We start from the raw sequence: 72,089 nt of genomic DNA, 5'->3' as shown, positions 1-72,089 counted from the left end.
TTTATCCAATTGTCGGCTTATTTACCGTATCATGTTGTTCACAGCAGTTTTCTGAGATTGTTTTCTCAGTTTTGTTCTGTTTATTTGCATATAATCTACAGTGCACTCAAAATATTAAATACCCAGCATAAATAGAATTAATATTTTAGAGCTTCTTGATCCAAAGAGAAATCTGATGGCCTTTTGGTGTCAAGAAGGAGTTTTGTTTGTTTTTTTTTGCCTTCTTTTGGACCAAGTGTAGGAAGGTACGGTAGAAGGGGTGAACTTGATGGACTTAGTACACAAGGTTAAAAAAATACCTATGTAACTCGGAGGAGGAATTTATTGTAACAGTTGGATCTGAGACAATATTAATACGTTGTAAGCTTGATGGAATAGCTATAGTGTTGCTGCAGCCAGTAATGATGTATTTACTAAAACCTGGCAGTAGGATATGTAACTAAGCACAGTGTCTGCACTCCTAGAGTAGAGTAGAGGCAGTTGGCTGAATCACTTGGCACACGTGTAGTTGGGTAACGCGACTCCCATAGACTTCTGTGCTAATTCTACGGAGCGTATGGAGAGACTGTACTAAAGTATGCTTCCCGGTGTCAGTAGATACACGCACAGATGTGCAAAATGTATTACAGTATACATCGCAATTGGGTTGGTAGTTTTAATGTCCCTGACAGCCCCATATTGCATTACTCTGCGAGTACTTTAATATGTATTCCAAAAACGGGAAAAGCACTTACCTGACACAGAAGAGCCAGTACTGCAGCAGCAGTCCAATTACTTTACCTTACCTTCACAGCATCTGATTCCCTGTATGTACAATTAATTTGTTTCCGTTTTTTTTTTCTCTATGATTAAAATAAAGTGTATTTGAATAGTTATACCATATTAAAGTTTTTGCTGTTGTCTTTGATACAGATCCCCAAAACTTGACGCTGCGTGTTTACAGAGCTGAATCCTATGCTGCACTCTGTGAGTTTGGAAAAGCACATGAAGAGCTGGACTTTGTTCTATCGAAACAGCGCAACAACCCGGAGGTGATTCTATAGCGATCTCTAAAAGCACCATGTCTTGTATTGGGTTTCCATTCAATTTGCTTTCTCTCAGAAACACTTAATTTTGTGTGTGTGATTAAACATTTAGAGGAAAGAGTAGAATGTTTGACACACCAAAGCAAAAGAAACCTTAGAACATCTAAGTGTAACAGCTTGTTTAAATAAACACCACAATCTGCTGTTTTTTTATGTAACAATTTTAAATTGATGCATTGGTGTCAGCTATCTGACAATGTATTGTTATGCCAGTGTTGTAAAAGTGAAACGGTTTCCTCTACAGATATTAATGTTGAATGTCTTTGCTCAGGTTTACTTCAAGAAAGCCAAAATGCTGCAAGATACAGGCCATATGTATGAATCTTTGATATTTTACCTCCAATGCTTGGCCTTGGACGAGGAGTTCGCACTGGCCAGATGTGAGATGGAAAAGGTAAGTCTGTTTCCTTCTCTGGGCAGTGCCCAAATTATATTTTCGTACAAGTAAATTGTGGGCTTCGTTAAATTAACATGCATTTGTCTGGTACCCACTGTTCAATTGTTTCACATTTTTCTTTTCTTTTTTATTATATTACAGATACTGCATGACTTCTTATCTCCTGTACCTGAGAATGTAGAAGGGATCTTGAAGGATCTGGAAAGGACGTCGTTGCCAAACACACCTCTCAAACCTTTTGTCCTGGGCTCAGATAAAGAAGAGCCTTCATACAGTTTACCTCGTTGTCTGGAGCAGGTAATTACATTTTAGGTCAGGGTAAAACAATATAGATTTTGTCACTGACTGGACAACAGTGTTAAGCCTATGAAAACTGGGAGATTTTTAATCTTAAATAGCTTTACAACATAACATTGATAAAGCTCTTTTAAGTATGTGACAATGTGAATGAACACTTGGAATACATTTAACTCATAACCCCCACAGTGGAATGGGCTTGGTTTTTTATTCATGTATTTATTGCTTACTAAATCATCTGTTTTCTAATGCATAGGGTACCCAGATGCCAAAATCCATGAGTACTACTGGAACCAGCGATATGCAGCGGACACAGTCGGTTCACGCACTTGGTGCTGCTAAAATATCTGCTAGGGAAGAGGGTTTGAAAAGGGTGTCGTCAGAGCCCCTCTTATCCAGTCAAGAAAATGGAATTTTGTTGAAAAGAAAATTCTCTCTATTTGAACAAGATGCAAACGTATGTGAAGATGGACAGAATAAGCACATCAAGCATGGAGGTAAGGGCTCTACATTGGATGCATATATTTAGAGCAGAACCCAAGATGGGCATGGCTTTCCAACCTCCCCACCCAATCGCTGCTTTTCTGCTTAACTTCTAAGTTCTATGTGGATTTGTCCAAAAATGTATACATTGTTCGTTTGGGTTTAATTTCCCTTGTATTGGTTAGAACATAAGCAAATGTGTCGAGTTTCAAGAGACAGTTTAAAAGCCCATACTCCCGATGAAGCCTAGCCTCGTCGCGGTGAAACGCACATCAAGTTGTGTTTTTTTCTTATTTCTTACATACCCTGTTATGTAAGGTTACAGCCCTATCCAAAGGCTAGTAACCCTGAATCAAAGGGCAATAGGATTGGTTTCTAGGCAGGAATTTAACTTTTTACTATGGGGATGATCAATGATGATGCAGTTTGGAGCTGTAACTGCAGGAATTGATTCAAAATACCGGGATTTATTATTTAATCAATAGCAAATTTGCACTAGAACTTGCCATTTGCACTTTGGATTGCCCATCTTTCTTTTCATTTTAATTTTAGCAGTTATCTGCTGATAATTGTTTATTTAAAATAGGAGAACTAAGCATGGTAGCTGTGATATGGTGATCCTCTAGCATATAGATTTATGTTTTTCTTTCTCCTCTAGAAGTTTTAGAATCAGAAGTGCACACTTTACCTCCGGAATGGACTATGCCCGATGGAATAGATACTGCAGACTTTGAGTGCTCCCTTTGTATGAGGTTGGTAGAATGTTTAATACCTGAACATACTTGAGTTAGACAAAAGTTAGGTGCCTCGTAAATGAGTATAAATGGCATGTTTTTCTAGAAAGGAATGTAAAACTTTTCCTTAATAGTTTTGGGAGAAAGCTAACGGTACAGTTTACCCCACCAGAGTTAAATGCGTGTTAAAGTAATGTTTAAGTGCTTTAATATGCATTTTTTTCCAGCTAAAAGGGGGAAGAAAATACCATTTTGCACCACTTTTAGCAGCTTGCAGCCAACCAATAGTGGAGATTGTGTTCCTTTAAATTGGTGGGGGTGCTTTCTGAGTATTTGCACATGCTTGTTAGACTCCCTGGAACTATTGTTCGACCTGGGGCTAGCTGGTGATGAGTATCCAACGCATGTACGTTTCTACTAAACACATCTCCGACAGGACAAATAGCTTTAAAAGTATATGCTCGGCTATACTAAAGTGCAAAACATGACTGGATTGTGCCAGAAGGGCTGTTCTCGGTCAGTTTAGTCACTTTCCTAGCTTAGGGCATTAAAAAGTGGGAATTGGAAGAAAAAGCTCTCTGGAAGTAATGTCTATTTTTAATTTGTATGTATTTTTTTTTTCTTTTGTTCCATGATTTAGATTATTCTATGAACCAGTGACCACGCCATGTGGACATACCTTTTGTAAGAAGTGTCTAGAGCGTTGTTTAGATCATACACCACAGTGCCCTTTATGCAAGGAAAGCTTAACTGAGGTAAGGGTTAATTATGTCTTCAGAATAAGTCATTCCAAATTGTTTTGCAAAGTCTAAGATGCTACATAACTATTTTTGTGCTGAGAATGTCAAAAGAATAAAGCTGTCCAGACTTCCTTTGCAACATCATGGGAATGCATTTTCTTTTATTTTTATATATGCCTAGGAAGAGACTTAACCAATTTGCTGTTGACAGTTTAGCCACTGTCGACGTCCTCTTGCTGTGTAGCTTATTTTGGTGTAGGTGGAATTAGCTGAAGTGTGTTGCAAAGTTTCATATGGTAAAGATAATGGATGTATTAGAGCCATTGTGTAAAAGCAGCACAAACGTGTTATTTTTAGAGTAAACCTGAGTATTTTTTATCTTTTTTTTTAGTACCTAGCAAGCAGAAACTACAATACGATGTACTTGCTGGAAGAACTTATTAAAAGGTATCTCCCCGAAGAGCTGTCCGAAAGAAAAAAGATTCACGAAGAAGAAACAGATGAGCTTTCAAAGTAAGCTGTCCACTGATACATATGTTTGTAAATTAATCGAAATGCTTGATTTGTATACCTTTTTAATATTTCACCCCTGTTGACCTTTGTAGATAAGCGCTTAAAACTGATCACACTTTAGTTAGACAATAGTTTTTAAAATCTGTGCATGACCTTCACTAAACCCCCTATTTTATTTAGTAATACTGGAACATTGTCTGGGTATCATTTAAGCAGTAACACGCATGCATTGTATTAATGCCTTGAGTGTTTAATGTTTAAACATGAGAGAATTTCTTAAGCCTGAAATGTATGAACATGGTCTTCTGGACTGCTCCCCGAGCCTTGTATACATTCCCCAAATTTAAAGCCACTAGATGATTAAACACTTCTAATCCGCCTCGTAAGTTAGGCTCGAAAAGTTGGTAGTCAAACAATTCTAATGAATCTGGTAACCTTGCTGTGCATCTTCCCCCTCCAAAATGATACGGCCTCATTTTAAAGTCCTCTCTCCTATCTGTTTTACTAGCCTTACAAAGAATGTGCCTATGTTTGTTTGCACGATGGCATATCCTACAGTGCCTTGTCCTCTTCATGTGTTTGAGCCTCGATACAGACTGATGATAAGACGATGTATGGAAACTGGCACAAAGCAATTTGGAATGTGCATAAGTGACCCAGAAAAAAGGTAAGCATTATAGGTAAATGATAACCAATATAACTAATGCATGTAATAGCAGAGTGGCATCTTATGTTACCATGTTTTTTTTTGTTTGTTTTTTTTGCATGATAATGTGTGGAGGAATTCATCAGAGTGGGCTCTATAAACTTGCTCCGTTTTCCATTCATGCACTCACACGAATAACTTTCTTTCATGGCACTTCATATTCTCTTTAATATCAATGTAACCACCCTAGTGGCTAAGTAATAGTATCTTTCTTACAATGTAAGGGTCTGGCATTCGCTTTTTTAGGTACTGACGATATTGAATACCGAAAGGGCAAAAGTGAATGCATAGAAAATTCCCTGTTAGCAGTCTGGCTACAAACTTTAGAATTTTCTGAACATTTTGCACAATTTTTAGGGCAACTTTTTGTTTAAAACTAGTAACGTCATACTTTTGTATATTTTTGTTTCCTGTTTAGTTTTGCTGAATATGGCTGTATGTTGCAAATAAGAAATGTTCATTTCTTGCCTGATGGACGCTCTGTGGTTGATACAATCGGAGGAAAGCGATTTCGTGTTTTGAAGAGGGGAATGAGAGATGGTTACTACACTGCTGACATTGAATACTTAACTGACAGTCAGGTACAGAATATTTTACCCACTAGAACCCCCTACCCGAGTTGTGGATGTGCTATGTTTTAACCAAAAGAGGAATTGGAAGCTACATTCCTGCTCATGTATAGGGCCTCCTGCAACAGTGGGTTAGACAGATACCCAATTTATTTGGCAAACTACTTTACATCACAACCCCCTTTATTGAAAACACAGCTTTAACCATGTGTGATTGTGTATTTAATATTTTCTCATGTTTTAATCTCTAAATTCCCATTACAGGTTGAAGAAGAAGAGCTGGAGCAGCTCAAACAGCTTCATGATGCTGTGTATGCTCAGGCGTGCCGCTGGTTTCAGAATTTAAGATACAGATTTCGCAGTCAGATTCTGCACCATTTTGGTTCAATGCCAGAAAGGGAAGCCAATATACAGGTACCTTTTTCAATTCTGTTATATCGCTTGTTCCAAAAATCCATACCAGTTCAGTTTTCAGATCATTGGAAATACCAGAATCCCCCCCCCCTCCCCCAGGCTAAGCTTTGTATTTCAGATATAAAGTGAGATGGTTTTCCAGTTGGTTTTTTATTATTATCATCATCTTTTATTTATATAGCGCTGACAATTTACGCAGCGCTTAATACAATACATATATTCAAGGGGTATGACAAGACAAAAATGGACAGACTGACAAACCGATACATTAGGTGGAGAGAGCCCGGCTCGCAAGTTTACAATCTTGAGGGATTTGTCTAATATCTTGTGCTGAAAATAATCATACTTTTACTCCAAGGTCACAAAACTGCTGCTTTCAGCATGTAGTGAGATTGTGGTTCTGTTTGTCCTTGGGTAGGAAGTTGTTTATACAGCTTCTTACATTGTTAATTCAAGCACATAATTCGCTCTTGATGTTAGGTGTGTATATATATATATATATATATATATATATATATATATATATATATATATATATAAACTGTAAAGATTAATATTGGTCCACCAGCTATTTAACAACTTTGATTTTAAGTTGCTGTTCCACCTAGGGTGCCTCCTATAAAATATAGCAAGACAAGTGCTGCATCATGTAAAGAACCTATCATTTTATTTATTCTACTCAATTCAAAACTGCATTGAAAGTTTAGATACTAGACTTGAGTCCTGCTATACTTCCAAAGCCCTCCTGAATGTATTACAATAAAGCAGTCTGACTTACAGCTACTTCCAGTCCCCTTTAAACATGCAGACACCTTTTCTGTGATGTGAGAAATTAGAACTGGCCAGCAGAGCAGTTCAAAGAGAACAAAACCGCAATTGTTAACCATTTTGGGGAGGGTTGTCTAGGTGGAACAGCACCTTTTTAACTACAATAGGACATCAAGGACTCCACCCTTAATCTCTGTTTATATCCTAGTGTTGTGATGTTTAACCCCTTAATGACAATTGCCGGTCCTGGCACGGCACGGAAAAGCATGTGCTTTACGACAATTGACGTGCCAGGACCGGCACGTCTTTAAACGGGTGCAGAAAGCGATCTACTATCGCTTTCTGCACCCAAAAAGCGTTGCTGAATGCCTCGACCTCGAGGCATTCAGCAACGCCGCAATCGGCACGAAGGGGCCATCTCTGGCCCCTCCACGGGGCGTCAACATCCGCCATACTTTGTATGGCGGCGGACGCCCGTTTTAAAAGCGTTTAGGAGGCGATCGACGATCGCCTCCTAAACTTAAATGGTGTCGCTGGAATGCCTCGATCAGGAGGCATCCAGCGACACCAAACACTAACCTTTTGATGGGCTGTGACCGCTCCGGAGAGCGGTCACAGCCGCAGCTGCCGGCAATCTTCGCCATCAAGGAAGATGGCCGCCGTCCTGTAACAGGAACCACAAATTTTAAAAGTTCGCTAGATAGTCCAGACCATCTAGAGAACTTTGGCTCCACTTGCAGGTTGAATACAGGTACTGCATTCACCATGCAAGTCAATGGAGCCCAGCTTTCTAATCACAGTGTGATTAGTAAAAATAAATTAAAAAATAAAATAAAATTAATAATAATTAGAAAAAAATAGTAAAAAAACAGTAAAATGTAAAAATCATTTCCCACTGATGTCACTATCAGGGGAACCTCCAAGTTGAAAAAAAATGTTACATTTTTTTTTTTTCAAAATTAAAAAAATATATATATATATATAAAAAATATATTTTTGTGAGCAAGTCCTAAAATTAGCATATTAGCTTAAAACAATTCTCGCATGGAAAGAGTTAAAATACTGGCATATTAAATGCCCGTGGGGTGTCTACTTTTAAAAAATGTATGATTTGATGGGGTAAATTGAATGGGCCAGGTTCAACAACGTCCCAATTAACACGGGGGGGAGGATGGCCACACATCTAATTTCCAATTAGAAAAATGCACACGTACCAAATGTGGCCTTTTAGTTCCCCCCAAAAATGACACACCCATGCATGTGGGGTATCACTGCACTCAGGAGATGTTGCTGAACACATTATGGGGTGTCGTGTGACAGCGGCATATACCAGGAGCTGTAAATTCATACATAAAGTAGGTGTGTGTGGGAAAAATACACACACAAAAATATTACTGCAAACTTTGAAAAAATGCTGGTGGTAAAATATGTGCATGCAAAGAGTTAAAATACCAGCATTTAAAATACCCTGTGGTGTCTAGTTTTGAAAAATATATGGTTTTGTTGGGCACACTGAAATGGCCTGGCTCAAAGATGTACCAAATAGGGCATGGGCAGTGGATCCCAAATGCCAAAGTTCAACATTGAAAAAAGCGCATGCCCCAAATGTGGCCCTTTTGCCCCAAAACAGCCAGGCAAAATCATTCATGTGAGGTATCGCTGTACTCAGGAGATGTTGCTGAACACATATTGGGGTGTTTTGTGATAGTGACATATACGAGAACATTTTAATTCATACCTGAATTAAAATGTGTGTGGAAAACCAAATGCAAAAAAATGACTACCACAAAGTTTGACAAAGACTGGTGGTAGATATGGTGCATGGAAAGAGTTAAAATACTAGCATTTGAAATACCCTGGGGTGTCTAGTTTTCAAAAATATATGGGTTTATTGGGCACACTGAAATGGCCTGGCTCAAAGATGTACCAAATAGGGCATGGGCAGTGGATCCCAAATGCCAAAGTTCAACATTGAAAAATGCGCATGCCCCAAATGTGGCCCTTTTGCCCCCAAACAGCCAGGCAAAATCATTCATGTGGGGTATCGCTGCGCTCAGGAGATGTTGCTGAACACATATTGGGGTGTTTTGTGATAGTGACATAAACTAGAACATTTTAATTCATACCTGAAGTAAAATGTGTATGACAAAACAAATGCAAAAAAATGACTACCATAAAGTTTGACAAAGACTGGTGGTAGATATGGTGCATGGAAAGAGTTAAAATACTAGCATTTGGAATACCCTGGGCTGTCTAGTTTTCAAAAATATATGACTTGATGGGGTAAATTGCATTGGCCGGGTTCAAAGATACCCGAAATGGCACATGGGGGGAAGAATTACCAGATTTGGAAAAAATGGCTTTGAAATAGCAAAACGCTACCTGTACTTATTGCCCCATAATGGGTAGAAAAAAGCAAAAAAACATAACATTGGGTATTTCTAAACTCAGGACAAATAGTAGAATCTATTTAGCAGGTTTTTTCATTACCTTTTATAGATGAGTAAAAGATTTTTCAACTAAAAGTTAGAAACAGTCATTTTTTTCTAAATTTTTCACCATATTTTATAATTTTTTTAATAGTAAATAATATGATACAATCAAAACAATGTCATCTAAAGAAAGCCCTTCTTGTCCTGAAAAAAACAATATCTAATGTGTGTGGGTTCAGTAAACGGGAAAGAAGAAAATTACAGCTAAACACAAGCAGCGCAGAAATGTTAAAAAGGCCATTGTCACAAAGGGTACAAAAAGTAAAATCAGCCTTTGTCTCGAAGGGGTTAATAATCTTATTTTTTCTTTCATGAATATCGTAGGGAATCCCAAATGGACCTGCTTGGTGCTGGTGGCTGCTTGCCGTGTTACCTGTGGATCCCAGGTATCAGTTATCTGTCCTTTCAATGGCGTCCCTTAAAGATCGTCTTCTGAAAATCCAGCATATATTGATTTATTTTTCAAGAGATCAGCCCAAATGACTAACCGCCTGGAACTTCCTTAAAAGTTATCCACTCGTTACTGTGATCGCTACCGGACTTGTTGCTATCTTTGCACATATAACGTTTGCTTGAGACATTATTGTGAACAAACTTCCTCACTTGTGTGGATATCAATAAGGAAATCCATTTTAAATGCTTCAAATCGAATCATTTGATATGATTGTGTTACATTTGACTTTATTGCACTTTAAAGGTCTTTATTTTTGGTCTGTAAAATTACATTGCACATTTTGAAGACATCAGGGTGTATGCTGTATAGCTGCTTTGTGCTTTATTACATTTTTGTGTATTCGGCATATAATGCAGATCTGTCCATGGACATTGCGAACTTTATCTGGTTACATATGCCACCTAACTATGCAGTTTTGTTTTTTTCTGTAGTTTTTTTGTATTATATCGTTCCTATGATTTCATATCATAGCAACTTAAGAATTTGAGCTAGACGAAAAACAAAATGGATTTAACCTTCAACCTGTTGGACTGTGAATGATTACACCACTTTTCAAATGTATAACAAGCCAAATGAAATTAAGAATCCAGCAAAATTAAAAAATTTTTTTTTAAACTTCAAAAACAGTAATTTATGTAGACTTATTGGACTGTTGTCCAGTGTGATGATTAACTCTTCTTTCTCTGATATCTGGAGCTAAAAGTGTTATTCATCATATAGGATTGCTCTTTAAAGTTCACTGGGAGTTTTTCACTCACGTCCCAAAGCCAATTATATATAATTTTTGTAAATCTCTATTTAATTTTATCATCTGTTATGTTTCCCTATGTTAACAAAATGTTTTTTTTCTTTTAAAGGGAATTTATCACGTCTTCTATTTTATGTATTGTAGTGTCCTATAATTCAATGTTATCATGAATAGAAGCGTCCCCTTTATCATTTTTAAATTTTGTATTGATCTTTCTGTATGTAGATACTCATTTTGTCTGTGGTGCCAGTTCTCCTTTTTTACTTGAAAAAAATACATTTTTGGGACTTTACCAAGGTCAAAAAGATATAAGACCACTCCCAGTTATGTGGTTAAAGGCAGCTATCCCTAGGCCTAGTCGATCTAGGATACCCCACTGTTCCAAACAATCTCTGCTGTTGCATCAAAGAGCCCTGGCATCTGCTGCATAAAATGCTTAACTTTGATAAGTCTTTTCATCACCGTCGGAGAACACAAGTCTGCTTTTGCTCCTTCCATTTGGTGTCCCTTCAAAATCCAGGTAAAGCCAGTGCGTATTCCAGTTGTAGTGGATGTTGCTGTTCCGCTTGTCGCATTTAGGAGCCTCTAGAGAGAAAACAAGAAAAACAGGTCATGAGGTCTATATAATGCATATCTCCGGTCACCTTACATGTTGAATTATTCACTACATAGGGCCAGGTCAGCCCTTCTTCCTAGAGGAACTCCACTGAGTTGGATTTTCTTAATAATAAGGCTAGATAGATTTCAACCCGGATGTCTCTTTAGCAAATAAACCACATGCCTACATGAAAAAACTAGTTTTTTTTGGACCTGCGGGTATATAATGAAACATATTGTACCTCCCTTTTGTTAAACAGTAAAACCTGTCTACCACCATAGGGAAATGCTTAGCGGGCAATTTCCACCTACCTTTACTCCCGCTCATGCTGCAGATCTGGTCCCTTGGTGTGAAAGAGTGTTACCTGGAGGTGACCACCCATATGTCATTTATCGGTTGCTGCCCATAATGTGCCAGAACCAATGGAAATCTCCAAATTATACATATATATACAGTGCAAATGTCAGCTTTAACGTTCCTGCTGTTTCCTGGCGACTCGGGTGATCAAGCAGTGGAAGTGATAAAGTATCACAGACACAAAATTATTTTTCTCTACCTGTAGTTTGGTTTTTCCTTTTCTTTTCCTTATGCAGTGATTACCTTGAAGATACATTCAGTGATAATGATCACAGATTCAGAAGTCTTAGAACAGATTTTAAGGGCCACAAATGACAAAATCTAAGTTTTTCTAGTTGTATTAGACTATCAAAAAACAAAAGGAAAACCTATAAGACTCACAGGAAGACAAACTACACAAAAGTCACAACCATACCTGGGAACTCTTTAAGTAACAGGATTTTTTTCCCCCCTCCAATCTCAGGGCCATGGGATCTGGAGCTGACTCATTCATACTTTACATTGATCTTTTAAGAACCAAGACCTCTAGTGCTTTTGCTACCAGTATGTCATTGTCTTGATATCCCTGTTTAAATGTGGGTTACACAATAAAGTGCATCTTTAAATAATGCTGTCAAGGTTACCATGGACAGATATAAGAGTTAGTTGCATGATGGACCATTAAAGAGTCTCAGGGTCAGCTCATTTAGGAAATTCCCAGGCAATGTCACAACTGACTTTATATCAGGCGCCTAATTCCATTCACCGACAAAGCAACCCAACCGGTAAATGCACATGTTCATCAGCAAATAGCAAGGAGCCTTCAAGCAGCTTTTCCCTTTCTACCACCAGAAGAGGTATGGAAGATCTATATAAAAGAAAGGGAAAAACATATTGTGTAGTATATTAACCCCTTAAGGACTGGGCTCATTTTTTCTTTTTGTACCCTCTGGGACCAAGGCTGTTTTAACACTTTTGCGGTGCTTGTGTTCAGTTGTAATTTTCTCCTCACCCATTTAGTGTACCCACACATGTTATATATTGGGTTTTTTTCAGGACAAGATGGGCTTTCTTCAGATACCATCATATCTTATTTACTATAAAAAAAAATAATAAAACGTGGAAATTTGAAAAAAACACCTTTTATGACTTCTTTGAAAAATCTTTTACTCACCTACAAAAGGAAGTAAAAAAGCTAGCTAAAATGATTCTACTATTTGTCCTGAGTTTTGAAATACCCAATGTTTTTTTGCTGTTTTTTGTAAGTTATTGGGCAATAAGTACAAATCTGGTCATTCTGCCTCCATCTCCTCTTTGGAACATCTTTGAAGCCGGTTAGCCGGTTAAATTAATCCCCATCAAACCATATATTTTTGAAAAATAGACACCCCAGGGTATTTCAAATGCTGTGATTTTAACCCTTTCCATGCACTAATACAACCACACTTTGTCAAACTTTGTAATAGTATTTTATTTTTTTTCTTCACACGAATTGTAATTTAGTTATAAATATAAAAGTCCTGGTATATGTTACTATCAAACAACACCCCAATATGTGTTCAGCAACATCTCCTGAGTATAGTGATACCCCACACGTACAGGTTTGTCAGATTGTTTGGCTGGTAAAAGGCTACTTTTGGGACATGCATAATTCAGGTGGTCATATGGTCATTCTGCCTCTATCTCCTCTTTGGAACATCTTTGAAGCCGGTTAACTCAATTTACCCCATCAAACCATATATTTTTGAAAACTAGACACCACAAAGTATTTCAAATGCTGGTATTTTAACCCTTTTATGCATGAGATTCTACCTTTGCCAAAATTTTATTTTGTATTTTTTTTCCACACAAATTGTACTTCAGGAATGAATTCATAGCTTCGGGTATGCGTCACTATCAAACAACACCCCAATGTGTGTTCAGCAACATCTCCCGAGTGCAGTGATACCCCACATGCATGGGTCGTGTTGTTTGAGATTTAAAATGCCACATTTGGGAAATGCGCTTTTTTTCTCCATTTTGGTCAGTCTGTACCTATGCCCTATCTTTGAGCTCAGCCACTCCAATTTACCCCATCAAGCCATTTTTTATTAAATTAGACACCCCTTGAGTATTTGAAGTGCTTTGATTTTAACTCTTTCTATGTTGAGATTTTTTTAGAAATTTTAGCACTTGCTCAAAATAATATTTTACTAATCACATTGTGATTAGAAAGCTGGGCTCCATTGACTTGCATGGTTGAATGCAGTACCTGTATTCAACCTGCAAGTGGAGCCAGAGTTCTCTAGAGGGTCTGGAGACCGTCTAGCGAACTTTTTCAACTTGATTGTTTTTTTTACAGGGCGGCTGCCATCTTGTAGTGGTCACAGCCCGTCCTGGGGTAAGTGTTTGGTGTCGTTGAGGGCCTCCTGCAACACCATTTAAGTTTAGGAGGTGATCGCTGATCGCCTCCTAAACTCTTTTAAAACGGGCAGATGTTGACGCCGTTTAAGCGAAGAAAGTGATCATTTCTAAGCTTATTTAATTTAATGACGGTTCAGGACCGTCAAAGGTCGTTAAGTGACCGGCAAAGGTCGTTAAGTGACCGGCAAAGGTTGGTAAGGGGTTAAAGCAGGTCTCAAAAGAACGCTATTAAGCAAATCGGACCTTTTACAATTTAAAGGGCATAAATATGGCCCTATATAGAGTATGATGATCTCCTTAGGAGTTTCTTTATCCCACACCCATAGATAAAGAAGGTAGGCAGAGGAGGGGAGTAGATAAAAACAATAATTTTAATGTATAAAAGAATGGATGTTACAGAGTCCAGGCTTCAAACTTCGTAGCAGCGCTACCACCAAGAGACGCCGTCTTAGTCCTCTGATCCACTTCTGTAATTCTTACTCCTCCTCCTGATGTTAGAGTTTAGGATTAGTGATGTCCTGTGTTCATGAACGAATCGTTCTTTTGAACAGATTCTTTTCAATGAACCGGATGAATCAGTTCAGTAGACTGAACAATTCATTTGTAACCGTTCAGTCTGTGAATCATTAACTGTGCTGGTAATATGATCCTAGAATGAGTCATCTGCACAGACTCAGGGATCAGGTTACAGCTCATCAGTTCACTGAGTCAAAGAACCGTTTAGAGGAACTATGAGTCATCTGTTCACTGAATCGTTCAGAGCAACTCTGATCATCAGTTCACTGAATCGTTCAGAGCAACTCCGGTTCATCAGTTCACAGAATCGTTCAGAGCAACTATGATTCATCAGTTCACTGAATTATACTTTTATAACTAAATACAGGCTTAATCTTCACTGCCCCCAGGATTTAGATTCCCCTTAGTTTGCACCCCTTTACCTCTAACTGCACCTTAAGTTAACCTTTTTAAATTAATTAAATTCACTCCTCGGTCCTCACCATTAAATTAACCGTGAAGACCCCATTCACCGTAACTGTCCCTAAATTAACTCCCACCTCCCCTAACTTTCAGCGCCCCAAATATTAATCTTATACTTACTGTGAGTTTAGTTGCTGAGTATAAGGAAAGGGGCAGGGCCAACCATCAGTGTGACTGCAGGGAGTCAGGGGCGTACCTAGAGTATTTGGCACCTGGGGCGGATCCTATATGTGGCACACCCCCCCAGACACACTTTAAAACTGCATAGCTTCAACCATTATATATACTGAGGCAGACATTGACAGTGGTACAGCATAACACTTATCACTATATACAGAGGCAGAAATTGACGGTGGTACAGCATAACACCTATCACTATATACTGAGGCAGACATTGACGGTGGTACAGCGTAATCCCTATCACTATACATTGAGCCAGACATTGACAATAGTGCAGCATAACTCCTATCACTATATACTAAGCCAAACATTGATGTGGTGTAGGCCTACCACTTCATTGTCTGGCTTAGGGATGCACCGAAACGAATTCTGGACTGAAACCGAAAATGCAGCATTTACCTGGCCGAAACCGAATATAACCCCCCCACACCATAAAATAAATCTAACACTTTTATTTAAAGTAAGTAACACACCAAAACAGGACAAAACAATTAAATAACAATATATAGATATATATATATATATATAATTGTTAACAGCAATCACATTCCTATCATGCCCAGGCATAACCAGATTCCAGGATGTACTCGCAGACTTGGCATGATAGAAGTATGATTGCCCTATCTACCCCTTCTCACTACCTTCTCCTTATCTACCCCCTCCTATCTACCCTCTCCCTCTTTGAAGTTCACTTACCTTTCAGGAGTCCTGCGGTGGGGGTGCAAGGCCTCTGTCTCCCAGCTCTGCCACTGTATGGAACAGTATAGAGTGATGGGAGTTATGATGTACTTTAGAGCATAATTATATAATGAAAAATACATTGGAAATGGTACAGCATAACACCCATCACTCTCACACATTTACCAATCCACACATAAAATAATCCACACATACACTAATCCACTCTCGCTGTCATGCTTTCCTACCTTTCCTCTTTTCTCCTTACAGCTCCTTTTCCTCCTCTTCTTCAGTTCTTCTTCTGGTTCAGAGGGCATGGACAGCAGTGGGCGCGGCTTCAGTGTTGTGCGCCGGGATCTGACAACAAACCCCGGCGCACAGCAGCTGTTGCCGCGCGGATCGCAAGGGAGCGGTATCGGAGGTCTTTAACAGACCTCCGGCTCCCTTGAGTGATTTTAAGTCGGGTTCAAGGGAGATCCTTGAACCGGCTTAAAATCACTCAAGGGAGCCAGGGTTCTGTTAAAAACCTCAGATACCGCTCCCTTGCGAGCCTGCTCCTCCAGCGGCGGACATTACTGTCCATCTCTGGAGGGGTGCCGGCAAGTTGGCACCCCCCTGTTGAGCGGCACCCGGTGCGGACCGCCCCCCCCCCCCCCCCCCCCACTAGGTACGCTACTGCAGGGAGTGACTGGGAAGCAGAAAGGAGCGGGGCCAATCATCAGTGTACTGCAGGGAGGGACTGGGAATCAGTAACTGCTGTGAGTCACTTTTATAGATGAGTAAAAGATTTTTCAAGTAAAAGTCAGAAAAAGTCCTTTTTTTTCTGTTTTTCACCAAATTTTTTTTAAATGATATGATACAATGACATCTAAAGAAAGTCCTTCTTGCCCTGAAAAAATCAATATATAATTTGGATAGGTTCAGTAAATGGTAAAGAAGAAAATTACAGCTAAACACAAGCACCGCAGAAATGCTAAAAAAAAAAACCCCATTGTCACAAAGGACACAAAAAATAAAATCAGCCATTGTCACGAAGGGGTAAATCTCCTGTGTCACCATGTTATGGTCACTCTTCTCCAAACGCTTCCTTACTTGAATATTCATCAAGAACCGCTATGCTGTTGGTTATCTCCAGACAGACGTCTTTCTAGTCGGTATCTCCACTAATTAAGACACGATGCAGTCATTTAACATGTTCACAAATTGCTCCCACTTTGCTGAACTACTTCCAGTATTCCAGCTAATTTCTGGGTAATAAAAATCCGTGATTAAACCGTGACTCAGAAGTGCAGCTTTTTCAATTTGCGATAAAGGCTGATCTTCAATTTAACTTTCTATCCACGAGGCTTCATCATTATCGCCAGTATCAGCATAGACTACTTCTTTAATACAACGCCTTGATTCATGTAGATCATACAGAGGTAACCATTTAAATTTAGTTCCCAGTCACGAGACTCATCTAACCATGTGACACCAATTAAGTCATACTGTTCTTCGATTGCCAGCAACTCCAGTTCCCCCAATTTGTTAGACAAGCTTCTTGCATTTGCTAGCAGACAGGTTACCACCAGGCTTCGTCAATCTGCTTTATTTTAAGCAAAGCTTATCACGTTCTGTTTAAGCCGTTTCTTTATCCATGCTGATTTCACCATTTCTTCCTCATTTCCCAAAAACAAAGCCCTGCCATGAATCTACACTAGCTACCCCTTTAATTCTGTCTTCACCCCCACATCCTAGTTTTAAATCTCTGATATTAAAAGAGATTGCGACCTTCTTTTATGCCGACTGGTTTATATAAATCACAAAGGAAGTAGCCTTGACCCTGCATCTCTGGATTTGGTTTACCACTAGCAGTAGATTATAGTCTACAGAAAGTTAACCAGAATTTTTGTAACAATTGGTAACATTTTTCTTTGCTACTCCAAAAAAAAATGCATCATATCCTTTGCCCCTCAAACCTATGCACAAGGCTATTCACAGGTTATATGCATACCAGGGCCAGGCTAGGGATAACACGTTGGCTGCCTATCGTCAGCATGGCCAACGGCTGCATATGACCGGACACTTGTTACGTTTTTAGGGTCATGTAGCGTGCTACCGGGCACCAAACTGCCACTGATCCATTTGCCAGATGGCCAGTCTGGGCCTGATGCATTTCCGACTTTTATCTTTACTGGTTAAGGTTGGACAGATGGCAAACAGTTAGAGCCACAACTGCTTTTACCCTGACCGTTCCGCTAGTCATAGATCCCGGGAATAGATCGCTTTCAAAGGGCAAGAGTGCGGTTGCTTAAGATTTCAATGGATCCTTTACGACCCTCTCACGCAGCTGGTACCATCAACTGTTCACTGGGGCATAAACGCCGTAGTAGATACTGTATGTAAACAAAACATTGCAAACAGCTCTAGAACGCTCCAGTTCCAGACTTTTTGTGTACTTTTCCTTCATTCCGTTTATACAGGAGACCCATCTTCTGTCCACCGGTAATCAGGTATATCACGGCCTGGGTTTTTAACCTGAACACAACTTGCTGATCAGAGTAACTTGTTAGGCTCCGGACTACCCGGTCCGATGACTCGCCCTTTCCGTATAGTTTCTGCACATATATATATATATATAGCTTAAATTCTTATTAATGGCGCAGTAAGATAAGTGCATCTATCAAAGACATGGGACAGGTAGGAAATAACGGGAAGTTATTAAAATAATTATACACGGTTACACAACGTATAATTAGTGTGCATCTATGGCACATGTTTAGCTGTGGGGTTGTCACCATGGAAACACAGACTAGGATGACCATATCACCGCAGTATGGCGGCCCCGTATCTTTGCATGTGATATGAGGGCTGATTGTCAGTCTAATACCCTGCTCGTAAGACTCTGCCCCGGTGCGTGGCCCTCTGTGTACTAGCAGGCCACGTGCGTGTGTATATCCGGATCAGGGGCTTCCATGTTGCCGCCCGCGCTGCGCACACGTGTGTCCGTGTCTGTGCGCCGGAGGGGCATCCTATGTTACCCCCTCCCCGTTATCTGCCCCTGGGAATCTATTCAGCCACTTCTCCGCTTTCTTTTTCCTTCTCAGTCGAGCCTCTTTACCCCGGACCGCTTCCTCCCCTCTCCGAGGGTGGAGCCTGACACTTAAATCCCCCGGCCCGGCCTCCCCGTCCCAGGAAGTGAGCGCCCGCAGATCTGCCTGCTGCCCCACGTGCTGTGTACGCTGTGCCATGGAGCTGGAGGAGTTGGGAATCGGGGAAGAGTGCGGAGTTTTCGGCTGCATCGCATCGGGGAGGTGGCCCACGCAGCTAGATGTGCCCCATGTCATCACCCTGGGGCTCGTGGGGCTGCAGCACAGGTAACACAGCCACGCGTGTCTCTGCAAGCTCTGTTTGCAGCCCTGCATGTTCCGATGTGCCGTTACGTAGCCTCGGCTCATGCAAGCAAGCAGATTGTGCCCGATACTCGCCCCATTCGGTCAATATTTGGATGCGTTTAAAACAACTAAACACTAAATCAGACCGCTTGCGATGTGCAGCGGGGCCTCAGCTGCTGCAGAGCCTCTTCCCATAGATGCGCTGGACCTATTTGTTGCGTCTCTTTAATTGCAATGGTTCAGAAATATCATCGGAGGATGTTCTGCAGCAGCTTTGTGCTCCGGCACAGAACAAGCTTGCCATGCTGTGCAGATCGTGTCCTTTTTGCAGGAGATTTGGTACATAAAGGGTGCTCGCTAGTCTTGTTGGGACAAACATTTCATTGCATAGTTCTAGAGCTTTTACTGGGCTTCCTAAAGGTCCACGATTTCTTCTCGATGCAGTTTTGGATTTTCTATGGTGTGTCCTGGAAGCGCAGGTTGTCCTTGGTGAATCTGGCCACTACTGCTCATCAGTGAGATGCAGATGGTTACTACTGTCTGCTCCATATGATAGATCAAGGGCCATCACACCTGTTTAATTGTAGTAGCCCACAGCATTCTTTAGTATATTTCATTCATTTCATTCATTACCTAGTGTGTTTACAGCTTCCTGGCAACAATAGGAAGGACCTTAGGTCTTCTGTACCAGCCCCCACCTCATGTCCTGATGTCCGTACACTTTGTTACATTCAGCTTGGGGACAATGGCTCTACATTCTGTGGTAACTGATGTTGTGCTGCAGTCATCCTAAGTTATAGATTCTTGCGATATTGCAAATTTCCAGAAACAAATACGTCTTCCCTGATGAGTTTTGGCATAAGCCAGAAATATAGTAAATTCAGTCATCTAGGCAAGTTCGTTCATACCAAAAAATACCCATCGGCTTCTGTAGGAAAGGTATAATAGGAGAATTTCAAATATTTACAAACAGCATAGAAACAATGGACTATGAGAAGGAGCCTGAGGGGTCTACAGTACAAACGGGTCTGGTGCCTGCTAAACAGCGGAGAAAGATTGTCTTGGCAATGACCATAATCAGAGTGAAAAAGGATCCTGCGATTTGTGATTACTTGCACATATAGTATACGTATATAGTACTCCTGCTGGCTGGAGAAATAATGGAGTTATGAAATGGTAAATGAAAACCCCACTTGACATTAGTGAATTGTGGAGGAGGACAGAAAAAAAACTACAGATTGATCCAGATTCATCCGGTTATGAAACCTGCTAAAACCTGTCTAGTGTGGTGGCCAAAATAATACAAGCAATACTGGTGAGTAGGTGACCCCTTTAAGTAGCCCTAAACACTCTATATGCGCTGTGGGTGATCAGGTTGCATCCTTTTATTTGGGCATCTGTATAAAAAAAAAAAGATCTTCGTTAATTGGATCCTGAAGGGTCTCTTGTGTTATCTCTGATTCGCGAGGCCCTCTGGTTAATCCGATGGGGCAAACTTAAATTTGTGCCTTTTTATAGGGCTCGTGACTTGAGTTTTACATTTTGTGCCGAAGAGTAATTAAGTTATGAGAAATTGGAAGAGTCATGTTTCTTTATTTACAAAGTATTTTTATCTAAAACAGATTGACTGTCCTTGAAACCAGATTTATAATTTACACAAATACATTGGATACGTTATTGACGTTCCTACACTGCCAGCTGGTTGACTTCTTTGTTATTGTGAAATCCCTACAAGTACTATATTTAATAATACAGGAGCCTCGAGCAAGCATCTGCTTACGCGTAACTCCTTGTACACTTCCCCAAAACTTGTAAGCCACAGTATTGTACATACTAGCCACCCATCCTCAAACATAGCTTGCCTGCTATCACACACGCTAATCCTGTGTGACGCTCCCAAGTACTCATACCCGCTCTACAAGCCTTACACTCCGCTTTCTGCCTTTCCTACCCGTGTCCTTCAAGGTGGCCACATGTACAGCAGAGACGGTAATAAAAACATGAATAATTCAGTGCAAAAGTCTGTGGTGTCTTAGATGGCTACCCAGACCCGCCTTGTCCCCGAGCGGCTTCGCCTTGACGTTACACGAAGGTACTACGTGCTATCCTGTCTGCTGCCTTCTGCCAAACTTGAATCAAATAAAATAAGTCGCCTTAAGACCACCGACTTTACTCCGCGAAGTAAAGTAAGTCTCTAGTACGTTGAAGGACCATGTTCTGAAACTTTGTTCCATAAATGCAACCAAACATCTTGCTTGCAAGAGTGTGGTCCTCGTCTCTGTATTCCTAATGCCCGTAATGTAATAGTGCTCCTGAATCTGTTGGCGCTCTATAAATCCATGCATTTATAAGCAATTCTATATCTTGTTCAGAGTTGGATGATAGAATCTGGTTTTGCCTCGTTGGACTCCTGGATGCCTCTACACCTAGTGTGTGTGGGTTGTTTGCCCTCCCCAAATTGTTTTAAGGCTAATGTCTCCGGCACCAATGCTGTCTTCTGAATTCACATCTTGTCTTGTACGTGAGCGTAGGCATTGCTGGGAACTGTCTAACATCAGTCACTTCTCCTTTGTAGGTGAGCACCACAAAATAATGGTGTTTTCTTTCAATACAATCAATGAACACGGTTCCCGTGTTGTTGGAATACATATGTAGTACTACCTGTTAGATTGTCAGAAATAAACCGGACGACCTGACCTGTAAGGAGCAGATCTGGTGACGGGCAAGGCCAGCTGAAGAAACTTCTTCCTAGGGCCAGTTCACGCTCCGGTGCACACCAAGCATTGGTGTTATTGCGAGTAGTCTATTTGTTATGTTTTGGCAGCGTTATCTTGATTTTTTTTTCTTTGTTTTGTTTCTCCCCCCCCCCCCCCCACAAAACTAAAAACTCAGTTAATAGATAATAGATTGCTGTGGTGATAATCCCCACGGAACTGACAAAGATCCACTGCAGGACTTTACAATGACTTTTCTGTGACATAATTCACCATGTGGTTTGAGAACAGGAGTGATGTCCAAATATCACATGACTAAAAACATACAATATTGTATAAAATCAGGGGGTTGGGTCCTACTGACTGCACTGCTTTGGGTGACCAAGACTGCCTGACTCTTCTTGATCTGGCTTCCAATTGCTATAATAATAATATTTTTATTTATTTTTTTGTCTCGGCAGGGGGCAGGAAAGCGCTGGTATAGTGACCAGTGATGGCGGTGCTGTTCCCACATTTAAAGTACACAAGGTAAGTGGAGCTTCTATAAACCGTTATTTTTATTATACACAATACCAATATATAAACTATATAGAAAATGAGACTTCTCCCAGTTGCCCGTCTCTACTGAAACAAAGTGTAGCTCGGTACACCTCTCTACATGTGCTGTTGTGTTCCTGTTGAAGTCAGAAGAACCTGAGCTCCCTTGGAGGTCAATGGAAACAGCGGCCAAATGGATGAATGTGTGGCGAGTTTTAATGATATTTAATACATTTTATCTCCTCCTCCATGTAGAGATGGATATCCTGTCTGATAATGATTATAGCCTCCATGTTGTTTGTAGCAAATGTCCTTTCTAAATGTATGTAAAATAAATATTTCCAGTAATTTTAGGAAATACTATTTTTACCTAATTCATTTATTCTCCTTTTAAGGGAATGGGCCTCGTCAATCATGTGTTCAGTGAAGAGAGTTTGAAGAAACTGAATTTGAGTAACCTCGGTATTGGACACACAAGATACTCAACTACAGGGAACTCTGCCCTGGAGAACTGTCAACCATTTGTGGTTGAAACGCTGCACGGAAAGATCGCCGTGGCCCATAATGGCGAACTAGTAAACGCCGCGCAGCTCCGACGAAAGGTAAAACTTTATCAATGGCTCAGTCTGGGGCTGGGAAACAAGTTTTGTTTAACTGATTCCTTGGTTGGGTTGACTATGATGATGGACCAGCTGAACCTCCAATAAATATGCTAAACCATTTGAAACAACTTGGTGGTGGAAAGCCATTGGTGACGCTTCCTAACCATGGGCGTGAGCTCTACAAAATGTTTTGGCGTCTAATCTGTTACTTTTTCCCTTTCCTGCGGCAGACTCGACAGGAGCGTTATTATGGTTGTTATCCCTTTTTATTTTGTGTTCGTAATGTCTTCAGACCTTGAAAACCTTGGAAACGGCTCTTATTTCTTTTGGATGTGTTGTTCACACGGCAGCTTATCCGGCTGATAATGGACGGTCCCACCGCCCGTGGTATTCTTTGCGAAATCAAAATATGTCCAGAGCAGGGAGGACTAAGGCGACCGTTTGGCTTTATTTGAATCCAGGAAAGTGTCTGGCACCAGGCTCTGTTAATCTGCCTGCCAGCGATCGAGGACTGCGGTGTTACGGACCTGACCAAAGAGGCGTATGGTCTGTTTTGGCCGTACCAAACAAAATCACCACTCTCCCTCCTAAATAAGCACTTGCCCCTGATATGAAATGATTTGTATGCTGAATTTACTAACGTCTGCTGATGAAACAAATGTAATCCGTGTGTGCAAAGCATGCTTGTGATGGCAGACATGTGACTTGCATGAGATGTGAATTAAGGATGCCTGTTTATATTCATGGATCCTCTGTATGAAGTGTTTTTCCTTGTCCTTTGGTGGCACAGACTGGGTAACATGGTCGATCCTCCATTCACTGCCAGTGACTTGCTGCTTTAGGTTAAAAAAAACAAAAAACAAAAAAAAACAAAACCTGCAGATGCTCTCTACAGTCCGGTGATTCTTGCCACTGATTGGCTGCTTGAAGCAACTAATCGGTGCAGGAAGCACTCCCATTGAAATCGATGGGAATGCTTTCTGTGCATGCACACAGGTGTTGGAACAGACCCCAGCCCACTGTGTTTGTGGAGCCAGTGATGAAGCTGACTGCTTGTGTGTGTGTACGTACGTGTGTGTGTGTGTACGTACGTGTGTGTGTACCTGTACCTGTACCTGTTCGGCCAAACACATCTCATCCACTGGGAATTGCTGGGGGCCGGCAAATGCAAATATTTGGGGACCACCCAGCTATCCAGTACCCTAAAGTGCATACGATGGCTTAAACCTTACCTTATTGTCTTTTGGGACTTTTTATTTATTGTCAACCTAAGTGTAAAAAGACGATATTAACTCTGCTGTAGGGTTACATAAGAAACGTGTGCATGAGAACAATGCTGTTCATAGATAATAACCATAAATGTCTGAATAACTAAGATTTTCTGTTACACGTCTCATGATCTTCAATAGTCACTACTTTGGAAACTGTAAGATTGTGAACAATATATATCGGACTCTGCTGAACGTATTGTTGTTGTCTTGTGTGTTTCCGTAGTTAATGCGGCATGGGGTCGGACTGTCCACCAGCTCTGACAGTGAGCTCATTACTCAGCTTCTGGCGTTCACACCACCTTTTGAGGAGGACCACACCGCAGACTGGATAGCTCGGTAAAGCCTCGCTGTCTGCCCTGCTTAATAAATCAAATTCATGATGGGTTTTTGTCAGGTTGATTCTTCTGTAGCAGGTCGGCACCTCCTCGCAGAAAGTTGAGTTACATAGACTCTGTAGACCTCCGGGATTGTTTTTGTGTAACTGGTTCGCTGTAACAGATCTCATTTTATCGAAGCTGGATTTTTCATATATAGATTATTCTTTGACAAGATACAAGGTCTCTCCTTTAACGTTATGTTTATGTTGTCTTCTGTAGTATTAAAGGGGGGGAGGGGGACGCTGATTTATGGTCTGTCTAATTAAAATATACGATGAGCACTGTGTTTCAGAAGATTGCATATATTGTAAAACCGCTGTCAACTGCTTTTTAATACACAACACAAAGCAATACTTCAGCGAATACAGTTTAAAGAACACCTGTCTAAGGCGTAAAGGGGATTCAGTCTGACTATATGGCCACAAATTGCTTAGCCCACCACTGTGTAAAAGTACCCCAAGTCTGTCGAGTCCTATCTGATCTTTCATGGCTCTATTGCTTACCAAGTGGGACTTCACTGCATCTTAACCTAAATGAGACTCTCAAGCAAATTAAGCGCACAACCTAAGAAGCAGAAAAAGTCAAATTCCTTTGTTTCTGCTAGAATAATAATGACCATGTTTGATACAAACACTATTTGTATGACTTACCTGTGATGTTCTGTATCGAATTTCTAGTCTACTATACTTATTGTTTTTTATATATGTATATAAATCTTCTCTTTGCATCTCTGTTCCAGCATTAAGAACTTAATGAATGAAACTCCCACATCTTATTCTCTACTTGTCATGCACGATGATGTCATCTACGCCGTACGCGATCCTTATGGAAATCGACCGCTCTGCGTTGGCCGGCTGATCCCAGTGAATGCTGATGGCAAAGGTAACGCGGCTTGGGTTTTCCAACCGTATTTTACCAGACTTCTGAAAGGCGTCTATCCTGCCTCCTCCTTGTTACCGCAGTCTGAGATTGCTCAATATTTTAGCTTGAGGTTGGGCAATCCCCATTTTCCCAAATCAGCCAAATACCAAAGGTTAAAGCATGTGTATAGACCTTTACTCCGTCAATATTTGTGTTATGCCCGTAATGGCCCGTTGTGCTGACCCCGTGTTTAACTTTAACGTCTTGTGATAAAACTAGTTCTGCATCATCTCTAATCAGCAGGTAATCTATTTAATTTTTATCCCTAACTAAGCATGCCTCATTGTTTAACAAACAGGTACCTATCTCAAACTAATATTGTGTGACCAAGGGTATTTGCTCCTTCATTTAAAAATAATTTAATTTGATCTTTTTAATGTATACAAAATATCACCGTGGACTCGCCAGTTACACAGTCGTGAGTATGTTGATGCCCCTACAAAATTTTACGTATTGGTAATAGTAGACCGCCCGAGGGGGCATGTCTTGCCATTTTGGCTGGAAGCACAAACCCATTCCTGTCCAAAAATAATTAAAGGTGACGCTCTGCTATCATTAAAGTACGTATGGCTGGCGTACGCCTTTAAACCTCCCGCAAGTGTTTTTTGGCTCTTCATCAAACTAAGAGGTTCTCTTGGAGGATTGTAAATGGCTTATATATACTGCCGTTGTGTTTGTGTGTCTGACAAAAAACACGTGATTTCAAATGAATGATGGGAAAAATCGGACAGAGTGTGTGCGTAGTTACTGTGTGGATAATTTGCTATGCATGCTGTCAATTTAAGCTTTGATGAAAAGATCCATTTGGAACCAAAAGCCGTTGTGCTGAATGTATCTATTCCTATTTAATTACTGCATACATTCCTACTGTGTTTTTAGGTTTAGATTTTTTTTTTATTTTTTTATTGCATTAGATTGTTTTATTTATATAGCACCAACAAGCTACACCGCGCTCCTTATAACGTATACAGAAGGGTATGAAAAAAAATACTAGAACCGATAGACTAAGACAAACCGATACATTCTGTAAATGGATGCACGCGAGCTTTCGAGGCTGCTTGTGTCTAACGGCCTGAGTAGGTTTGCGATATAATCCAGCGAAGAAAAAAGTCGGTTATTGTCTTAAACAGATTTGCTTGGCTTTTTTGGCATGAATGATCTAAATGAGAAAATAGATAAACATGTCAATCAATGAATGCTTTGAATGCACACAATGAACAAGTAATCTTTAAGGAAATAATACACTTCTGATTTGCCCGTGTGCATTTCACGTCTGCTAACATGACCTTGGTGAGCTGTTTCTCGCTGGTATAATCTGATCCGTCTGACCCAATTGGTTATAACCTTGTAAAGTATTTGTGTGTATAAATGCTACTGTCCCACAATAACCAACCAATCCCCCTTCTTTTTTTGATAATGTTAAACCTCTTGTCTGTAGCGGGCACTATTGTCATAATTCTATATTTTAATTTAACTTGCTTGTACAAAACAAATACTATGCGATAGAATATCTAAGGGTCATTGCAACAGCACGGAATGCCGATTGTATGCCTTTGCTGTTGGCCGTCATGCCGTTGGGTTTCCGGCGTTTCCTTAATTTTGTTTATAACCGGGTGCTGTATAGGACGTCTTTCACCTTGAAGGGAGGCTGGTCTTTTAGTACAGAGGTCAATGGTTTCATTTTTGTTGCAGGGAAAGACCCCTTGGAGACCGAGGGTTGGGTGGTCTCTTCTGAATCCTGCAGCTTTCTGTCTATTGGAGCTGAGTAAGTATGAACATATTCTTGGTCACCGGTATGATTTGCACCTTGCAAAAACTGCTTGGTACGGTGTCTCATTTCTTTATGATGATGAATGATATATATATATTAGATACACACACTGATTTAGCACTCAAAAAAAGCCCTTAATGCGGAGCAGGTGAACCTCCTATGGCATACAACTTTAGTTTTTCTCCAACTCTTGATCGTTTTTTGTACATGAGTGAAGATTTTGAATGTCTACGTGCGTAACGTGTAAAGCCCATCTAATAAGCTACATTGGATGTAATTGCTCATTTAGGTTGACATTTGGATCAGGCTTAACAGATTTGCTATATTTCTTATACAGGTATTATCGAGAAGTACTGCCAGGGGAAATAGTGAAAATATCCAAAGATGGAGTGGAGACCCTGGATATTGTGCCAAGACCGAGAGCGAGAGATCCGTCTGCTTTCTGCATCTTTGAATATGTTTACTTTGCACGACCGGATTCTATATTTGAAGGTATTGGATCTGCGTAATTTTTTCTATTAAAATTCATGCAGGAAACCTAGCTCTGTCATATTTAATACACTACATTGAACCAAACACTTCTTCATTGCATGTTTGCCTTTTCCCTTCAGAGCTGGGATGTTTGTTCGAGTATTTCATCTGTAACGTTGGCCAGAAAGCTCCTTGATAACGGGACCCCTAAACTAAGTGCTGATACTGCAGATTCCAAATAACGTTTCAAGTACCCATAAATACACCGTCATCTTATTTTATAACAAATCGAGGCTCGTTCTTCCGCAGGGCAAATGGTCTATTCAGTCAGGAGAAGATGTGGCCAACAGCTGGCTATAGAAGCTCCGGTAGAAGCTGATCTGGTTAGCACAGTGCCGGAGTCGGCCACGCCAGCCGCCTTGGGCTATGCTGAGAAGGTAAGAATGTTCCAGGATGAATTAAAATGAAGCCACGTTATGGATAGTATTGACATTAATATGACTTGTCCTTTTTTTTGTATTCTGTATAATTCTTTCCTGTATATTTGCAGTGCGGGATTCAATACGTGGAAGTGCTGTGCAAAAATCGTTACGTGGGGCGAACCTTTATTCAACCAAACATGCGATTACGGCAGCTCGGAGTAGCCAAAAAGTTTGGCGTCCTGTCCGATAACTTTGTTGGTAAAAGAGTAGTCCTGATTGATGACTCTATTGTACGAGGAAACACCATCTCTCCTATAATAAAGCTGTTAAGGGATTCTGGTGCAAAAGAGGTAAGGTTCTTTCTATATGGGCTCTTAAGTCAGTAGACCCTAAACCCCCAGTCCTAAAGGCACATCAACAGGCCATTTATTTTTATTTTTTTTCTCTTTGAAAATCTCCCTATTGGAATTGTATCCGTAACCTAAAGAGGGAAACTCATTGTAGGGCCTCAACTATTTTTCCTTTGTATCTATGTAGAAAATGGACACATTGCGCCAAACTTTAGATTGCATTATGCTTAGCTGTTTTCTGGTCTCTGGACGGTCTGTTTTCTATTCTGTGCCCAGAAGATGTGCGATGGAGTGCTTTGCATCTCTGTACATTGGGGTTGTTTTGAGATCTGGTTCTTGCACAGTATTGGATGGACGCTTCACTGATATCATGTGGTTTCCTTGTAGGTACATATAAGAGTGGCTTCTCCTCCAATAAAATACCCCTGTTACATGGGAATCAACATACCCACCAAAGAAGAACTCATAGCCAACCGGCCAGAATTCAACGACCTGGCAGGTTATATTGGTAAGTGAAGCTTTTACCAGGCATAAGTCTGGTGTCTGTGGATGAGTGTTTAATAATGATTCTACTACCCCCTTAAATTTAAGCGGAAGGGTTTTCCGTCACCTTTACCCACCATAACTTTTGTAATGGTATTTCTTAATACAAAAGCCTATGAAATGTATTGATTTATGTAACATTTAAGGCTTGGGCAACTGGAGCTTAAGTGCATCTCCAGATGTCAGAAAACCATCAAATAACAGGTCTAAAAGCTTTTAGTCGCTTTAATCATCTCTAAGTAGTTTTGTAGAGTACACTATATGCATAGTGCTAGACACCCAGTGTGAAAAAAGCATCATCTGCCCAATGTATGTCTGTAATGGGGCAGACAGATGCATTTTGTAGATGTAGTCTAAAATGTCAGCTTTCATCCCATGCCCAAAGCCTCCAATGGCTGAGGGTCCTGGGAGCAGGAGATGTGTTCAGCCCGGTAGCTTGGGGGGGGTTGTGCAGGAAAAGAGGCAAGTGCAGATGTCTACCCAATCTCCCCATGTATTTGCAAGGGACACTACATGAATATTACTAGCTTAATGTCTATTACTGTGTGTGTGTGTTTTAGTTACAAGCAGTTTAGTTAATAAAGCGGTACAATATTTTTTGAACTTGTGATCTAACCTACTCATTTCTTTCTCTCCAAGGCGCCAACAGTGTGGTTTACCTTTCCGTCGATGGCCTAACAGCTGCAGTTCGGGACGGAATCAAAACCTACAAAGAACAGAACTGTTTAAACGGAAACTCCACGCCAGCGACGTCTCCTGGCCACTGTACGGCGTGTCTCACGGGAGAGTATCCCGTAGAATTGGAGTGGTGAAAAGTCCAGTCTTATTGTGTGGGACTGGGTCTGTGCTTTTAATACTGTGATTGCTGGTATCGAAGCTTGGACAGACTTTTAACCCAATGCACAGCTGGCTCCCATCTGTACTCCCCATCACTACCGCCGATGCTCCCGGGACAGACCAAAGTCTGAATCCTGGTTTCTGTGCAACTGGAATCGCTTCAGTTTTGTGGTTGTGTGAATGTTTGTGTAGAAATCATGTGTGTGTGCGCAGTGTCTAACAGATTTACTTCTTGTGGTACGTGTACACGATACTGACCGCTGTCTAACACCGCAGCAGTGGGCCTCAATAAATGGTTTTATTTTTACTGTGTGATAATCTTGAAGTAGATATTTAAGGGTAGCATCATCACTGCGCATGATGTTATGATAACCCACAGGGGGTGTACCCTATGGATATTACAATGCAATAGAACATGAAGCGGGCAGGGGTGGCAGTATTAGATCTAATTAATAACTTCCCACTTATGGTTACATGTGAGTGTGAGGCTCTGTATTTAGTAAGCCCTTTAATGATATGTTTGGAATGTGCCAATTAGGCGGGAAAAAAACGCGTAGATCATTTGTCACGTGTGCTCTCTATGGCATTGGTGGTAGGTAGATGCGCGCCATGCTCAAGCCATCTGGTCTCCCTGAATAGCATGATTTGCTTATGTAGAGGTGTAAGGTTACCATTTCCCTACTGGGTCCATCACTAGAGAATAGACATACTAAAGTATCATCCAAAGCTGGCTTCCCCCAGAGACATGCTTTGTTACATGGGCTATAAAATCCATTATATTGATATCTTTAGTGACACGATTGTAAAAGGGGACACCTTTTTTGTCAGTATTAATAAAATCTTATCCTCAAGGAAACCACATCATTTAGCAAAACTGGTAGAATTTTGACCTACAGATTTTTGCGTTTAGCTTACATATAAATACTCCAGCTTTTAGACTACACGATTTATATAGCGTCTTTAATGTCCCCCCCCCCCCTGACTTTTCCTAACCCCTTAAGGACCAGGCTGTTTATTTTTTGTACCTTTTCATGACCAAGGTTGTTCTAACACGTTTGCAGTGCTCGTCAAGTTTTTGTTTTTTTTTATTTGTTTTTTTTCCCCTGGACACAGGGCATTTTATTTTGATATTTACCATTAAAAAAAGAAAACATGATAAATTGAAAGAAAAGCACCTTTATTTGAAAAATCTTACTCATTAGCTTAACAGATTCTATGTGTCTGAGTTTATAAATACCCAATGTTTGTTTTATTTATTTTTGCTTTTTCCTGCACGTTATGGGGCAATAAGTACAAGTAGCATTTTGCCATTTCAAACTTTTTTTTTTTCCAAATCTGGTCATTCTGCCCCATGGGCTATTTCAGGTATTTTTTTTTTTTTAAAGCCAGCCAATGCAATATTTTTGAAAACTAGACACACAAAGGTATTTAAAATACTGGTATTTTAATCCTTTCCATGTACTAATTCTAGTACCACCCTTTGTGGTAGTGATTTATTTTGTGTTTACCACGCAAATTGTACTTAAGGTGTCAATTTACAGCTCCTGGTATATGTCACACATCACAATATGTGTTCAGCAACATCTCCAAGTATAGTGATACACACCCCCCCCCCCCCATGCGTGGGGTTGTTTTGAAGGTAAAATGCCACTTTGGGGAAGTATGCATTTTTTCAACTTGGAACTTTGACCTCTGGTCCTACTGCCCCCATGTCTTAAGTGGGCCATCTTTGAAGCCGGCTCATTGAATTTACCGTAACAAACCATATTTTTGAAAACCCAGGTTATTTCAAATGCTGGTATTTTAACCCTTTCTGTGTAGGAGATTCTACCACCAGCCTTTGCCAAAGCTTGCGGGTAATTTTTTTTCCCCCCTGCTTATTGTACAGGTATGAACACCTGATATGTGCTCAGCAACATCTCGAGTGCAGCGATGCCAAGCATGCATGAGTTTGTCAGGTTGTTTCGGAGGTAAAACGCCACATTTAGGAAGTATGCATTTAACTTGGAACTTAACATCTGGTCCTTCTGCATGTCCCTATTTGGAACATCTTTGAAACTCAGTTTACCAAATCAAAATTTTTTTTTTTTTAAATGACACCCCAAGGTATTTCAAATGGTGGTATTTTAACCCTTTACATGCATGTAAAACACCACACAGCTTTTGAAAGAAAATGTTTTTATTGAACATGAAACTGGTACTTGTAATCCTCCGCAGTAATTAGTTTATATGCTGCATTCTCTCAGTTTTGCATCAGCCTGTTTCAGAGAGATCCATGTGTTCAGAGTAGATGAGCGCAACTTAGACCAGACCAAATGATTGTTTAAGCCAAAAATCTGAGCAGCAAACTGAGCAGCTGCTTCAGGAGACAAGACAGTGGAGCATCCGAGACCTACACACACAAAATATACGCAGGTGTTAAACTTCAGATAAAATATGTCAACCGGTGATTGATTGCGCTGGCATTTTAAAAAAAAGTTTTCTTACTAAACCCACTGCAGATCTCAAATAAATATACATTCAATAGCAGGGTGTTTGACATTAAACTGTCCCTCACATACAGCTCATTTTCAGTAAATAGGCCAGTGCTAAAGCAGCATACTGGTTAGGTTTTTCCAAGCTCTTCCCGTCCCCTCAAAGCAAATGGTAAACAGTTTTAATAGATTCCAGAGAAAAATCACATTCCATATAATCCCTAGTTTTCACACCAAAGGAGTATTATTGCCCATTTTTATAATGGATCAACTTTTTTGTTGTGCAACTATGTGTGAGCTGGGGTAAGGACAGAGCTATGCCAAGTATTTGGGAGAGGCAGGCTTAAACACGTACAGGCATTAATGCAACAAGTTCCTTACCGCTAGGCATCCGCATGGAAGACCAGATATCCTGGGCTCCCCAATCAGCAGTCACAGGGGGGCAATTAACAACAGGATAGGCAGTGTTTCCAGAAAGGACAGGCCCCAGGCCATTGCTTCTACCAGCCACAGCCACGAAGACAGTGGGAATACCATCTCCTAATAGAAAGTAGATAATCAGGGTCAGGAAAAAAAACCATCTACAAATTTAAGCCCCGTATAAAGCTTTAGATATACATTATGTTACAGAAAACACATTAAGATACAAACATTTCTAGAAAGTACAGAAGTGAATAAATCTGACATTCCCTGCTTACTATGAAAAGAAAGGAAAGTTTTCCTACCTTCATATTCTGATTTAATGCGTAGAGTCTCATCAGGGCCTTTGTGTGCAGACGTCACCCTCAGCTCACACGGAATGCCGTAGTTTACACAAGACTTCTTTATTTTTTCACAGTGAGCAAGGTCAGAAATGGATCCCATCAGCACAACAACCCTGGCCCTGCTCTCAGAAGTAAGCAGGAGCTGTGGAGAAATAAGGCTCATTAGTGCTCAAGGAACGCACTATTACATTTCCACGAAGGGAGAAATTACGTAAAACATACATAATATCAGGGACCCTCTCACTTATCCTGCAAGGGAGAAAACCAAACAACTTCCCACAATACTTTCATATACCAGGTTTAGTGTTAATTGCAGATTCCCCTCCATTGGCATTTAAGCCCCAGGGAGGGGCTGTTTAATTATGTAATTAATTACCAGTCCCATTAGTGAATGTCACTTCTACTAGCCTAACCTCTTGAATTGTAGCCCACAGGCTGAGTAAGGGTGATGTTTCTTTGTAAAAGAACAGGCATTGTCAAGAGTGAGGTCACCTGGCTGCCGGTCATAGTGGTAACGTAAGATTGTTTGAGCAGAGCCTTCCTTACTTTGTTTCTGTGTTATATCTGGTTTACCCACAGTACGTCATGGCCATTAAATTAATATACGACTGTTGAAAACTCTTGGTGGTAGTTGAGGGAGGTCACAGGAATGGAGGAAAAAAATATATAATTTCAAACTAAAAGATATATTGCAGTGAAGTGTACAATAAACAGATCGAAAGTCACGTTTTTTCCCCTTCTAAAATAGAATTACACAGAAATAAATAAATGTTCTTTTTGCCAAGACAGACCAAATAATTAGATAAAGCAGTGAAAACGCCTGACTCCCATTAAGAACAATGTGTCCTCTCTTTAGTGTACCACGTGGGGTATTCAATGTATAGCCACAGATCTTCTTGCACAATAGGTCTTTCATGGCACTAACAGTGGCATTTTTATGGCTTCACACACGTTTTTACTCTCTGTAACTTACTTCCACTTTGTTTGCAACCCATTCAAAACTCCTTTTCACCACCTGCATGGCCTCGGGGGTTATCTCCTTAAGGTCACGATAAATCTTTAAACAGATAAGAGAAAGGCAAGTTTAGTTATCAGCTTGCATGAACTTTAGAAGCGCTAAAAGACTTGTGAAATGCATTGCTCACCAGCACATGCTGCACGAGTCTTTGGCACAAGTATTATGCACAGGGCATTTTCAGGCATCTACCACAACACGTTAATCCAAAATCCTGTGTGCCCAGTACCAAGTTTATTTACATGCTTGGCTTTGCGTGCACTCTAGCGGCTCAGACATGACATTTAGACAAGCCTCCCCAAATGCCCTGTAGAGTTTGTGTTACCATTCCATATTAACAAGCCAGTGGCACATATAGGCAAAAAGCCGTATCAGTGTTGCACCAATTACAATGGTATTTTAGCAAATTACCTGGATAAGAATTTAAGTTAATTAGAGAAACCATAAAAGTATTCCTTGTTTAGGTAGAACTGTAAACCTTGTGTTGTGCAGTAGGTTGGCAGGGTACATAATGATATGCAAACTTACTTGTTTATCCTTTTGTTGCGTCTTGTCTCCAGAAGGCCACAGACGCCAGGAATCATTGTCGATAACATCAGCCAGGACTATTTCCTTTTTGGTTACATCAACACCAAATTCAATCTAATGACAAAGGAGAGGCAACAAGAGGGAGGAGAGAAACCTTAGTATGCTTAATAGAAGCGCTCTGGAGTCTACAGACCAGTCAAACACACACACACACACACACACACACCAGATACCGGGCCCTATACAGATGTACACTTCTTGCCTCGACTTCATATTGACCTAGTCGTCAATGCTCCTGTAACTTACAGTACAGGTGTCTATGTAATTGGTCAGACATGCCGCATATGTCCCAACATACCTTCATATCTACAAGCGTGCAGTCCTGAGTAAGCCAAGATTTCTCCAGAATTTCAAAGATTGCAACTGTAGAATGTTTCATGATGTCCACCTCTGTTTGACCGATCACAAGACCTGCACAATTGAGCTTTGCTGCTATTAACTGCTCCTCTGACCATTGTGGATCATTATTGGCATCATCCTGTAACAAAGCAGTAAACCTTTAAACAATGCTACCTTAACATACAGAATGCAAGTTACTTCTACAAAATAAGGAAAACTAAACTATAGCCAAAGTATATATATAGCTTTTATTGGGCCAATACAGAAAAAGGTATTCCTGTAAGGTTTTGGGGCATCCTAGGTCTCATCCTCAGATGATGCTCACAATGCAGATTTTTTTTAAAGCGTGAGAATATTTGAATAGTTTTAAGCTCGTAACACATGATTATCAGTTAAGTACATGCATTGTTTCCCCGGTTTTGTTTGCTACAAAATGTTAGTGCAGATACTTCAGTTACCTTAAAGAACATCTCAAGCTTGGGAGGCGAAAACTTGTAGCCTTCCTTGACGCCAGGATTTCTCTTTAGGAAAGACCCAGTGGCGATTCTCCTGCAGACCCATTCGATTGGTATCATCTCACAATGGGTAGCAATGAAGCCAGTGTCACTGCACTTCTTTACAAAGGCAGTCTTGATGCCTACGAAAATTAAATAAAAAAAAATAATGATAAAAGAATACCCTTATTTGGCCTCCTTACACATTTGTTAATCTACAGAACAAGCCTATTGATAGCCTCCTGCATGGTTGCCTTTAGCCCTAAGTGTCCATAGAGACCAGTTATACTGACATTCAGTCGACAAGGACCACAGACGGAAGGGTTCTGGGTGATATTTTGCACACTAATTGGTTATAAAGTTTTCTAAAGTTTTGAAAACACAATTGGGTGCTTGAATTTTATACCAATAGACTAGATAATATTAACACACTCCATGTTAAATCCAAGAATGCCACAGTGATGCTTGATGCAGGTCAATATAGTTATTAAAAAATTAGTTGCAATAGTAAGCAAGTGTTTTAATAGCTTTAACAGGGTACCTAAAAGGATGTTGACTGCTGCATGCAATCAAGCCTATTAGTCAGATGCCAGAGGCTACTATATAGAATGCCTAACAAAACCCATATAACCACATTCCTTGTCCATCTCCATGCAGATTGCATCATCACTAGCTAGAAACTTTAGCTGCATGGCGGATGACACAAAACGCTTCACTAGGTGAAAGCGTGACCACGTAGACGAGCGATGTTAGAAGCAGCAGATATTTTGCGTCACCTACCAGATTCCTGCAGCAGCTTAAAAACACAGCTGGTTGTCTTGTTGGAGATGGATGCCTTTCCCTCCATATGGTCCTTCCTGGCTGCGTTGCCGGCCGTTATCTGGTCCTTGGACTGCATCAGTACACAGCCTGGATGATCCAGCAACTCGTAAACCTCTTTAGTTTTGCCTTCATTTAGCTTCTTGCCAAGCTTCAGTTCTATAAAACACAAAATGGCAATTTCATAATCATGGAACACAATATCTGCACCATGCTGCTGAAAACAACCATAACCTCCATCAGTTGAACTACAACACGCAGACTTTCACTAATCGCCAGTCACACAGCTTTACAGATACCGCAACATTCACCAGAAGACTTTATCCCACCGGCTACTACAAAGCCACGTGAAGCGTTACAGGCGATAACTAGATCGTTACCTCTACAGATCTCAGAAGCTTCGCTAATGAAGTTGGAGGAGCATTTTTTGGCCCCATTTTACAGGATTTGGGGCTGCTTGCTCTTGCATGACACCAGGAGTGGCCATGATTACATTTTGGTTTACTTGTAAAAGAAACACAAGCATGTCCATCCCCATCGGTTATAAAGGATATCCACACAGGATCTGCCCAGCATACTGAACTCCCGGCCAAACATACCCCCCCTCCCTCCGCAGATGCCAGTAGTGGCCTCCTGCAGAGCTCCATGTGCGCAGCGTGTCTGAATGCACTGGAAGCAGCAGCCATGCACACGGAAGCCAACATTACAGTTATTTACAATGACGACAAAGCCGACCATCTCCCTGATGCAGCAGCGCCCGATGAGGCCTGTGTGACGACATGTCTAATCAGAGCAGCCGAGTGCTGACAGCACGTGTTTCAAAGAGCAGGCCAGGTAATGGGCAAAAATCATAACAAACCTGTTAAGGACTCCATCTCGGTTATGAAATAGTCTACCTGCAAAAAGAGCAAAATAAACACGATGACACACATACAACGTGGATTATTAGCCCACACACTACCCCGGCTCACCCACCACTGGAGCCCCTAACCCGGATTACCCATGACAGCTCTGCGCTTTATCACAAGAAAGTACGTGACGAACGCAGCGAAACCGGTGGCCCTCGCGGGCCCTGCACGGACACGCGGTACCTTTACTAATCAGCGCTCCGGGAACGCAGGCTGCTGGAAGAACGCAGCGCGCCGGGACGAGATTGCAACACCCCCCCCCCCCCCCCAAAGAAAAACCCCGTCAGCCACGCCTCCAGCAATCAGCCAATGACAGGCCCAGCGCGAGCAATTACCATAGCGCCCTCAAACCATTAACTCTGTCACTACCGGAAGAGAATGCAACGCGAGCAGTCACAGAGTGAACGCGTTTGGGGTTCAGAGTGTAAGATTGTTTTTCTTCTAGAATGTAATCCGGAAAGCGATGCGGTATAGAAAATGTTTAGGTGCAGCAACACTGTCATTCATAGCTCGTTATATAGGCACCCCGAAGGTTTGGTCTAATCTGTGGTTTCCTATCACGTTTTAAAGTAAGCTCGTGAATAAGGGGAGGAATAAAATTTTCCCTTTGCCTCATGAGGCAATGTGCCCTTAATTCACTAAAGGGGAGAGTTGTGTTTCTGGTAGTTGACCTAGTACCCCAGTAAGCCTCTGCTACAAGAAGAATTTGGATAGCCCCGCACTATGCATGGACAAATCTGTGAGATTTAATTATACATCATACTTCATAATGAATATGAAGGGCTAAAACCACAAATCTCCCTTTAGTGAATAAACCACTCGGCGGTGATAGTGAAGCTACTGTCCTCTCTGGAGTAATAGGAGGGGACAAAATCCTCATCTGTCACAATTCTTCTGTTAGCTGGCGGGTCAGGAACAGACGTGGATGGGGCAGATGTGTGGCCTCCTGCCCCTTGCCGCCAGAGCTGCAATTGATTTTACTGCTCAGAGGTAGTGATGTCCGGATCATGAACGAATCGTTCATTTGATCCGGTTCTTTTTAGTGATCCGGATGAGTCGGTTCACTAGACTGAACGATTCGTTTGTAGCGGTTCAGTCTGTGAATCATCATGCAGCTGTAACCTGATCCTAGAGCTGTGAGTCATCTGCAGAGCACTCTGGGGTCAGGTTACAGCTCATTAATTCTCACAGGAACGATGACTCATAGAGTCAGAGATTCGTTCAAAGAGTCGAATGATCCGAAGAGTCGAATGAACCGAAGAGTCGAATGAACCGAAGAGTCGAATGATTCGAATCTTACAGGGATCCGGATCTTACAAGGATCCGAATCTTACAGAGATTCGAATCATTCAGAGAAAATCACTGATACCATACTTTTATAAATAAATACATTAATAATGTTCACACTGCCCCCAGGATTTAGATTCCCCTGAGTTTGCCCCCCTTTACCTATAACTGCACCTACAGTTAACTTTATTAAATTAATTAAATTAACCCTCAATCATCAGCATAAAATTAACCCTTATACCCCATCAACCATAACTGCCCCTGAAATTAACCGTAAAGATCCCATTAACCATAACGGCCCCTGAAATTAACCCTAAAGACCCCATTAACCACAACGGCCCCTGAAATTAACCCTAAATACTCCATTAACCATAACTGCCCCTAAATTAATTGCATGTACTCCAGATAAATTACCTAATAAATTGGTATGGTTGATGGGGTCTTTAGTGTTAATTTGGGGGCAGTTATGCTTAATGGGGTGTTTAAGGATAATTTAGGGGCAGTTATGCTTAATGGGGTCTTTAGTGTTAATTTAGGGGCAGTTATGCTTAATGGGGTGTTTAAGGATAATTTAGGGGCAGTTATGCTTAATGGGGTCTTTAGTGTTAATTTAGGGGCAGTTATGCTTAATGAGGTGTTTAGGGTTAATTTGGGGGCAGTTATGCTTAATGGGTCTTTAGTGTTAATTTAGGGGCAGTTATGCTTAATGAGGTGTTTAGGGTTAATTTGGGGGCAGTTATGCTTAATGGGTCTTTAGTGTTAATTTAGGGGCAGTTATGCTTAATGAGGTGTTTAGGGTTAATTTGGGGGCAGTTATGCTTAACGGGGTGTTTAGGGTTAATTTAGGGGCAGTTATGCTTAATGGGGTGTTTAGGGTTAATTTGGGGGCAGTTATGGTTAATAGGGTGTTAAGGGTTAATTTTAGGGGCAGTCATGGTTGATGGGGTGTTAAGGGTTAATTTTAGGGCAGTCATGGTTGATGGGGTGTTTAGGGTTAATTTAATGGTGAGGGTTAATTTAATTAATTTAATAAAGTTAGCTTAAGGTGCAGTTGCAGGTAAAGGGGAATGTAAATCCTGGGGGCAGTGATTATGAATGTATTATTTATAACAGTATGGTGACATTCTCTGAATGATTACAATGCCAATGAAGGCAGAGAGTCGTTCAAAGATCCGGATCTTACAATGATCCGGATCTTACAATGATCCGGATCTTACAATGATCCGGATCTTACAGTGATCCGGATCACTGTAAGATTCGGATCCCTGTAAGATCCGAATCTTTGAACGACTCTCTGCCTTCATTGACATCACTGGAGGCAGGGGGGAGGATTCATAATGAAAGGGGCGGGGCCAATCGTTAGTGTGCCTGCACGGAGTTACTGGAAAACAGTAACTCCGTGCAGACACACTGAGTGATCCGAAGATCCGGATCATGAATCGGATCATTTCAGTGAACGAATCGAAATGATCCGATTCACTTTAATGATCCGAACTTCCCATCACTACTCAGAGGAGCTTAACAATTAGCCCATGATCCCCGCTGTGGGGATAGTGGGACAAGACTGTTCTGTGAAAACTGGGAAGAATCGGTTTGTGAAAGTGAGTACATTGTAGGTGACAGCAGAGGAGTACAAAACTGCTGATTAGAGGAGGTTAGCTTGACATAGATAACAGAAAAACACCTGGTAGTCAGGGGGGTAAAACAAAATTAGCTTTTATTTAATTCTGTACACCCCCTGCTGTCAGAATGGTTTGGTCTGCTCTCTCCCTCTCTGGCAGCTGCTCCTTTGCAGGCACAGAGTCATCGGCTGGGCAAAGACACAGTTTGTATGCAGCAGACACAAGGTGCTTTATTTCAAAATGTATTGCAACCAGGGTTAATACTCCCATGACTCTCAGCCAGTCTGGTATGTTAAGCATCATAGGACTATTAATACTCAACAACAGCAGTGTCAAATTAAGCTTTTTTATATCATTATGGAGTAGTACTGCAGGTGCTGTGCGATGCACATCTCATTATTCTCAGCCATCCATTTGGTTGGCTGAACACCATAAGAAATGTAATAACAGAACATTGAGTGCCAAATGTTACCTTAACTGCTCCAAAACTACAAAATGTCTTATTTTGGTTCCAAACCTCTAATTGACCTCTTTGTAATAGTTTGCAGTGTGTCACAGAGCTACACTACACACTTTTGTTCACTGCAACTCCCATGATGTTCATCCAGCAACATTGAAAGTTGATTCTTATGAGAATAGTAGCTGTAACTGCAGATTTGGGGCTTTGTGCGGGCTTCACTAAGTCTACAATACTGCATCTACAAAAATATTCAGCCTTATCGTTAGCTGAATTGTAATTATCCATTGGGGTTGTGGTAGCCAACACTATACACTAACTGCAGCTCCCATGTTATGCAGTCGGCCATTAGAGATGTCAAGTTCATGAACGAATCATTCTTTTGGACGGATTCTTTTCAATGAACTAGATGAATCAGTTCAGTAGACTGAACAATTCATTTCTAACCGTTTGGTCTGTGAGTCATTAACTGCGCTGGTAATATGATCCTAGAGTGAGTCATCTGCACAGAAAACAGACTCAGAGATCAGGTTACAGCTCATCAGTTCACCAAGTCAAAGAACCGTTCAGAGGAACTATGAGTCATCTGTGCACTGAATCGTTCAGAGGAACTATGAGTCATCAATTCACTTACTCACTGAATCGTTCAGAGGAACTATGAGTCATCTGTTCACTGACTCACTGAATCATTCAGAGGAACTGAGTCATCGGTTCACTGATTCTAATTCATCAGTTCACTAAATCGTTCAGAGCAACCCTAATTCATAATTTCACTGAATTGAACACAATTATACTTTTATAAATAAATACAGGATTAATCTTCACTGTCCCCAGGATTTAGATTCCCCTTAGTTTGCACCCCTTTACCTCTAACTGCACCGTAAATTAACCTTATTAAATTAATTAAACTCCTCACCATTAAATTAACCCTAAAGATCCCACTAACCGTAACTGTCCCTAAATTAACCCCCACCTCCCCTAACTTAAAGCACCCCAAATATTAATCTTATACTTACTGTGAGTTTAGTTGCTGAGTAGTGTGGACACATATTACATTGCTGTAGAAGGCAGGAGGATTCATAGACTATAAGGAAAGGGGCGGGGCCAATCATCAGTGTGACTGCAGGGAGTGACTGGGAAGCAGTAACTGTTGTGAGTCACATTAAGTGAATCAATGAATCTGTTCATGAATCGGTTCATTTCAATGAATCACTCGAAATGAACCGATTCACTTTACTGATCCAAACTTCCCATCACTATCAGCCATTACTGTCTAATCTTTACTACCCCAGCTATTGTAAAGTAAAGTTCTCATGTTGCACAGTTACATGCTGGTTTGTAGCTACTACTACCCTGATCATATCATTTTTCCTATTAATGGATTACTAACATTTGCCTCCCACCAGGAAACCCCCTCCTAAGTCAACAAAGGAAGGCAATGAGGAGGAGGTAAGGAGGTACTGTGGTGGGGGAGAGTAAAGGGGGAAGGATAGCTTTAATGCGCTGTGTGCAGTCAGTAACAACACTATGGTTTCCATTTCATAGAGATGTAAATCTAGAGACCAGCTTACCTGGGAACCGACAGTTGGAAAGCCAAGCTGTTGACTCCCGCATACATCTTGCAGACTCACAACGCTTATAATAAGGTGCGAAGGTGCTCCTTCTGCAGTATTACTTCCATTTTCGTCTGTAATGTTTATTTTAGATGGGATTAAAGGTTCTGCAAAAAAGGAAAAAAAAGCTGTGTATAATACGAAACTCCCGTGATAATGAAAATCACTTTCAGTGGGAAAAAGATTTTTTTTACTGAGAGCAGTTATTCACATGGGTGTATGATGTGCTTATTTCTCCCCTGCTACAAGGACCTTTCACGATGAGCAATTTCAGTTCATTGAATGTAAAGTTGCATCTGTGGTTCGTCTTTATAGCGAAGAGTCCATGGTAAATAGAAATAATAGTTTGAAGCATATATTATTTAATTATATATATACTTTTAATGCATGCGAGTTCTCTTTAAATTTACATGATGCCCCCCTTGTGTTTGTCCCTTTGCTGTCCTCCATCTCCTGCCATGTAATATATTTACCATCAGTCATCAATGGCACTGGCCTGGCAAATATCACAGTGGGGTCTAACGTGAACACCCCACATGATTTTAATGGGAGCTGTTTCCTTCCCCTAATTGGTTGTTACAAACACGGAGGTATTATTATTATTATTATTATTATGTTTTCAAAGAATGCATATTAACACCATCTTTACTGAGGGTGTTTTGTGCCCAAAACACCTGAGACTTTTTCAGCATTCTTACACTGTTTCCTTATTCTCTTTTTTCATTTTTGTGCATCCAAACAAATTATATATTATATCTAGGACAGACAGAGCTTTCGTTTTATACTTTTAGATTTATAGTCCAAAATTTAATGTGCAATGATTTTCCTAATTTGTATTTTTTTTTACACTTTTTTTGTAACACTTCTAATGATTATGAAATGTAAAAAAATATATTGAACCAAAATGTTCTTGCATCCTATTGCTATGTTATGTACATTAATGGTACCAGCTCACTCTGTCAAGTTCATCATATCCTAATAACTGCTGAGCACCGTGTCCATAGCAATGTAGTAAGGTAAGGCTATAATGCAGGTTTTCAGACAGGGGGACCACTTTCAGACCACAACAATTTATAAAGGAAATTGAAATGTAGTATCGATATTTATCTACAGATTACATTTAAGTTAAGTTGCACTTAAATTTGAAAATGGATAATCCTTTTTTTAATCGTATTTACCCTTTAAAACTAAGTAACTTACCACTTGGCGTGGCCTTCCGCTTCATTCCTACAACATGAACTTGGTCTCCATTATTTTCCACAATGTTTTCTGTCTCTGCCAAAAGAATAATATATATATCTGTAATAAATCTGATACAAATAGACACAACATCTATTCTGGAACATCCCAGTGTGTGATCATTGCAGGTGTAGTTCAAGGGATCTGTAATTCTTCAATGACACCATAAAATTAATATTAGAGATATACAATAGGATGTGTTTTCACTTTTAGAGGTGAGGGGTTCAGTATCAGCAATGGAGTCTTGAACCTTGATATGAACTATGACTTTGGTGCTCTAAAACGCTCTTAACCCCTTAAGGACCGGGCTCATTTTTCGTTTTGTACCCTGTGGGACCGAGGCTGTTTTGACACTTTTGTGGTGCTTGTGTTCAGCTGTAATTTTCTCATCACCCATTTAGTGTACCCACATAAGTTATATATTGTTTTTTTCAGGACAAGATGGGCTTTCTTCAGATACCATTATTTTGATCGTATCATCTTATTTACTATAAAAAAAAAACAAAAAACATTTTACTCACCTAAAAAAGCAAGTAAAAAAACTAGCTAAATAGATTCTACTACTTGTCCTGAGTTTAGAAATACCCAATGTTTTTATGTTTTTTTGCTGTTTTTTGTAAGTTATAGGGCAATAAGTACAAGCAGCGTTTTATGATTTCCAAATCTTTTTTAACAAATCTGGTCAGTCTGCCTCCATCTCCTCTTTGGAACATCTTTGAAGCCAGTTAACTCAATTTAACCCTGTCAAACCATATATTTTTTTTTTTTATTTTTTTTTTATTTCAGATAAAAAATATATCATAGAGGATAACAGTAAGATAATAATGACATTAGCTATAAATTCTACATATCTCATATAAAGTCAAAATGCAGTACAGATAGCAGATATTCCCTTACAACATTAGACATCTATTACTAATCTGTGTTAGTCACCAATATCCATTTATCTAGAGTGTATAGGACCAATATACCAGAGTTTTACCATAATAACCCTTGGTATATTATGACCAAAGAAGAAGAAGAAAAAAAAAAACAAAAAAAAAAAAACAAATAGAGAAGAGGCCAAAAACAGGAAAAAAAATAAAAAATAAAAAAATAAAAAAATAAATAGATAAATAAATAAATAAATAAGTAAATACATAAATAAAGAAAAGAGGGTTTACAACATTCACACTCATACCCCATTCATACTAATCGAGTCTCCAGAGTTTCGTTATTTCCATATATTATTATAGTTTAATGGCTATAGTCAGTAAAAAGATTAGGATATTTTATTAACCAGGGTCTCCACACCTTACCAAATTTATGTAATTTCTGGTACGCGAGATAAAAACCACGCTCCATAATACATTGATGATTAATTTGGTTAATTACGTGATCAATATTAATAGGTGTTTTCTGTAACCAATGTCTAGCAATGATTATTTTCATTGCTAATAAGCATTGAATATACAATGCTTTTTGATTAGCTGAAATGTTCAGAAAATTTAAATGTAGCAGCGCACTTTCAGGTGTGGGAGTTATGTACCTATTTAAGAGTTCTGATATGATCTTAAAAAAATCCCTCCATGTATGTTGTATCTTGTTGCAATTCCACCATATATGTACATATGTACCTTTATCTAAATCGCACCTCCAGCAAATAGGAGTGGTGTTACAGTTAAATTTAGCTAATTTCGCAGGTGTCATATACCATCTTAATGTTATCTTAAAGTGTAATTCTATCATATTCAAGCAGTGGGAAAATCTATTAACTTCTACTAAGCTAGTTGTCCAGCTTTTTTGTTCAATTACAATTTTAAGGTCTTGTTGCCAAGACTTTTTAATAGAATTTTCAAAAGGGGTATCTAATGCTTCTATCAGAGAATACCACTTCCTCAACCCTTTAACAATCACTTCTGAAGAAAACATATCGATGATATTTTGATTTTCCGGAGATTCCTCTGCCACGTATATATGGGTCTTTAGATAATGACGAATTCTATATATAGTAAAAATTTCAGAATCGCTCAACTTGAAATCTTCCTTAAGACGGGAGACAGTGTTAAATTTATTTACGCTATATAAATCACTAATTTTCTTAGTGTTAAAATTCTCCCAATTTCTAAGGCTTAATGATGAGATGTTATTAAGAAGTATTTCCAAAGGGGCAGACATAACAACCTTATTATGAAGTCCTACCCGATATTTAAAACGAATCCAGAACTCTATAGTGCTTTTTAAAGATATAGGTAGTATGTTTAAGATTGATTTTACTTTATCCTGATGTTTCCAAAGTAAGCATTCTAAGTTTGTCATTCCTATCAGTTCTTGTTCAATCAGGAACCATTCCTCTTCTAAACTATTTTTATATTGCAGCTTCATTATATGGGTAAGTATACTGGCCTGAACATATCTATCTAAGCATGGAACATTTAAACCTCCATTATTTCTCCCAGCATATAAGATCTTCTTTGAAATTCTAGGCTTTTTATCCGCCCATATAAATTTTTCAATACTTTTTTGGAAATCTTTAATCCAAAAAACCGGAAGTTTAATAGGAATCATACGCAATAAATAGAACCATTTTGGGATAACATATGCTCGTATAACGTTCATTCTTCCCATCCAGGAAATGAATAATCCTTTCCATACTGTTAATTGCTGTATTAATTGGTCACGAAGTTTCCCATAATTAATTTCAATTATTTGTGTTATATTCAACGGGATAGTAATTCCTAAATAGTCAAATTTTGTAGATTCCCAAGTAAAATCATATTCTTCCATTAATCTCCTTTTTATATGTTCTGGTAGATTCATGAAAGCTGCCTGGGTCTTTCTTGTATTTAATTTATAATTAGAAAATTCACCAAATAGTGTGATTTCTTCTATCACACCATTTAAAGAATTAATAGGGTCGTACAATGATATCAAGATATCGTCCGCATACAGGCTAATCTTATTTTCTATATTTCCTATCGTTAACCCTCTAATATCTTTATTATGTCTAATCCTTGCCGCTAGAGGCTCAATAGTTAAAATATATAAAAGAGGAGAGAGAGGGCATCCTTGCCTAGTACCATTAAATATTTTAATCCAATTAGATGTAAAACCTTGTCCTGTCACTTTAGCACATGGATTTGAATAAAGTGATAATACTGAATCAATAAACCCTTTCTTAAAGCCATAAACATTTAACACTTCTTCAATAAACGGCCAATTGACCCTATCAAATGCCTTCTCTGCATCGAGGGCCAGAAACAGAGACGGCAATTTATAGTTAGAGGCATATTCTACCAAATCAATAATTTTGCGAACATTGTCATTAGATTGCCTTCCCTTTACAAATCCAGTTTGATTTCTATGTATTAATTGGGGGCATATCTCCTTTAATCTCTCAGCTAATATTGATGAATATATCTTTGTGTCTATATTAATCAACGATATTGGTCTGTAATTTGCTATATATGTTTCATCTTTCCCAGATTTAAGAATAGGAATAATGGATGCCTCGAGCATCCCATTCGGGAAAGTCCTAGAAGTTCTAATATCGTTAAATACCTTAGTCAAGAGGGGTACCAGAAGTTTCATTAGTTTTTTATAAAACAAAGCTATATAGCCGTCCGGACCTGGAGCTTTATGTACTTTTAACGAATTAATTGCTCTACGTACTTCATCCTCTAAAAAGGGGCTATCCAGTTGTTCCGCTAAGTTTTCTGATATTTTCGGCAAATTAGCTTCTCTCAAATATTTCCTCATTTGCTCCTTATCTTGATTTTGAGTTGGTATGTGGTATAAATTGGAATAGAACTCACCAAAAACTTTCCCTATATCTTCAGGGCTAAATACAAATTCATCTCCATTCTTGATTTTATATATTCTAGCTTTAAGCCTCCTTTTTTTTAATTGATTCGTAAGCAATTTCTCTGCTCTATTACCTAAATAATAGAATTTTTGTTTCATCTTAATTAGATTCTGATTGGCTATATTTAAGAGGCGCTGTTGAATCTCTTTTCTTATCTTAATCATGTCTGAAAAGACCTGATCATTAGGGTTATCTCGACATTTCTTTTTAAGATTATTCAAAGAGATATGTAAGTCCGACAATTTTTGATTGCTTTTCTTTCTATTATAGGCTTCCCTCTTAATTAGATACCCTCTCATGACACATTTGTATGCGGCCCAAACATTTCCCAGGCTAGTATCGTTGGTAAGATTTTCTTGGAAGAATTGAGTTGATTTCTCTAAAATAAATTCTAGACCATCTTTGCTTCTTAAAAGAAATTCATTAAGTCTCCATGGTTGCGGGCTCCATCTATACTTTTTATTGATCGCAAGACAAACCGGGTCATGATCGGACCATGCTATATTCCCTATCGATATCTTCTTACAATCCTGTAGTGCTTTAGGTTTAGTTAAAATTAGATCTATCCGTGTAAATACCTTATGCCGATGGGAGAAAAAGGAAAAATCTTTATCTAAAGGTCTTAGAGCTCTCCAAATATCATATAGCTCGTTTTTCCCAAGAAATTCTTGGAAGGCTTTAGATAATCTAAGCTGATTACATCCTTTACGCTTTGGGGTACTAGTACTATCCCAGTCAGGATCTAATACGCAGTTAAAGTCCCCCAAGCATAAAAATGTTCCCTGAATATATTTATGTATTTTATGAAAAATAATATTGAGAAAATGTATCTGTTTAGTATTTGGGGCATAGATATTTAATATAGAGAATATTTTATCGTCTAATTTACATATAACAAACACAAATCTGGCCGATAGATCTTTTTGTCTATATATAACCTCAACTTTGATCTTATTAGATACTAAAATGGCAACCCCCCGTTTCTTTTTCCGCGTTAAAGATGAATGTTCTATCAATATAAATTTCTCACTATTTAGCCTAAATATATCACTACCTTTCAAATGTGTTTCCTGAATACAGCAAACATCTATGTGTTCTTTTGTCAGAAAGTCATAAAGAGAACGTCTTTTATGTGGGAGATTAAGTCCTTGTACATTCAATGTAGTAAAATTAATTAAATCTTCCCTGTTTCTTGCCATTAATATTTTTGATATGTTTTAACCATTTCCCTCTTGCAGACTCCAAATTCATACATCTATCTTTCATTAATCCCTTGCAAAACACATTCATACAACTCTCACAATTACACATTAATGTGGAAACCATAGTACTCAGTCCTCCCGGTAGGTATAACCCCCTTAAAAAAAAAAAAAAAAAAAAAAAAAAAAAATATAACCGGAGTTAAAGTACGTCCACCTATGTTGAGCCACGAGAAAGGAGACAAATTAATAAATACCCAAATGACTGGATAGAGAGCGAAAGGAAAAAAAAAAAAAAAACATTACTATACCAAAATAAATACAGCACCACATATTATCTTAACCCTTAATCTTAATCTTCACCATGATACTCTAGCATTGATTCTATAAAACCAATATCCATATAACAGGTGAATACATGTTATCTCATTCTTGTGAAGAAAAAATTATCTAACATTATCACTTCATGTGTATCTTAAACATGTATCTTATAATATACTTATATTTAATTTCCACCTTATTTATATGTATTTGTGTAATCTTGTACGTACATTTCTATATATTTATATTCTTACTATATATATATGAGAAAAAAAAAAATAAAAAAAAAAATAAATAAATAAAAAAAAATAAAAAAAAAATAAACAAGTATAATAATATCTCTTCATATATATCTTAAACAAATATCTTATGTGACATGTTTGTGTTTAATTTCCACCTACATATATATTTTATATTACCATGTGCTATATTTTATATTATTGTGTCCCATATAGTGTTTACCTCTGTGTGTTTATGTTCTTAGTTCTATATCAATATAACTTATATCACCTCCTATTATCTTAGCTATTAACCTTATTCAATACCAACGTGCTATATCGTTAGTTCCATATAACAACTCCATATAACTGGTGGATACGTGTTATCTCCTTCTTATAGTGAGAAAAAAAAAAAAAAAAAAAAAAAAAAAAAAAACTCCCTATCCTAATCATAGAATGCTAACCTACTTCACATAGGATTATCTTTTAACCACTGCTTCACCTCTTCGGCTGACGACATTTTAATTAATTGCTTCCCTATTTTAATAAATAGTTTAACAGGAAAACCCCAATTATAGTAAATTTTACGCTCTCTAAGAACTTTCGTCACTTCTTTAAACTCCATCCTCTTTTGTCTTGTATCGGCAGATAGGTCCTGGAAAAAAAGTAGATTTTGAAATTTGTCCCTTCGAGGTATATAGTCTCTAGATGCCTTTAAAAGTTTTTGACGTGTGTAAAAGGTTGAGAAGCGTATAATTATATCTCGGGGTAGAGATTCTGCAATGTTCTTCGGTTTTATCGTCCTATGTACTCTTTCCAATTCCTCCTCTCTTATGTTTCCAGGGACTTCCATATCTTTAAATAGCTCTTGTAGATAACCTCTTAGGGATTCTTGTTTAATATCTTCTGGAACACCTCGGATCCTTAGGTTCTTCCTTCGTGATCTGTCTTCCATATCTATTAATCTTTGTTCAAGAGCTTTAATAGTACTCTCCTTTCGGGTTAGTTCTTCCTTAGTAAGGTTTAATTCATATTCTAGGTATTCAGATTTTTGTTCGTTTACTTTTAAGCGATCTTCTATTCTTTTGTGTTCCTCTTTCCAATCATTGTGGATCCTCAAGATTTCTTCTATAAAGAGATTGAGTTGTGTATCCAAACATTGCTGTAGATAATCCTTGGTAATCGTTTGTGTTGATTGGGCACCAGGGCTTAATGAATGTCTTCCATGTTCGTCAATAGTAATATCTACCGAGCATAAGGAATCCTCCATTTTTTTTGACCCTTGTGGTGAAAATAGTGTTGTAATTTTTTTGTCTTTTTTTGATTCCACATCCTTCCTATCTCTTTTTTTATATTTCATATCATCTTTTTTAGATGCCATTTGGGGTTTTAGATATCTCTTCCTTACTCAGGCTGGCTTGGAATTATTGGTGTAAAATTATATTTCAAAAGTATAAGCAAAATAATATAGAATTTATATTCCTCAAAAGCTTTTACCAGCAGACTTATATACTGTATCTTTTCTTTTCTCTTATTTTAGAGAAATTAAATAGTAGTGCTGCTTGTAGGATATACTGTAGGATATATTAATGGAGTAAATACTTCCCATAACCTTAAGTAGCTTCTATAGATATCTCTAAATCTTGCTTGGTCTTATTTTATTTTAAAGCGGCGTGGTTGATATTCAGTCTCAGCAATCTTTTATACTGTATCTTTTCATTTCTCTTATTTTAGAGAAAGTTGGTAGTAGTAGTAATTGTAGGATATGCTGTAGGATATACTGATAGGGATAGTACTTCTCATATCATTAAATAGATTCTATGAGTCTCTCTGGGTCTTACTTAATCTTATTTTAGATTCTTATTTTAGAGCGACGAAGCTGGTATTCAATCTCAGCAAAAAGCTTTTCTTGGTGGCAGTATACAGTGTATAGTCATATAGATGTATATTAATATTTAAGGATTTTAGTTCCACACAAACAGCATTAGTATTAATATTGGTTTCATCGGATTCGGCGTTATCAACAAATCGTTTTTAAGTGTCTTCGCAATAGAGTAGCAGAAAAGTTCGATTAAAAAGAAAAAAAAAAAATCGCCAATTAACTCCACAAGCCCCCAATCGCGCTTCACTTGGCTTTCCCTAGTCTGTAAATTTGAACCGCCATCCGACCATCCATAAAAAAAAAAAAAAAAAAAAAAAATCTTCCAGAGCCGCCAAAAGCCACAAACCCGCCGAGTCACCAAGCCGACCAGCCGTCTATTACTTGCCGCTTGCCGCTTGCTACTTGCCGCTCGCCGCCAGTCTTTCACTGTTCGCCAGTCTTTAGCTGGCCACTTGGCCGCTTGATCGTCTCTTGGCAGCCGCCCGGCAACCACCTCATCTCGCCGCCCGCTCCACCCGTTCCGCCACCGACCCGAAGAGGAAACCGCAGGGAAACCGCAGTCAAAGCCGCAGCCGGGGATCTGCCCGTTCAGTATGGTCAGTAGGCCGCTACATCACTCGCTCCTTCTCCTTCTCTCTGCTCACGCGCTCCACCACCGTGCGCGTCTCACGTCATCACGCCACGTTCCCTCAAACCATATATTTTTGAAAACTAGACACCCCAGGGTATTCCAAATGCTTTTATTTTAACCCTTTCCATGCACCAATTATAGAACTACACTTTGTCAAACTTTGTAATAGTAATTTTTTTTTTCACACAAATTGTACTTTAGTTATAGATATACAGGTTCTGGTATATGTCACTGTCAAACAACCCCCCAATGTGTGTTCAGGAACATCTCCTGAGTGCAGTGATACCCGACATGCATGGGTTTGTCGGGTTGTTTGAGATTTAAAATGCCACATTTGGGAAGTGCGCTTTTTTCTCCATTTTGTTCAGTCTGTACCTATGCCCTATCTTTGAGCTCGGCCACTCCAATTTACCCCATCAGCCATTTTTTTTATATATTAGACACCCCTTGGGTATTTGAAGTGCTTTTATTTTAACTCTTTGTTGAGATTTTTGAGAAATTTTAGCACTTGCTCAAAATAATAAACTTTATTTTATTTTATTAATACTTATATTTTTTTTACACATTTTGCTGGTACTGGATGGTTCATCAAGTGACATCACTGCATAATTTTTTTTCCATTTTTTATTTATTTTTTTGAATATTTTACTAATCACATAGTGATTAGAAAGCTGGGTTCCATTGACTTGCTCGGTTGAATGCAGTACCTGTATTCAACCTGCAAGTGGAGCCAGAGTTCTCTAGAGGGTCAGGAGACCGTCTAGCGAACTCTTTCTTCTTTATTATTTTTTTTCCCGGGCCGCCGCCATCTTGTTGATGGCGAAGATCACCGGCAGCTGCGGCTGTGACCGCTCTCCGGAGCGGTCACAGCCCATCCAAAGGTAAGTGTTTGGTGTCGCTGGATGCCTCCTGATCGAGGCATTCCAGCGACACCATTTAAGTTTAGGAGGCGTTACTGAATGCCTCGACATCGAGGCATTACAGTAACGCCGTTTAAGCGAAGTAACGCCGTTTAATTTTTTGACGGTTCAGGACCGTCAAAGGTCATTTAGTGTCATGACGGTCCTGAACCGGCAAAGGTCGCGAAGGGGTTAAGGACCAGGCTGTGTTTTACCTTTTGTACCATTGGGACCGAGGCTGTTTTAACACTTTTGCGGTGTTCGTGTTTAGATGTAATTTTCTCTTCACTCATTTAGTGAACCCACACAAATTATATGTTGTTTTTTTCAGGACAAGAAGGGCTTTCTTCAGATACCATTGTTTTAATCATATTATCTAATTTCCCATAAAAAAAAATAATAAAATATGATGAAAAATGTAAAAAAACCCCACATTTTCTGACTTTTACCCCAAAAATCTTTTACTCATCCAAAAAAGCTAATGAAAAAACCTACTAAATATATTCTACTATTTGTCCTGAGTTTAGAAATACCCAATGTTTTTATGTTTTTTTGCTTTTTTCTGCACGTTATGGAGCATTAAGTACAAGTAGCGTTTTGCTATTTCAAAACCATTTTTTCCAAATCTGGTAATTCTTCCCCCCATGTGCCATTTCGGGTATGGAGCCGGCCAATGCAATTTACCTCATCAAATCATATATTTTTGAAAACTAGACACCCCAAGGTATTTCAAATGCTAGAATTTTAACTCTTTCCATGCACTAATTCTACCACCAGTCCTTGTCAAACTTTGTGGTAGTAATTTATTTTGTGTTTTTTATCGCTAAAATTGCTCTTCAGGTATGGATTTACAGCTCCTGGTATACATCACTTTCAAACAACACCCCAAGATGTGTTCAGCAACATCTCCCGAGTACAGTCATACCCCCATGCATGGGTTTGTCGGATCGTTTAGGAGGTAAAACGCCACATTTAGGAAGTGCACATTTTTTAACTTGGAACTTTTACATCTGGTCATTCTGCCCCCATGTCCTAATAGGACCATCTTTGAAGCCGGATAATTCAATTTACCCCATCAAACCATATATTTTTGAAAACTAGACACCCCAAGGTATTTCAAATGCTAGTATTTTAACCCTTTCCATGCATGAGATTCTACCACCAGCCTTTGCCACACTTTGTGTTAGTATTTTTTTGGTATTTTTTTTTACACAAATTGTACTTTGGGTATACATTTATAGCTCCACGTATACGTCACTATCAAACAACACCCTAATATGTGTTCAACAACATTTCTCGAGTACAGTGATACCACCCATGCATGGGTTTGGCTGCTGTTTGGGGTTAAAAGGCCACATTTGGGAAGTGTGCTTTTTTTCCCTATTTTGGTCAGTCTGTGCCTTTGCCCTATCTTTGAGCCTGGCCACTACAATTTACCTCATAAAACCATATATTTTTGAAAACTAGACACCCCAAGGTACTTAAAATGGTAGTATTTAACCCTTTCCATGCATCAGATTCTACCACCAGCTTTTGCCACACTTTGTGGTAGTATTTTTTTTGGTATTTTTTTCACACAAATTGTACTTTGGGTATAAATTTATAGCACCCTAATATGTGTTCAGGAACATCTCCCGAGTTCAGTCATACCCCACATGTATGGGTTTGTCTGGTGTTTGGGGTTAAAATGCCACATTTTGGAAGTGCGCTCCCCCCCCCCCCCCATTTCAGTCAGTCTGTGCCTATGCCCTATCTTTGAGCCCGGCCACTCCAATTTACCCCATCAAACCATTCATTTTTTTAAAATTAGACACCCCTTGGGTATTTGAAATGCTTTTATTTACATTTTTCCACGTTTTTGGGAAGATACAGCGCTAATTTTAGCACTTGCTCATAATAATAAAGTTTATTTTTTTATTTTATTTATTTTACTCTTTTTGGACTTTTTTTTTTTTACATTTTGCTGGAACTGGATAGTTCCTCTAAAGCATAATAATTTTTAAATGTTACCATGTTTTTTTTAAGCTTTTTCTTTTTTTCCTTTTTTTTTTTTAAAATTTTTTTTTTAAATATTTTACTAATCACATAGTGATTAGAAAGCTGGGCTCCATTGACTTGTATGGTTGAATGCAGTACCTGTATTCAACCTGCAAGTGGAGCCAGAGTTCTCTAGAGGGTCTGGAGACCGTCTAGCGAACTTTTTCAACGTTATTATTTTTTTTCCCGGGCCACCGCCATCTTGCGGATGGCGAAGACTGCGTGCAGCTGCGACCGCTCTCCGGAACGGTCACAGCCCGCCCTGGGGTAAGTATTTGGTGTCGCTGGATGCCTCCTGATCGAGGCATTCCAGCGACACCATTGAAGTTTAGGAGGTGATCGTTGATCGCCTCCTAAACGCTTTTAAAACGGGCGTCCGCCGCCATACAATGTATGGCGGATGTTGACACCCCGGGGAGGGGTCAGAGATGGCATTACAGCAACACCGTTTAAGCTTAGAAAGTGATCGTTGATCACTTTCTAAGCGTGTTTAAGTCTGATGACGTCAATGGACGTTAAGGGGTTAAATAAAATCCCTGGTGCCTGTGAATTTCATTTTCATATTTCAACATAAATGTATATATATATATATATATATATATATATATATATATATAAATAAATTGTTAACACCAGGCAACCCGTACATGCTAGAATCTGGGCATGATAGAAATGTGATTGCTGTTAGCAATCAAACTCCTATCATGCTAAATCAGCCAGTACATGCTGGAATCTGGGTATGCCTGGGCATGATAGTAGTGTGATTGCTGTTAGCAATCAAACTCCTATCATGCTAAATCAGCCAGTACATGCTGGAATCTGGGTATGCCTGGGCATGATAGTAGTGTGATTGCTGTTAACAATTATATATATATATATATATATATATATATATAATATTGTTATTGCATTTTTTGTCCAATTTTGTTGTGTTACTTACTGTTAATAAAAGTGTGGTTAACACACCAAAATTGGACAAAAAATTCAATAATATATATAATTGCTAACAGCAATCACACTCCTATCATACCCAGGCAGCCAGTTTATGCTAGAACCTGGGCATGATAGAAGTGTGATTACAGGCTCCCTATGACATGCTACCCCCCCACACTTACACATCCATCATACACACACTCATTCACAAACATTCATTCACTCACGCATATACTCATTCATTCCCTTAATCCTGCATACTTGCTCATACACCCTCCCACACCCCCTTATATAAACTGAAGATCTTTCACTCGTAGACTTCTGCAGGGGCCCTGCTTCCTCCCTCTGTGTTACTTGCACTATGTGCAAAAAACTTCTCTTGCCCCGCCCCCAGAGGAAGAAAGAACGGAGCAGAGTCATGTGACGTGCATTCACGTGACTACACTGGGTTCCTGCTTTTTCTGGCCAGTACAAGAGACATTGCTCACACACTGTGCAACCAACGCGCAGGTAAGCAGCTTGGCCCCTGCGGGCGATTATTTCCGGCCGTTTTTTTCCGGCATTTTGCCGATAATGCCCTTTTCGGCCGATATATCAGTGCATCCCTAATCATAATCATACATAAAGCCCCCTGGATTATGTGACAGATAATTGTACCTATAGAACACACTTTTCATTCAAAAGTTGAAAGCTTTGCTGTGGTTCACAGTATACACATAAAAATGAATTCTTCACTCACCAGTTAAACCTGTTTTATTCATCGCAAACTGGATCCAGCTCGTCTCAGGGACATCATTTCCACAATCCTCTTCATCTACGGTACATTTAAGATGACATTTCACTTAACACAACAATGCTAGGCAAAAATATACTATACTATCACTGTAACTTTGGTGCTCTTTTCTTGTCATGACAGATCATCCATATGACTCAGTAGGACATTCTATACATCATGGTGATACAGAGAAAATAATATTCCTTTGTGACAATATGTCCTACAATTCCATTGCACGTTTGCATGTGCACACTTCACCACAGCCCTTCAAGACATAGGTGAAGCTGGTCAAAATAGGTAACCTGATCGCATGAATGTATCAATAGACCAGTATCCTGAAACCATCTAGTTGGCATGTGGTCAGTTTGAAAGTGTTTGCAATAGTTTTCAACACTTTTCATTGTGATTCCCCTATGTATAGATCTAATCTCTCTTTGTACGAGGGTTCTGTAAATTAACTTAAATCCATCAAGTGAATTTACATCAATCCCTGTGAGCATCAATAAATGGGTTTCTATGGCCGACCGGCTGCACGCAATACCAAGTGTCGTCTGGAGTGGTGTAAAGCCTTCCACCACTGAAGCAGTGGAAATTTGTTATCTGGAGTGATGAATCACAGTTGGTGATGCCAGGACAACACCACCAACCAAAATACATAGTGCTTACTATAAATGTTTGGTGGAGCAATGATAATGGTCTGGGCCTGTTTCTCAGGGTCTGGGCTCAGTCCCATAGTAGGTTAATGTTAATGCCACAGCATTCAAATACATTTTAGATGATTGAGTGCTTCCAATGTTTTGGCACAAGTTTGAGTACGTCCCTTTTCTTTTCCACCATAAGCGTGCTCCTTTTCACAAAGTAAAATACATAAAGGTATGAAGAGTCTGTTCTGATGTGATGGTTAGGTATTCACATGCTTTTGGTAATATATTGTACATCCTATACACTTAGTTGAGTTCTTTCTCAGTGGAAATAACCACAGCTAGAATATGTTTTGACTGAATTACTTGTACATTGAACGATATTCAATGTACCCAGTTTAAGTGCATTAGAGAGAGTATAATGCGGTCCAGTTATGTTACAAATAATTTTAACATCTACATTGATTAGTGATATTGACCTAGAACTAGAACTTCCTCTACGTTGGAAAGACTAAGCTTTTGGCTTGAAGCATCTGAGAGTTTGGAATGTTTGGCTATAGGTGAGCATACATCGTAAAAAGAATTCCTCCTATTTTAGTATGAAATAGAAAAAGACTAACTTCAGAAATATTTCCTGTTATTTCTGCATTTAGAAGAAATAGGTTTTCAGCAGCCAGCAAGGTAATTTGCAGACAGGTGGTGGGGTAATTTGCTAGGAAGCTCCAAAGCCTATTGCCCATAAGACAGCATCTGATATTCTATTTTGATTCAACTACACAAGCCTTAAATATGTGTCCGGCTTATTTGCATGTTTAGAGAATTTTAGTTTTGTTATGTGGGGGCTGGAGGCGTTGATACACAAAGGGGGGCAGCTGGGGCCATCACATAAATCAAAACCAAAGGGAGGGGCAGGCTGAGGGCATAAATACGCATAGGGCTCTCACTCTTTCTCTCACAAGAAAGAGTGAGCGAATGTGGGCAATGTGGACAAAGAATTTTGTTCCCGAATTAAAAATTCCCTCCTATTTTCATCCGAACCGAATGATCAGGGAAAATAGTTTGTTGCCCAAAAACAAACTGGGCACAAACGAACCAAAAAATTTGTCCGAATCGCTTTTGGACCATTTGCAAGTCTATTGCTTAGTTACATTGTAAGGCAAAATTGACTCCTTTTCTGGCAACTTCAAAGTTTTATTCCCTTATTTTAAAATGGCATATTACCTACCTGTTGAAGAATTTTCTGCATCACAACTGGCCCATGAGACAGATGCTTGTTCATCTGTGTTGTTTGAACTCTTCGTTTGGTTTGCTGAAGGTTTGCCGGACATTATCGCATCCAGTTCAGTAAAATATTTCATGGTTTCGCTTTCATTTCCTGACTCCTGTGCTTTCATCGCAGTATAATACTTATGTTTTAGGTTTTTGTACTTTGACCTACATTGCCGCCAGTCCTTGTGTACCCCTACTTGTTGGAGAAGCTTCGCTATATACTCAAATATGCCTTGGTTTCTTCTAGTGTCTTTCAGTTGACAGCGAATGCTCTCGTTGGACCAAACTTTTATAAGTGCCTGGATTTCTCTGGAGGTCCAGTGTTTTCTTGCTTCAGTGTCCTCTGCTGGCATCATCCTATGTCCATTTTCAGCTTCTTTTTTATTTGGGCCTTCGAGCTGTATAGCTGTGAGCATCAAAAAGTTACTAATTTATGCGAAACATTTTTTTGTTACTTCCGTAACAATGCAACACAATGATGCCCAAATCAGGGAACTATAGCGTTAATGTAAAGAAATACAGTTTCCTAAAAGTGGATCTGTAACTTCTCAAACCCTACAAACAAGATGGTATTTACCAACGCAGTCCCGGGTGTACTGGTGATTTTGGTTTTCATAATAAATTACACAGTAATGCATTACTAAACAAAATAGATTCTGTAGTTTTACATGCACAAATGTTAAAGACCCATCAAGATGTAAACATTGCAAGAAGACCTAGCCAGTCCTGCCTAATGGATAGATAATGGGGATTTTGTTAAAGATACTGTTCCACCTACTCGGCTGAATTTAATACTTTTGTAGGCAGATGCACCATTCTTAGTAGTGTTAAAAATCCAAAACCATTCTTAGAAATAAGCCTTCAAATAAAATGTTATCTCATTATTAATTTTTGCTGGGAATACAATTGTCATGTGACACAAAAGCAGACTGTTGATATGTTATTCCCATAGTACTCCTCACTATGTTATCTATAGGGTACTGTTCACAATGGTGTCAAAGTCATGAAATCATCTTTGGATGATCTGCATCTTATCCAGGCATAAGCTTGAAGATATCGCCAAAACTCACACCGCAGGTATCTCCGCTGCATTTCCAAATAGAATGGCACAAAATAACACGTAACTCTGGCTCTACCAACACGAGCAACCAACGCTAAATGCACAGTTTACTGAGAGGCGACACCTGATTCCTTATTTTTTCTTACACAATGTTTGGCACTGCCACTAATTCCCTTGCTTATTTTGGGATGGGTACACAAAGGTACCCAAAAGCTTTAGGCTAATGATAATTCGTTTGGCATAGTTCTCTTCTGACCTAGAAGTGTTAATCACTGCTGGGAGAAGGTATCTCAGAAGGTTCGTGATTTTCTATTCAAAGAAAAGGAGAAGAAGATGGAGAGTTGCTATGTCACGATGATGAATGGAGGAAAGAAGGAGAAAAGTCTTACTTTAAGGACATTGCCGCTTTTAGGATCAGGAACACCACCATCTACTTGCCAGTGCCATACTGGATCATTGAGTCTGCACTATATGAGGCTGTGATCCAATTTATCCAATTAGGGCCCTATTGCTCTTTTTATGTTATTGCCTCTTTCTTCTATCTCTCTCTCTCTCTCTCTAGTTCTATTAAAGGTGATATTCTGATCATGGCGACTTGCCTAGAGCACTATGCTCAAGCTGAGAACCGGCAAAGTGACGCAGATTACCGTCTGTAAAAGAATAGCTACCCTTACATTTTTTCTTTAAATGCTCCGGCTAAACACCCCGGACTAAAGCGTTTCCCAAGATGCTGGTTGTTGCAGGGGCCAAGTTATATGTGTGTAAGAATTTTTGCAGATTGTATTATTGAGGTAATTACTAAGCTAACTTTACCAAAGTTACAGAAAGTTTGGGCAAAATATAGTAAAGGTTCTTTTTACAAAAAATGACCCGTAAGTCACAAATACTTTTTTCTGAGGCAGTGATGCATCCATCTAGGAGTAAATTATCCTTTCAGTGGTGTATAAGCCATATTAAATATCTAGAGCAAGTGGGAAACGGAAGAACCTCAAATTTAACAAGAAACATGGATATATGCATTTTATCTCATATTATTAGAAAATAGACTCATTAATTGACCTTTGTCACAACCCTGGGTTGCAGACATCCGTTTATTTTGTTTATCGTCATGTGGTTCCTGTTCTCCCCTTACCCCACCAACATAATCACATCTATATAGCACTGGAGCCCGGTTTGTACATAGACTTTTCCCTGACGGGGTCCTGGCCTTAATCCTCTGGAACTGTTTCTCAGATAGGACCCGAGCACTTGCCCCTGACTTTAACCCCTAATAACCCAGACACCATTGACCCCGCCAGAGCGCTCTTTTGTAGAGTTAACCCACAGGTGGTGGGGTAGAGACAAGGGGTAGTTTGGAGAGGGAGCCTCCTATGTAACTCCAGTTTCTATGACTTCCAGGAGAATACTCTAAGGACCCAGAGCTCTCCATCAGTACCCCGGGATTGCCGCCGATTCCTCGGGATCACCCGAAAACAGCGGTTTGGGGTCAATGTTCCATCTAATTTTTCTTAGGTGGCGTGCGCAGAAAATCTTGTGGAAAAATTTTCCCAGAGCCAAAAAAATAATTTTTTTTCCCCCTTTTTTTTTTTTTTATTGGGAAAAACTGTTGTGTGCACAATTTTTGGACGTGTGCGCTCTCTAAAAATGCTATGTGCGTGCGCACAAGCGCACAGCTTAGAGAGAACACTGTTTGGGGTTATACGGACACTGCTGGGCTTGGTGGCCTGAATATGGCGCCAGGCTGTCTGGGCAGGGTACTGTTGTGCTAATGTGCTAAAAGGCTGTGTGTTTTCCAATAAAGTGTTGTTGTTCACCTTAACATTAGTCTCGTCTAATGATTGAGGGACCCGCTATATCACTCATCACAATTGCAGCATCGTCTTTGGCTATATCTCGGCTTGCTACGCTGTTACTACATCGAGGATACAGAGTCGGTTCCCGAGCCCTTCCTTGTAGTATTGTCTAGCGCTGGAAGCGGTTTACCCTTGTGGTTCACGAAGGAAGCAAAGAAACAGCTGAGGGGTATACCCAGTCAGGGTCCCGTCACAACCTTATTTTTATTGTTTTATATAGTGCCATCATATTCTGTAGTGCTGTACATGAATACATTCTACTGAGTCAACATGGAAAAAAACGGAAGAACCCAAAAGCTTACATAACTTTCCAACTTGTTCAACACTGGCCCAATAAAAGGCGTCAATGTCCAACTAAAGTGATTTTAAGTGATATATAAAAATAATCTATGGATCGAATATGGTTTTAGTTTATATTTTCCTCACGGACTGCGGATACTCTAAATTAAGTAATGGCGTTTTACCAAGAACAATTTGGTCATATTCCGCAACCCTTTCTATCAATGCTGGTAAACATTGCTGTGGGCTTGTCATTATGGTTACAATATCATCAGCAAATAGACCCAGCATGATGGGCTTACCCAAAGGCGTTAAAAAATCGACAGCCAGAGGTTCCAGGGCTAAAATATAGTAAGGGAGGGAGTGAACATCACTGTCTGGTACCAGTGGGATTGGTATACATTTAAACCCTGCTTACATTACTTGAAAATACACACTAACTTAATCATTAGGTCTGAAATATTTAGGTCTGCAGACTTTTTGGCATGATGCCTCTCTCCCTCTGCTCCCCATTGCAGGCACTCATCCAAATGCTGCTAAAGTAAATTGTTTGGTGCGCCCTGCCAAGCCCAAGACTAAAGCGGCCATCTTAGTCGGCTCCCAAGCCATGCCCCATCTATTCAAAATAATGAATTCATATTTCCTACATTTGTTTTACTATGGCTGATAATGAAGTGATACAGTAACATTCACTATTATGTTATTAACAGCTTTTAAAATGTTGGACATGTTACTTTGGGTTTGATAATTGAGATCTTCTTATCAATTCCTGAACAATATTACCAGCATGATCATTCTTGTCACAGAACAGATACATTCCCTGATAGGCTGATCATTTTCATGGACATATGTCAACCTAATGGCCCAAGGTGCGATAGATAGAAGAATCATAATACATGCCGGTATGTCATAATCATACATAAAGCCCCTGGATTATGTGACAGATAATTGTACCCATAGAACACACTTTTAAACAGCAGATGAGAATCACCAAGTCTTTCTTCTCATCCAAAAGTTGAAAGCTTTGCTGCGGTTCACAGTATAAAAATAAAAATGAATTCACTCACCTGATTCATTCACCGCAAACTGGACCCAGCTCGTCTCAGGGACATTATTTCCACAATTCTCTTCATCTACGGTACATTTAAGATGATATTTCAATTAACACAACAATGCTAGGCAAAAACAACCTCTTTTTAATAAACCATGTGAGCTGAATAAATGCAAGATATTGCCCTATTTATAAAACATGGAACTATTAACTATTTCATTAACTATTTTTAGGTTTTACCAAGATCAATTTGGTCATATTCCCCAACACTTTCTATCAGTGCTGGTAAACATTGCTGTGGGCTTGTCATTATGGTTACAATATCATCAGCAAATAGACCCAGCATGATGGGCTTACCCAAAGGCGTTAAAAAACCGACAGCCAGAGGTTCCAGGGCTAAAATATAGTAAGGGAGGGAGTGAACATCACTGTCTGGTACCAGTGGGATTGGTATACATTTAAACCCTGCTTATATTACTTTAAAGGTGACTGTATAACACCATTAGGGCTTTAGATACTTGAGCAGGCAACCCAAATGCCCCCAGCACCCTCTCTAGGTATAAGTGTGTGATCTATTGGAGGCTGAAATAACATGTATTAGCTTTCAAGTATTATGTGAAGGATTTTCGGAAAGACACGGCGAGAGAGGACAAACGGAGATTGAGGATACTAGATCTGAGAGTCGGAAACCATGGAAAACGTCCATACCAGGAAGAAGAAGAGGATGTAGAGGGGGAAGAGAAAAAGAAAAATTTCCCCTAACCAACATGATGACAAGAAGGGAAATCCAGGAGATCTAAGAATTTTTAACCTATCCGATAAAGTTAACAGATGAACAAGTTTGTGTTTTAAAAAAAGGTCTTAAGTTTTCACCAACCCAAGGTCTTGACAGATTTGGTTTTTATTTGGACTTACGTTTCAAAAAGAACCCCATAGAGCAAAGGGAGGTTTTACAGGTGTATAAACATACAAATATTAAAGAAAAGTCCACATTTTATCCTAAGTCAAGTGGTTTCAAGCGAGATAGACGCCTTTAATATAGTCATTGAACCAGCGGACAAAGGTGGAGGACTAGTAATTATGTCTATATCTCTGTATGAAAAGGAAAACTTTTGGGAGATACTAAAACTTATTATTTGATTATTATTACTTAAAATTTTTTGACTAAAGACCTAATTTTAGAAATACAAAGTTTTAGGTATTTTAACTGATAAAGAATTTAAATTTAAAAAAATTCTACACCCAAGACCCACCCGCCGAAGATACACAAGGATGCCGAAAACCCTCCTGGAAGACCTATCGTCTCTGAGATCAACTCAATAACAAGTAGAGTGTCTGATTATGTTGATTATCTATTGCAACAGATAGTAAAGACCATTAATTAATATCTAAAAGATCCGATCAACGTACTTCTGATACTCGACTCCATGCCCCATCAATCAAAATAATGAATTCATATTTCCTACATTTGTTTTACTATGGCTGATAATGAAGTGATACAGTAACATTCACTTTTCCTCAGTTTGCCCTGGGCATAGTTTTACATACTCTGTTATTAACATCTTCTAAAATGTTGGACATGTTACTTTGGGTTTGGTAACTGCCATCTTCTTATCAATTCCTGAACAATATTACCAGCATGATCATTCTTGTAACAGAACAGATACATTCCCTGATATAATGATCATTTTCATGGACGTATGTCAAACAAATGGCCCATGGTGCGATAGATAGAAGAATCATAATACATGCCGGTATGTCATAATCATATATAAAGCCCCTGGATTATGTGACAGATAATTGTACCCATAGAACACACTTTTAAACAGCAGATGAGAATCACCAAGTCTTTCTTCTCATCCAAAAGTTGAAAGCTTTGTTGCGGTTCACGGTATAAAAATAAAAATGAATTCTTCACTCACCAGATTCACCTGTTTCATTCCTCGAAAACTGGGCCCCGCTAGTCTCAGAGACATTTCCACAATCCTCTTCATCTATGGTACATTTAAGATGACATTTCACTTAACACGTCACACAAAAATACTAGGCAAAAACAAAGTCTTTTTACTAAACCATGTGATCTGAATAAATGCAAGACATTGCCCTATTTATGAAACATGGAACTATTAACTTTTTCATTAACTATTTTTATGTTATTTTTTTCTTTTCTGCTGGGAGTCTAGTAAAGAAGGTTAAAGCATAATACCCACCACCTGTCTCTAATAAAATCTAAATCTTTACATCACTTTAATGTTGGTGCTCTTTTCTTGTCATGACAGATCATCCATATGACTCAGTAGGACATTCTATACATCATGGTGATACAGAGAAAATAATATTTATTTGTGACAATATGTCCTACAATTCCATCACACGTGTGCATGTGCACACTTCACCACAGCCCTTAAGGACATAGGTGAAGTAACCTGATCGCATGAATGTATCAATAGACCAATATCCTGGAACTGTTCTAGTTGACATGTGGTCAGTTTGAAAGCGTTTGCAATAGGTTTTCACCACTTCTCATTGTTGGCCAATATTTTTACGTCTACATTGATTAGTGATATTGACCAAAAACTAGAACTTCCCCTTCCAGCATCTGAGTTGGGTTAGTGCATTCTAGAAAGTTTTAGAGACATGTATGATAAAGATCCCTTTTTGGAATGTTTTGCTATAGGTGAGCATATACCGTAAAACGAATGACTTCTATTTTAATATTTAATAGGAAAAGAATAACTTCAGAAATATTTTCTGTTATTTCTGAATTCAGATGAAATGGGTCTTCAGCAGCCAGAGAGGTCATTTCTGACAACCAGAAAGATTGCTAGGAAGCTCCAAAGCTTATTGCCCATAAGACAGCATCTCATTGTCATATTCTATTTTGCTTTAACTACACAGGCTTATATTCTGCATTATGGTACTTTTACACAAAGTTCCTAGCAAGAATGTTGGGCTTTTGAGGGCCCTGCACATGAGCCAACTACTCCATGGGCAGCCTTTTTTAAACGAGCCTTGATGTCAAGTGACCATGGAATTTTGGAAATACCAGCTACTATGAAGCAAGAAGTGTAAGAGGTGAAAAGAAATGTAATCTAGTCTTGATTACCTTACTTGAGGGTGTAAATAGTAGGGGTAGTTGCTGACTGTTGGATGTAAGGGTCAGTTAGTATGTAACTAAGCATTAAGGGGGGGTTTGTATTTACTCATGGGGAAAGGAGTAAAGGGTATATGAGATCTGTCCATCACAGAATGAAAGTCTTCTTCATCAATTAGTTAGGATTATTTTGTAATAGTAAAACTGAGATATGTTAAAAATATAATCCCTTATTGTTTTTTCTTAATCTCTACAAACTGAAAACCTGTTGTAAATTAGTAGTGATACAATGTGTCTGCGGGCCCTGCTGCATGAAAGTGTTATGTGAACCTGCAATGCCAATACTTGTGATAATTACGTTTTTTAAATTCAATTCTTGGGCCATTACTATGTTTCTCTTTTGAGAAAATATACACTCTGGTAGAGGAGGCATGGCATTGGGGTAATGATGAGTGATGAAAGTCTTATAAAACAAAAAATGTAAGTGCTTGTGGTAGGCAGTGTGGCATGTAGGGCAGGGGTATTCAGTGGAATGATGCCCAACAGGCAAAAGCAGAGAAGTAGGGAAAGGAGGGGAGGTAGGGCAGGACAAATCAGAGTAGTACAAAACAGAGCATCTGAAGTGAGGAGGTTTGCAATTGTAAGGCATAAACTGTTATTGAATTCCATATTTCATCCCGAGGACCTGGTTGTATGTAAAGTGGTGTATTCTGGCATAGACCGACTGGGGTGCCAACCCTTCTGCCCCTTAACTGGGCTGGCTGGGGTGATCTCAGATCTGCTTTGTAAACCGCATACACTATGGAACACCATTCAGCGTATAGGACACCAAAATTGCAGATCTTTCAATGATGTCTTCCACCCAATGGAGGATTGGGAGAGACATACAAAGATAGAAGATAAAATAAAAAAGATGAAAGAGAGAGGACAGAAGACGAAAAACAAGAAGATGTGAAGCCAGAGGCGTAAGTGGTCAACAGAGCAGGTAGGGAAACATTTAACACGGGAGAGAGTGTGAACAAGAATAAGCGAGAGTGAATGTGGGCACTGGGCAAAAAATGTTGTTCCTGAATTAAAAGTGCCCTACGATTTTCATCCGAACCAAATGGGCAGGGAACATAATTTGTTGCCCAAAAACAAATAAAAAAAATTTTGCTTTTGGACCATTTGCACGTCTATTGTTTAGTTACATTGTATGGCAAAACTTTCCCATTTTCTGTCAACTTCAAAGTTTGATTCTCTTATTCTAAGATGGCATATTACCTACCTTCATCACAACTGGCCAATGAGACAGATGCTTGTTTATCTGTGTTGTTTGAACTCTTTCTTTGGTTTGCTGAAGGTTTGCCGGACATTATCGCATCCAGTTCAGCAAAATATTTCATGGTTTTGCTTTTATTTCCTGACTCCTGTGCTTTCTTTACAACAAAATACTTTTGTTTTAGGTTTTTGTACTTTATTCTACACTGCTTCCAGTTCTTGTGTACCCCTGCTTGTTGGAGAAGCTTCGCTATATACTCAAATATGCCTTGGTTTCTTCTAGTGCCTTTCAGTTGACAGCGAATGCTCTCGTCTGACCATACATTTAATAGTGCCTGGATTTCTCTGGAGGTCCAGTGTTTTATTGCTTCATTGTCCTCTGCTGGAATCATCATATGTCCATCTTCAGCTTCTTTTTTATTTGGGTCTTCGAGCTGTATAGCTGTGAGCATCAAAAATAATCAAAAAGTTACTAATTTTTGCAAAACATTTTTTTTGTTATTTCCATAACTGTAACAATGCAACACAGTGATGCCCAAATCAGGGAACTATAGTGTTAACGTAAAGAAATTTTCTTTAAATGCTACGGCTCAACACCTGGACTAAAGTGTTTCCCAAGATGCTGGTTGTTGTAGGGGCCAAGTTACCGTATTTCCCCAAGTATAAGACGCTCCCTTGTATAAGAGGGGGCCAAAATAAAATAAAAAAATTACATTAAGTTATTGTACTGTCTGCCTGGGCATGATATGAGTTTGACTGATGTTAGCTGCTAGCAACTGTTAGCAATCGCACTCCTATCATGCACATCACTTTCAGCCTCCCCCTACACAAGGATCCATGCTAACACACACACACACACATACATACATTTACTCCCCCACCTTACCTGAACTGCAGATCTTCTGCTGCCGCTTGCCGACTTCCGTGGGGGCCGCTATTTCCCCTCTGCCTTGCTCGAGCAGGAACAGGAACTGGGCGGAGTCATGTGATGCAATGTGCATTCACGTGACTCCACTGGGTTCCTGTGCAGCTGCGGCGGATCAAGGTAAGCAGCAGGTCCGCTTTTTAGTTAAAAAAAAAATAAAAATCTACCACCACTGTATAAGACGCACCCAATTTTTAGACCCCAAAGGTGCGTCTTATACATGGGGAAATACGGTATATGTGTGCAAGAATTTTTGCAGATTGTCTTATTGAGGTAATTACTATAGTAAAAGTTATTTTCACAAAACAAGTAACCGTCACAAATACTTTTTTCTGAGGCAGTGATACATCCAGGAGCAAATTATCCCGTCAGAGGCGTATAAGCCTCTCACCAGTTTCACCTGTTTCATTCCTGGAAAACTGGACCCCAGTAGTTTCAGATACATTATTTCCACCATTCTCTTCATCTACAGTACATTTAGGGCTGCAACTAACTTTTCATAATCGATTATTTGGACGATTATTTTTTCGATTAATCGGATAAAAAATTGTACATTTTTCATTTAAAATGATTTAATAAAGCAACGTAGGATGTTAAAAACAAATGGCAGAATAAAAAAAACTTTGCTAAAAATGCATTTCTTGTTTTTATTTCCCAACCTGCCCCCCAGTTATGCACATTTGAGCCCAGGCTTGCCATACTGCCTCCCAGACATGCCACTGCCTCCCAGACATGCCACTCCGCCCTCCCCACATATGCCTTATATACCCTATATGCCTTATACCCCCAGATATGTCACTCCGTCCTCCTCAGGTATGCCGTATACCCCCCTGATATGCCATAGTGCCCTCATAGGATTTGCAGACTCGTTCACAGACACAATACTTTTATAAATAAATACAGGGATAATCTTCACTGCCCCCAGGATTTAGATTCCCCTCAGTTTGCCCCCCTTTACCTCTAACTGCACCTTAAGTGAACCTTATTAAACTAATTAAATTAAACCTCAGTCCTCAGCATTACATTAATCCTGAAGAGAAGACCCCATTAACCATAACTGCCCCTAAATTAACCCTGAAGACCTCATCAAGCACAACTGCCCCTAAATTAACCCTAAACACTCCATCAACCACAACTGCTCCTAAATTAACCCTGAAAACCCCTAAATTAACCCTAAACACCCCATTAACTATAACTGCCCGTAAATTAACCCTAAAAACCCCATCAACCACAACTGCCCCTAAATTAACCCTGAAGACCCCATCAGGCACAACTGCCCCTAAATTAACCCTGAAGACCCCATCAGGCACAACTGCCCCTAAATTAACCCTAAACATCCCATTAACCATAACTGCCCCTAAATTAACCCTAAACACCCCATTAAGTATAACTGCCCCTAAATTAACCCTAAACACCCCATTAACTATAACTGCCCCTAAATTAACCCCCACCTCCCCTAACTTTCAACAGCCCAAATTTTAACTTTATACTCACAGTTAGATGAGTTCCTAAACCATGTGGATGCTATAGGAAATGGACCAATCAGCAGTTTGGTCCGCCCCTTTCTTTCTCCCTGTCCCTCCCTGCAGTCATTGCCAATTGGCCCCGCCCCTTTCTTTCTTCTTGTCCCTACTTGCAGTCAATCGGCAGTGACTGCAGGGAGGGACTGTAAGTAGTAACTGCTGTGAGTCACAAACAGATTATAAAACATTTGCTCTGAAAAAACCCTCATTTTATAATCAATAAAAATGGCAACAATTTTCATTATCAATTAGTTGTTGCAGCCTTAAGTACATTTAAGATGACATTTCACTTAACACAATAATGCTAGGCAAAAACAAACTCTTTTTACTAAACCTTGTGAGCTAAATAAATGCAAGACATCACCCTACTTCTGAGACATGGAACTATGAACTATTTCATTAACTATTTTTAGTTTTACCAAGATCAATTTGGTCATATTCCAGAACACAGTGCTGGTAAACATTGCTGTGGGCTTGTTATTACGGTTACTATTTCATTTGTATGGTATCTTTTCTTTCCTGCTGGGAGTCTAGTAAAGAAGGTTAAAGCCTAATACACACCTCCTGTCTCTAATAAAATCTAAACCTTTACATCACTGTAATGTTGGTGCTCTTTTCTTGTCATGGCAGATCATCCATATGACCATAGGACATTCTACTCTAGTCTCGATTACCTTACTTGAGGGTGTAAATAGTAGGGGTTGTTGCTGACTGTTGGATGCAAGGGTCAGTTAGTATGTAACTAAGCATTGAGGGGGTTTGTATTTAATCATGGGGAAAGGAGTAAAGGGTATATGAGATCTGTCCATCACAGAAAGAAAGTCTTCTTCATCAATTAGTTAGGATTATTTCGTAATAGTAAAGCTGAGAGATGTTAAAAATATAATCCCTTATTGTCTTTTCTTAATCTCTACAAACTGAAAACCTGTTGTAAATTAGTAGTGATACAATGTGTCTGCGGGCCCTGTTGCATGAAAGTGTTATGTGAACCTGCAATGCCAATACTTGTGATAATTACGTTTTTTAAATTCATTTCTTGGGGCATTACTATGTTTCTCTTTTGAGAAAATATCCCGAGGACCTGGTTGTATGTAAAGTGGTGTATTCTGGCATAGACCGACTGGGGTGCCAACCCTTCTGCCCCTATAACTGGAGACAGACTGCCCTATTGGACTGGCTGGGGAGATCTCAGATCTGAATTTTTCTCCTGAATTACAAATGCCCTACGATTTTCATCTGAACCAAATGAGCAGGGAACATAATTTGTTGCCCAAAAACAAACCAAAATATGTTCGCTTTCGGACAATTTGCACGTCTATTGTTTAGTTACATTGTATGGCAAAACTTTCTCCTTTTCTTTCAACTTCAAAGTTTGATTCTCTTATTCTAAGATGGCATATTACCTACCTTCATCACAACTGGCCCATGAGACAGATGCTTGTTCATCTGTGTTGTTTGAACTCTTTGTTTGGTTTGCTGAAGGTTTGCCGGACATTATAGCATCCAGTTCAGTAAAATATTTCATGGTTTCGCTTTTATTTCCTGACTCCTGTGCTTTCTTCACAACAAAATACTGATGTTTTAGTTTTTTGTACTTTATTCTACACTGCTTCCAGTTCTTGTGTACCCCTGCTTGTTGGAGAAGCTTCGCTATCTGCTCAAATATGTCTTGGTTTCTTCTAGTGTCTTTCAGTTGACAGCGAATGCTCTCGTCTGACCATACATTTATTAGTGCCTGGATTTCTCTGGAGGTCCAGTGTTTTATTGCTTCATTGTCCTCTGCTGGAATCATCATATGTCCATTTTCAGCTTCTTTTTTATTTGGGTCTTTGAGCTGTATAGCTGTGAGCATCAAAAATAATTAAAAAGTTACTAATTTATTTGAAACATATCTTTTTTTGTTATTTCCGTAACCCTAACAATGCAACACAATGATGCCCAAATCAGGGAACTATAGCGTTAATGTAAAGAAATACAGTGTCCTAAAGTGGATCTGTAACTTCCCAATTTTCCCTGCATTTTACAGTTATATACAAAAAAAACATGTAATGCCCAGTGATGGCATTCAGCCGGTTCTTGCCGGTTCGCGCGAACCATTTCTTAAAAAATGTATAGTTCGCCTAACCGTTTCTTAGGGATGCACCGATATATCGGTGACCGAAATATATTGTCCGCAGGGGCTAGGCTGCTTACCTGCGCATTGGTCACACAGTGTGCGAGCCACACACTGTACCAGCTAGGAGAACAGGAACCCAGCAAAGTTACGTGAATGCACACCACATGACTCTGCTCTGTTCCTTCTTCCACTGGGGGCAGGGCCAGAGAAGTTGTTCGAGAAGTCTGCAAGTGAGAGATCATATATATATATATATATATATATATATATATATATATATATATATATATATATATATATATATAATTGTTAACAGCATACCTAGATTCCAGTTGCTGTTAACAATCATATAAGTAATATTGTTATTTAAATCACACTCCTATCATGCCCAGGTTCCAGCATGTACTGGTTGCCTGGGCATGATAGCAATGTGATTGCTGTTAACAATTATATATATATATATATATATATATATATATATATATATTGTTATTTTTTGTCCCATTTGGGTGTGTTACTTACTTTTAATAAAAGTGTGGTTATTATTATATTTTTTTTTAAGGAGGGGGGAGTCATTTTCCGTTTCGGTTCGGTTTCGGCCAAGTGAATCCTGAATTTTCGGTTTCGGTCTAGAATTTTCATTTTGGTGCATTCCTATTAATTACCCTTTTATAGGCCTCCCCCCCCCACTTAAAGTGGGAGTGAGGCCTAGAATCGGGGTTTAGCGTAATTCGTATCGCCGATGCCCGGGACATTCAGTTCTGGGCGCAGGGCAGGTGGTTTTTTTTTTAATCATTTTTCCCTGCTGTGGGCAACCAGCAGGGTGAGGATCCAGATCCCCGCAGCGTCGCAGGGGACCTGGATCCGTCTCTCTGGCAGCCGGGGAACCTCTGCGTG

At 39.4% G+C, this 72,089-nt stretch overlaps 3 protein-coding genes across 3 annotated transcripts in view; 2 read left to right on the top strand and 1 right to left on the bottom strand.

The window, feature by feature from the left end:
- Positions 1–9,681, top strand: part of LOC149273817 (LON peptidase N-terminal domain and RING finger protein 1-like) — an 11,690-nt gene extending 2,009 nt beyond the window's left edge. The window contains exons 2-12 of the mRNA XM_089505984.1: positions 913–1,031; positions 1,357–1,479; positions 1,624–1,779; positions 2,045–2,276; positions 2,924–3,014; positions 3,637–3,751; positions 4,128–4,249; positions 4,758–4,916; positions 5,374–5,536; positions 5,789–5,938; positions 9,523–9,681. Coding sequence (XP_089362110.1) covers positions 913–1,031; positions 1,357–1,479; positions 1,624–1,779; positions 2,045–2,276; positions 2,924–3,014; positions 3,637–3,751; positions 4,128–4,249; positions 4,758–4,916; positions 5,374–5,536; positions 5,789–5,938; positions 9,523–9,681 — 1,589 coding nt within the window. The remainder of the gene's footprint in view (positions 1–912; positions 1,032–1,356; positions 1,480–1,623; positions 1,780–2,044; positions 2,277–2,923; positions 3,015–3,636; positions 3,752–4,127; positions 4,250–4,757; positions 4,917–5,373; positions 5,537–5,788; positions 5,939–9,522) is intronic.
- Positions 9,682–18,801: 9,120 nt separating this feature from the next.
- LOC149273816 (amidophosphoribosyltransferase-like) lies at positions 18,802–29,738 on the top strand. Its single transcript, XM_089505989.1, has 11 exons — positions 18,802–18,929; positions 22,123–22,189; positions 22,594–22,800; positions 24,295–24,407; positions 25,188–25,330; positions 27,062–27,134; positions 27,478–27,632; positions 27,921–28,048; positions 28,162–28,383; positions 28,771–28,891; positions 29,566–29,738. Exons 1-11 carry the CDS (start codon positions 18,802–18,804, stop codon positions 29,736–29,738), a joined length of 1,530 nt encoding a protein of 509 aa, XP_089362115.1.
- A 2,250-nt stretch (positions 29,739–31,988) lies between these two features.
- LOC149273815 (multifunctional protein ADE2-like) lies at positions 31,989–50,234 on the bottom strand. The gene is made up of 13 exons (XM_089505983.1): positions 49,553–50,234; positions 43,344–43,418; positions 42,102–42,250; positions 40,978–41,032; positions 37,981–38,013; positions 36,218–36,415; positions 35,402–35,580; positions 34,903–35,082; positions 34,545–34,658; positions 33,975–34,058; positions 32,963–33,143; positions 32,619–32,777; positions 31,989–32,155 (listed from the first exon to the last, which is right to left on the bottom strand). The coding sequence occupies exons 1-13, from the start codon at positions 50,232–50,234 to the stop codon at positions 31,989–31,991; spliced, it is 2,256 nt and encodes a 751-aa protein (XP_089362109.1).
- Between the last annotated feature and the right edge of the window lie 21,855 nt (positions 50,235–72,089).

The sequence above is a fragment of the Sceloporus occidentalis genome, unplaced genomic scaffold, assembly GCF_023333645.1.
Source record: "Sceloporus occidentalis isolate IW3139 unplaced genomic scaffold, rSceOcc1.0.p SCAF_358, whole genome shotgun sequence".
Taxonomy (NCBI): domain Eukaryota; kingdom Metazoa; phylum Chordata; class Lepidosauria; order Squamata; family Phrynosomatidae; genus Sceloporus; species Sceloporus occidentalis.
The sequence above is the reverse complement of the archived record's forward strand: the minus strand, read 5'-3'. Positions and strand labels throughout refer to the sequence as shown.

Coding starts and splice junctions, on each gene's coding strand:
- LOC149273816 (XM_089505989.1), top strand. CDS start 18,802: ATGGAGCTGGAGGAGTTGGGAATCGGGGAAGAGTGCGGAGTTTTCGGC. Junction 25,331..27,061: donor AGTGAATGCTGATGGCAAAG/GTAACGCGGCTT, acceptor TTTTTGTTGCAG/GGAAAGACCCCTTGGAGACC. Junction 28,049..28,161: donor CCTTGGGCTATGCTGAGAAG/GTAAGAATGTTC, acceptor GTATATTTGCAG/TGCGGGATTCAATACGTGGA.
- LOC149273815 (XM_089505983.1), bottom strand. CDS start 50,234: ATGGAGGATTCCTTATGCTCGGTAGATATTACTATTGACGAACATGGA. Junction 43,419..49,552: donor GACGAAAGTTCTTAGAGAGC/GTAAAATTTACT, acceptor TTCTTTTGGCAG/AGACAGAAAACATTGTGGAA. Junction 41,033..42,101: donor TTCCAACTGTCGGTTCCCAG/GTAAGCTGGTCT, acceptor TTTTCTGTGCAG/ATGACTCACTCTAGGATCAT.